Source organism: Amphiura filiformis, chromosome 9 (assembly GCF_039555335.1).
Source record: "Amphiura filiformis chromosome 9, Afil_fr2py, whole genome shotgun sequence".
Classification (NCBI taxonomy): Eukaryota; Metazoa; Echinodermata; class Ophiuroidea; order Amphilepidida; family Amphiuridae; genus Amphiura; species Amphiura filiformis.
This window is the reverse complement of record NC_092636.1, coordinates 51,317,284-51,374,347: the sequence shown is the minus strand read 5'-3', so window position 1 is coordinate 51,374,347 and position 57,064 is coordinate 51,317,284. Positions and strand designations below refer to the sequence as shown.

The window sequence follows — 57,064 nt, the reverse complement described above, 5'->3', positions numbered from 1 at the left end:
CCCATTCCCCCGCTCCTACTGGCCTAGCCTCCAGTTAGTGAGCTTTTGTGTTTGTACCGTCTCTCTGTATTTGTCTTTCTGTCTTGTCCTCTTTGTGCACTTGGGGTCTTTATGTCTGTTTTATGTTATGTGTATCTTGTTTCGTTAATGTTGTGTATGTTCACAAAGTGCATGGGCTGGGGAGGGGGCAGGGGGGAGAGGGAGCGCATGGTTGATTTTATTTATATGTACTAACATTTCTCTTGTGCATTTTCTTTGTATTTCAGATAGCTTGTGGATCTGGAGATTGGTGTTACGACGAAAAGGAGGCAACAAAGTGTCAGTATTTTGTTTTCTGTATGTTTTTGTATGTATAAATAGATATCGTAAGATAGATATGCTTGTTTGGCAACCTAAAAAGTATAATATAAATATGGTAAGATAGATAGCCTGTTGGCGACCTAAAGTGTATAAAATAGATATGGTGAGGGGCTGGTCCTTTACCAGAGTGAGGATGTGAGCTTCCTCTACCTCCCTAGCTCAATAGCCTGTTGGCGACCTAAACTGTATAAAATAGATATGCTTGTTAGCGACCTAAAATGTATAACATAGATATGGTGAGCATTTTACTTGAATTCCCGAGTATGAAGCCCACTCGAATGTCGACTTCCTAAGCTTTTTCAGCTTGTGTAATATGTAGATACATACTTGCTGTTCATCATGATTGTAAGAAATATTGTGAGTGAGTAGATCTATATATTGATCGGGAGTTCATGGTCTGGTATCTAGTTAGGCTAGGGTTAGAGATAGGGTTAGGGTCAGGGGATAGGGTTAGATTAGAGGTGGGGCTAGGGTTAGAGGTAGAGGAGGGTTAGAACTAGTATTAGGCCAGGGTTAGGGTTAGGTTTAGAGGTACCGGCTTGAAATTTTGCATCCGTACATAGTACCTACTCATGAGTAGCATTTAGTGCAAACATTATGAGCAGTATGGTTGGTGTTTTCATATTGTGCCTGCTGGATGGTCTTTTGTTTGTCTTCAGAAAGTGAGTCTAGTGCTTGGCAATTGAAGCACTGTGTTCCTGTTTTCATTGCCTAGGTATATATATATGCTTGTTGGCAACCTAAAATGTATAACATAGATATGGCGAGATAGATATATGCTTGTTGGCAGCCTAAAATGTATAAAATAGTTATGAGATAGATAGCATGATTGTATTGACATTTTTTCTAGTATGCTTTGTATTTCAGAACGACATGCTTTTGTTTCATTTTATTTACTTTACTGACACTTTTGTTTTTCTTTGTAAGTGATTTTATTCTTTCAGATCGTAATGGTTATACCACTGAACAGCCTCCTTTCCGACTGCCTACGTGACATAAATGGCATTAAGCAAGTACCCAACAATGATGAACTGTACAGATGGGCACATCCCACACATTGTACATGGAATGGATGGTAATGGTAAATGATAATAACTACAGGTGGTGACCAATCACATATGTAAATATTATAAGCAGCACAGATGGTGAGTAATTGGGTGTTTTGCAATCAAAATCGAGAAAGTGAAAAAACATACTTCTTAAATAAGCATTATATGCATCAATGTTCCACAGGTCTTGTCTATCTTTGTTACAGCAGGATTTCGTGATCCTAGCATCCTCTTTTTATGACATTTTTCAGTAGCTATCCACGTAAAAAGCTTACTTAGTATTCCCAAAATTTCAGTTGATTCCGATATTGCGCTTGCAAGCTGTGCATGATTATGTGTATTACACTGCTCCAAAGACAATGTGTTGTAATTTCATTCTGGTATACCAGAACGTAATTCAAATTTGACGACATTTTTGCGAAATGAATTAATCTGCAAGAAATATTTTGTATATAAACATTATGTAGCTAGAGGTATCCTGTGGTATAAACATCTCAACTTTTTTTGAGAAAAGTGGTGGGATGAGGCTGTGGATCACGAAATGCCCTTGTAATTGAATAGTGCTGTGTGTGTCTTGGTGTTAATGTCCTGTACGTGGCTATCTTGGCTGAAAGAGTTTTGTTGCGCTTGTGAACGTACTATGTTTGATTGTATCTTCCATTCCATTCTATTCTATTCCATTCTAAGTTCCATTTTATTGCAATTGTCCATTCAATTGTACTGTAAAATTGCCACTGGATGCCTTAATTGTGGTGTTATCGGCTTCGACTTCTTGAACTCTCCAGAAATCACACCTTCTCCTACTGGAGAATGAATTTGATCAATTCCTGTCCGACCAGTTGTACTGTACAATTGCTATTGTGTACCTCCTAGACAGTACTGTCGGCGACCGGTGTCCTGTTACCCTCTCCTACTGGTCTACCCCCAGTTAGAGAGATTTTATGAATTCCTGTCCGACCAGTTGTACTGTACAATTGACCAATTGTACAGTATAATTGCTATTTTGTACCTCCTAGACAGTACTGTCGGCGACCGGTGTCCCATTCCCCCGCTCCTACTGGCCTAGCCTCCAGTTAGTGAGCTTTTGTGTTTGTACTGTCTCTCTGTATTTGTCTTTCTGTCTTGTCCTGTTTGTGCACTTGGGGTCTTTATGTCTGTTTTATGTTATGTGTATCTTGTTTTGTTAATGTTGTGTATGTTCACAAAGTGCATGGGCTGGGGAGGGGGCAGGGGGGAAAGGGAGCGCATGGTTGAATTTTTTTATATGTACTAACATTTCTCTTGTGCACTTTTCTTTGTATTTCAGATGGCTTGTGGAGCTGGAGATAGGGTTTACGACAGAAAAGGAGGCAATAAATGGTCAGTATTATGTTTATGTATGTATAAAATAGATATCGTAAGATAGATATGCTTGTTTGGCAACCTAAAGTGTATAAAATAGATATGGTGAGGGGCTGGTCCTTTACCAGAGTGAGGATGTGAGCTTCCTTCACCTCCCTAGCGCAATAGCCTGTTGGCGACCTAAAATGTATAACATAGATATGGTGAGCATTTTACTTGAATGGTCAAGTATGAAGCCCACTCGATGTTGACTTCCTAAGCCTTTTCAGCTTGTGTAATGCGTAGATACATACTTGCTGTTCATCATGATTGTAAGAAATACTGTAAGTGAGTAGATCTATATATTGATCGGGAGTTCATGGTCTGGTATCTAGTTAGGCTAGGGTTAGGACCAGGGGATAGGGTTAGAGGTGGGGTTAGGGTTAGAGGTAGAGGAGGGTTAGAACTAGGATTAGGCCAGGGTTAGGGTTAGGTTTAGAGGTACCGGCTTGAAATTTTGCATCCGTACATAGTACCTACTCATGAGTAGCATTTAGTGCAAACATGATGAGCAGTATGGTTGGTGTCTTCATATTGTGCCTGCTGGATGGTCTTTTGTTTGTCTTCAGAAAGTGAGTCTAGTGCTTGGCAATTGAAGCACTGTGTTCCTGTTTTCATTGCCTAGAGATATATAGGCCTATATGCTTGTTGGCAACCTAAAATGTATAACATAGATATGGTGAGGTATATGCTTCTTATGTATAACATAGCTAATGATGAAATATGCTTGTTAATGTAACAAGCCTAAAATGTATAAAATAGATATGGTGAGATAGATAGCATGATTGTATTAACATTTCTCTAGTATGCTTTATATTTCAGAACGACATGCTTTCGTTGCATTTTATTTACTTAACTGACACTTTTTTTTCTTTGTAAGTGATTTTATTCTTTCAGAATGTAATGGTTTTGCTAACCACTGAACAGCCTCCATACCAACTGCCTACGTAAGCATCCATGGCATTAAGCAAGTACCCAACACCCGGACCCAACAGTGATGAGCTGGACAGATGGTACGGACACAGCCCACCCAAAAACCACTCAGGAGTTCGGCAACGCCTGCTGCACCCAGAGTACTTACTTAGCAAAGCTTATCTCAGAGGATATCTTACTCTCAGCTCAAGATATCAGAAGATGGTCAAGGATAGAACACACTGGAGATAAATTGTGTCCGTCGCTGTGCTTCACAGCCAACCGATAGATAAATGCACACGGGCCTTATCCTGCAGGTTGGTACCTATTACATGTCATTGAATACTCACTCCTGGATTAAGCGGAGCTGTCAGCTCATGTTGGACATATGCTAAAGGAACATGCTACCTTGTACTTTTGGTGAGAGCAAAACCAAAATTATATCGAAGGTGACAAAAAGCTTACTAATTTGGCAAATATTTTCAAAATCAATACGCCCCCAAACGACTGCTTTTACATGATTTACATGCCAAAAACAAATTTTCCCAAACTTTTTTTTTCTAAGTGGTGTAATGCTATCAAAATGGATTGGAAACAAAGGTATAACATTGCAATGTATTATTTTGCATCATATTATACCTTTTGCGATGTGCACTGTTCTTTCTGCTGTGTCTATTTGTTCTTGTTTAGGGTGTTGTGATCAATATAATGTTCTGTGCGTTGTCTGTATTTTGTGTGCTTGGTGACTGGTGAGTAAGTGAGATGATATTATTTAGAATGTAAACTCTTTCCATTTTTTTATGTTTTGCAGATGCTGATTGATGTTGAGATGGTTTAGTTTAGACATTCAAGATTTTTAGATGTGTCTTCCAACTTCGATTGATCTATGTAAGTACAGTTAATCGCAACTTGTGATGTTCGTTTTTCAATGATGCAATATTGCATTGTCCAGTTTTGAATCATGCATGTATAGCCATTCTGGGCGGAGGTGGGTGTAGCAGGAATTCAAATATGTGAACTTTAAAAAAACAATCTGCTTGCATCTGAAATGAACAACTCAAATGGGATTCTGTGTGAAATGTACTTCACCAATTGTGTGTGACTCACAAACTTTGAGCTGTTTCAAGACCTTTAATATAGAAAATGGTAAATTGTTCAAAATCGACCAAATTGTTGAATAGTCGCATTATAGTGATAAATAAATAGCTTTAAATTGCATCTGAAAATTATGTTAATTGTGTGTATGTATATTGCAATAAAGTATATAGTTAATAGGGTGCCTCGATGCTATTATGGTTATAACTTATATGAACAGAGATGGCTCTGATTACTTAACACTGCACTGTAACATATGGTACCTGGGGCAAGAATACAGATTGGCACCCCTCAATTCTTAAGACAAATACCACTAAGGGACCGTTCACAAACACTTGTAAGGGGGGGGGGGCTGGTGCAAAAAGGGGGCCCTGAAATTTTTTGACCTTCCTAAGGGGGGGGGCCCTGAAAAAATTGGCCGCAAATTTTCCTGGACAAATTAAGTTTATATGCTTTTCCATGGGGTTGACCCATAATTTCCATGTCAAAAAGGGGGCCCTGAAATTTTGAGGTCTGTAAAGGGGGGGGGGGCCCAAAAAAATTTTGTGATGACATTTTTTTGCATCAGGCCCCCTTACAAGTGTTTGAACGGTCCCTAATTTTGTTATACACCAGGCACAAAAAGAAACTCGTCAGTTATATTCATCCTTGCCGTTCAATAACTTGATAATTTTGGATTATTCTGAAATATACATTTTGTTCTTGGACTTTGCTTTCTCATTTGACACCCTGTTCGTGAAAAACGAACAAGAATTGACCAAGATATGCGCTTCCAAAGCCACAAACCCCAAAATCAAAAGTTGCATTTTCAACGATTTTCAATGGGAACGCATCGTTGTTTTGCACACAAGCACCACGGGCCAATCAATAAAGCACACAGTGTAACAGGCACAATTGAATCGTTAAAATTGCAACTTTTCATTTTTGGGTTTGAGAGTTTGGAGGCACATATCTTGGTCAATTCTTGCTCAATGTTAACGAACAGGGTGTCAAATGAAAAGAAAAGTCCAATTAACAAAATGTATATTTCAGAATAATCCAAAATTATCAAGTTATTGAACAGCAAGGATGAATATAACTGACGAGTTTCTTTTTGTGCCTGGTGTAGTCAAATTGAATTTCGGTCCTAAATGATATGCAAGTGAAACTGTTTACTTTCACCACTTGGAGGGGTACAGAATAGGGGCACTGATTTGGTGCTCCCAATGGTGGAAACCATGGCACGTACTGATGATTCATTATGTCAATCATTAATCTAAAATACCCACTTTTCCTTCCTGTAGGTCATGTAGGCAAATGGTGAAGCAAGCATAGAGGATGTCGTGTTCACCGATATCAATGAATGAATACAAGGTAAGCATAATGCAAGGAAAAACAATAAATGCATATCTTGATCAGTATATCTGTAGATCTCTCATCTTCAGATTTTGAGCAGTATACCTGATCGAAAGAAAAATGCTCATAAATCATAATAATTCCAATCACCCATTTGATTTGTTATCAAGTATTCAATCAATTGATCAATCAACTAATTAATCATTACATCAATCATTAAAAGAATTGATCAATCATTATGCTCAATAAGTATAAGGCCAAAAAACAAAAGGGTTCGTCTCAAAGCTTGCGCGCGCGTTTGTAAAATCCCACGATTTGACAAAAAACAAATGCGGAAATTTTTTTATTTCAAAAAAAAATATATTTTTAAGTTTTTTCCATAAAAAATCGGTGAAAGTCAGACTTTTTTTTCAAAATACCATGAAAAAAAGTCGGGAATAAAAAAATAAAAAAATCGCATTTCGCATTTGTTTTTAAATTTCTCGTGAGCTTTGAGACAAACCCTTTTTTTTTTTGGCCGAATCATCAATTATATTTTTATCAATAATTATCGACCAACCAGTTAATTAGCTAAGCAACCAACATTTTGATTCACTTGTTTATCTCCAATCAACAAATCAATTCATTTGTTCAATCAATGAAACAAATGATAAATCAATAAATCATGTATTTGAATCATATTTTATAAAAAGATGTTTAGGCCTACATTATTGTGCTAAAATACTCAATTTTCCTTACCACAAGCCATTGATGAAGCAACCTTCTGGAACAATTATGTTAAATTAAAGAATGTTAATTGTTAGTATCCTGGGGGTGGGGGGGCACTCTCATTATTGGTACGCGTCATGTGCCTGTCAATAGACCCCATTTTTGATGCAAATCTCAGCTTACACCCAATGACCCCCTTTTTTCATCTGCTTGCACCCAATGACCCCTTTTTTCAATTCTATTACTCTTACGACCCATTATTCAAAATCGCGCACTGTGATTTGGTAAAACACGTCACGTGAGAGCACATTATTCTGTAATAATGGGTCAAGCGCCGTAACACATTCTACGCACAGCATTACACTTGGTTACGTGTGCAATATTTCCGTGTGCAGCATTATCCTTTACACCTCACCATTATTTACGTTTTTACTGCCTCGGGACACATTATTTTTTTGCGTGTAAAGGATAGTGCATTGCCCTTTATTTCTTAAATATGCCACCCAATGACCCCCTTTTTTCATCAGCTTCACACCAAATCTGCACATTTTTGCGCACTACGCTTTTTTATGGTCAATGACGCCCAATTTTTAGCATTTCACCACTGAATGACTCCCTTGGCAATTTTTAGCATTTTGCCACTGAATGATCCCCCCCGGGTTAGTATCCTCACAGTGTTAGGCCTACATTAAACTATACTGCATATACTCATTATAAATTTATTCCATTAAATTTGCTAGTATCTGGGACATTGGGGGGAAAAATGCTTCCAAAATTCCAAGATGGTGTATTATCATGCAGCGGTGAGCCATGTATATTACCCACCCAGAAAAACAAATTGCATTTTGACTTGAGCCATTCAACTTACCTAAAATTAATGAATCAAATATAAAAGAACAATAATTTAAAACATTCTTCAAAATGGATTTTGTAACAGAAGTGTTATATATTTTTGATTATTATGCAACCTTTGGGTTACTCACTCATGCTTAACTTGTTTAATTTCTGTCCTTTATGTTTCAGTAATTTGGTATCGTGATACTACTTGGACATCTGATTCTATGATCTATCATAAAAAAACTAAGGATATACTACATACGGCTTTACCGGTTTTCACAACAACACAAGTTACCCCCAAGAACAGTATCGTATTGGATCAATTCTGAAAATCAATTCAACACGCATTGAAGCAGTTAGAAGAGCAGTACCGACACATCTGAAAGGATTGAAAGCAACTTGACTGAATCAAATCTTTGTGCTAGGATTCGTTTGCTGCATTGCAGAGTACATAGAAGAAGAAAGATCCTGTTATTTTAACTGAAGTTTATAAGTAAGATCATAACATTGGTAATTCTTATAGAAATTCTTGTGACGTTACCAGGGTTGGCAGTATAGCTAAGTTAGGGTGCGTTTGCCCCCACTGGTGTCATTCACACCATTCACTGGGTAAAGCAAAAATTGGCAATTCATTTATAAATCCTTGTGATGTCACCGGGGTTGGCCGTATAGCTGACTTGGGGTGCATTTGCCCCCACAGGTGTCATTCACACCATTCAGTAAAGCATAAAATTGGCAATTCATTTAGATATCTTTGTGATGCCACCGGAGTAAAGCATAAAATTGGCAATTCATTTATAAATCCTTGTGATGCCACCGGGGTTGGCGATATAGCTGACTCTTGGTGCATTTTCCCCCACAGGTGTCATTCACACTATTCAGTAAAGCTGACTTGGGGTGCATTTCCCCCACAGGTGTCATTCACACCATTCAGTAAAGCATAATAAAGGCAGTTCATTTAGATATCTTTGTGATGCCACCGGAGTAAAGCATAAAATTGGCAATTCATTTATAAATCCTTGTGATGCCACCGGGGTTGGCCGTATAGCTGACTTGGGGTGCATTTGCCCCACACGTGCTCATTCACACCATTCAGTAAAGCATTGAATTGTCAATTCATTTAGATATCTTTGTGATGCCACCGTAGTAAAGCATAAAATTGGCAATTCATTTATAAATCCTTGTGATGCCACCGGGGTTGGCCGTATAGCTGACTTGGGGTGCATTTGCCCCCACAGGTGTCATTCACATCATTCAGTAAAGCATAAAAAAGGCAATTCATTTAGATATCTTTGTGATGCCACCGGAGTAGAGCATAAAATTGGCAATTCATTTATAAATCCTTGTGATGCCACCGGGGTTGGCCGTATAGCTGACTTGGGGTGCATTTGCCCCCACAGGTGTCATTCACACCATTCAGTAAAGCATAAAAAAGGCAATTCATTTAGATATCTTTGTGATGCCACCGGAGTAAAGCATAAAATTGGCAATTCATTTATAAATCCTTTTGATGCCACCGGGGTTGGCCGTATAGCTGACTTGGGGTGCATTTTCCCCACAGGTGTCATTCACACCATTCAGTAAAACATATAATTGTCAATTCATTTACATATCTTTGTGATGCCACCGTAGTAAAGCATAAAATTGGCAATTCATTTATAAATCCTTGTGATGCCACCGGGGTTGGCCGTATAGCTGACTTGGGGTGCATTTGCCCCCACAGGTGTCATTCACACCATTCAGTAAAGCATAAAAAAGGCAATTCATTTAGATATCTTTGTGATGCCACCGGAGTAAAGCATACAATTGGCAATTCATTTATAAATCCTTGTGATGCCACCGCGGTTGGCCGTATAGCTGACTTGGGGTGCATTTGCCCCCACAGGTGTCATTCACACCATTCAGTAAAGCATAAAAAAGGCAATTCATTTAGATATCTTTGTGATGCCACCGGAGTAGAGCATAAAATTGGCAATTCATTTATAAATCCTTGTGATGCCACCGGGGTTGGCCGTATAGCTGACTTGGGGTGCATTTGCCCCCACAGGTGTCATTCACACCATTCAGTAAAGCATTGAATTGTCAATTCATTTAGATATCTTTGATGCCACCGTAGTAAAGCATAAAATTGGCAATTCATTTATAAATCCTTGTGATGCCACCGGGGTTGGCCGTATAGCTGACTTGGGGTGCATTTGCCCCCACAGGTGTCATTCACACCATTCAGTAAAGCATAAAAAGGCAATTCATTTAGATATCTTTGTGATGCCACCGGAGTAAAGCATAAAATTGGCAATTCATTTATAAATCCTTGTGATGCCACCGGGGTTGGCCGTATAGCTGACTTGGGGTGCATTTGCCCCCACAGGTGTCATTCAAACCATTCAGTAAAGCATAAAAAAAGGCAATTCATTTAGATATCTTTGTGATGCCACCGGAGTAGAGCATAAAATTGGCAATTCATTTATAAATCCTTGTGATGCCACCGGGGTTGGCCGTATAGCTGACTTGGGGTGCATTTGCCCCCACAGGTGTCATTCACACCATTCAGTAAAGCATAAAAAAGGCAATTCATTTAGATATTTTTGTGATGCCACCGGAGTAAAGCATAAAATTGGCAATTCATTTATAAATCCTTGTGATGCCACCGGGGTTGGCCGTATAGCTGACTTGGGGTGCATTTGCCCCAACAGGTGTCATTCACACCATTCAGTAAAGCATTGAATTGTCAATTCATTTAGATATCTTTGTGATGCCACCGTAGTAAAGCATAAAATTGGCAATTCATTTATAAATCCTTGTGATGCCACCGGGGTTGGCCGTATAGCTGACTTGGGGTGCATTTGCCCCCACAGGTGTCATTCACACCATTCAGTAAAGCATAAAAAAGGCAATTCATTTAGATATCTTTGTGATGCCACCGGAGTAAAGCATAAAATTGGCAATTCATTTATAAATCCTTGTGATGCCACCGGGGTTGGCCGTATAGCTGACTTGGGGTGCATTTGCCCCCACAGGTGTCATTCACACCATTCAGTAAAGCATAAAAAAGGCAATTCATTTAGATATCTTTGTGATGCCACCGGAGTAAAGCATAAAATTGGCAATTCATTTATAAATCCTTGTGATGCCACCGGGGTTGGCCGTATAGCTGACTTGGGGTGCATTTGCCCCCACAGGTGTCATTCAAACCATTCAGTAAAGCATAAAAAAGGCAATTCATTTAGATATCTTTGTGATGCCACCGGAGTAAAGCATAAAATTGGCAATTCATTTATAAATCCTTGTGATGCCACCGGGGTTGGCCGTATATAGCTGACTTGGGGTGCATTTGCCCCACAGGTGTCATTCACACCATTCAGTAAAGCATTGAATTGTCAATTCATTTAGATATCTTTGATGCCACCGTAGTAAAGCATAAAATTGGCAATTCATTTATAAATCCTTGTGATGCCACCGGGGTTGGCCGTATAGCTGACTTGGGGTGCATTTGCCCCACAGGTGTCATTCACACCATTCAGTAAAGCATAAAAAAAGGCAATTCATTTAGATATCTTTGTGATGCCACAGGAGTAAAGCATAAAATTGGCAATTCATTTATAAATCCTTGTGATGCCACCGGGGTTGGCCGTATAGCTGACTTGGGGTGCATTTGCCCCCACAGGTGTCATTCACACCATTCAGTAAAGCATTGAATTGTCAATTCATTTAGATATCTTTGTGATGCCACCGTAGTAAAGCATAAAATTGGCAATTCATTTATAAATCCTTGTGATGCCACCGGGGTTGGCCGTATAGCTGACTTGGGGTGCATTTGCCCCACAGGTGTCATTCACACCATTCAGTAAAGCATAAAAAAGGCAATTCATTTAGATATCTTTGTGATGCCACCGGAGTAAAGCATAAAATTGGCAATTCATTTATAAATCCTTGTAATGCCACCGGGGTTGGCCGTATAGCTGACTTGGGGTGCATTTGCCCCCACAGGTGTCATTCACACCATTCAGTAAAGCATAAAAAAGGCAATTCATTTAGATATCTTTGTGATGCCACCGGAGTAGAGCATAAAATTGGCAATTCATTTATAAATCCTTGTGATGCCACCGGGGTTGGCCGTATAGCTAACTTGGGGTGCATTTGCCCCCACAGGTGTCATTCACACCATTCATAAAAGCATAAAAAAGGCAATTCATTTAGATATTTTTGTGATGCCACCGGAGTAAAGCATAAAATTGGCAATTCATTTATAAATCCTTGTGATGCCACCGGGGTTGGCCGTATAGCTGACTTAGGGTGCATTTGCCCCCACAGGTGTCATTCACACCATTCATTAAAGCATAAAATTGGCAACTCATTTAGATATCTTTGTGATGCCACCGGAGTAAAGCATAAAATTGGCAATTCATTTATAAATCCTTGTGATGCCACCGGGGTTGGCGGTATAGCTGACTTGGGGTGCATTTGCCCCCACAGGTGTCATTCACACCATTCAGTAAAGCATAAATTGGCAATTCATTTAGATATCTTTGTGATGCCACCGGAGTAAAGCATAAAATTGGCAATTCATTTATAACTCCTTGTGATGCCACCGGGGTTGGCGGTATAGCTAACTTGGGGTGCATTTGCCCCCACAGGAGTCATTCACACCATTCAGTAAAGCATAAAAAGGCAATTCATTTAGATATCTTTGTGATGCCACCGGAGTAAAGCATAAAATTGGCAATTCATTTATAAATCCTTGTGATGCCACCGGGGTTGGCGGTATAGCTGACTTGGGGTACATTTTCCCCCACAGGTGTCATTCACACCATTCAGTAAAGCATAAAAAGGCAATTCATTTAGATATCTTTGTGATGCCACCGGAGTAAAGCATAAAATTGGCAATTCATTTATAAATCCTTGCGGATGCCACCATTCAGTAAAGCATAAAGATGTCTTTGTGATGCCACCGGAGTAAAGCATAAAATTGGCAAATCATTTAGAAATCTGTGTAATTACATAAGAATGCAATATAGAGTTTACATGATTTGTTATCATGATTACAGGTGATTTTATGGCTGATTGATTCTCTTGGGAATGGTTCAAAACATGCACAAAAAGGAGTTTTTATTTTTGGCATATTTAAAAAAATTTGGCACATTTTTGTGGTCTAGTAAATGCATTCTGATATCACGTTTTCTCGGCTTTCCATCTTGCTTCCATTTTTGGCTGAGGTGTATTCTTCTAAGTTTGTCTTGTTCCCCTCTTGTTCTAGTTTGGATTTTCTTTCTTTCCCTTTTTGCCTGTTCTTCTATTCTAAGGTTTGTCTTGTTCTGGTTAGGATTCTCTTTTCCGTATAATTAATGTGATATTAGAGTGTATGCGTTCGATCATGTAGATGAAAAAGGGGATGTGCTTTCAAAAAGGGGTGATATTGTGGTACATGCATGCAACCTTGCGATGTACACAACTAAATCAAAATTATGTATTGTAAGAAAAGCAGTTTTGCTAAAAATTTGTCCAAATCAAGATAGCAATTATGTGACATGTGTTGCATTCAGGTTATTTTTTCACATTCATGATTGACCTTGGAGCTTCATTGCCTTTCTCAAGTCGCTTGGTTGCCTATAAGGGCCAGGAATTTTTCCTGATTTATTTTTATCTGTTTTCACCTCTATCCTAAGGGGCTAGCATTTTCTTTGGAAGGGGGTCCCAAGTTTACAAGAGTCAGCGTCAATAAAACTGCGATACCCCCATTTTCAGCAACAAAAATTGTGACCCCACCACCACCGATACACCTTACCACTTAAACAGGTTGTATTGAAATCAGTCTTTTTGAATAAAATAAACACACTATCTTGTGACTCCTACATTTTGATCATCAAAATTTTATGACCCCCTATTTTTCTTTCCAAAATGTATGACCCCCCCAATGTATTTGGGACCCCCACCCTTCCAAAGAAAATGCCAGCCACAAAGACCACACTGTATGTATTCAGGACTGAGTTTAAAAAAAAAAATTGTAGATGTTGTAGATTACAAAGCGTAATATTTTTATTATAGTTTTATTATGTGAAAAGCCATTTTATGCTTCAGAGAGAAAAACAAAGTACTTATTTAAAGGGACCATACACAACCACTTGTTAGGGGGGCCTGATGCCAAAAAAATGTCATCTTGAAAAAATTTTCGGGACCCTCCCCTTTTAAGATCTCAAAAATTTCGGGGGGGGGGGCATTTTTGACATGTAAATTATGGGTCAATCCCATAGAAAAGCATATAAACTCAATTTTCCCAGGAAAACTTGTGGTCATTTTTTTCAGGGCCCCTTATGAGGGTCAAAATTTTGAAGGGCCGATTTTATGCATCGGGTCCCCTTAACAAGTGTTTGTGAATGGTCTCTTATGTCACCAATTATAATTTGTGTGATCAGTGATATGAAACAATTTTAAAACAGAAACACTGCATGCATTTGAATTTTGTCATTTGTTGTAAAAATGTTTGGATCCGTAAAGTAATTTGATCTTCACAAAGCTAAGATGAGATTACTTGGTAATAACTGATTAATGTTCAATTGTTTAGATAATTTTGGCCAGTGGTGGCGCCATGGGGCACCACATGCCCCTATAAGAACTCTTCCCATAGCCCCCCGTAAAGATGCAAAATTACAAAATTGAGCAAAGATTTTGTCCCCTGAATTTCACTTTGTGCCCCCTGCACTCAACCCCACAAAAAACTCCTGGTGTTGCCACTGGCTTTTGATGGTTATAATTTACTGTGTGATTTTGTAGGTATGTTATCATGATTTTTTCCCCGGAGGGGCCACTTGTATTTCAAGGTGGACACCATGCTCGTGTACAAAACAAGTAAAAAGGGTTGTTTTTCAGCATTGGGCAAGTACCTGTTTAGGGTGTCAAAAATGCCAACAAATCAGGAATACTTTCCCAAGCAAAATACTTGCTTAGTGTACCAAAGTTTAATGGCAAAATGAAAAAGGGTGAAATAGGCTATGTTTGGCTTCTATCAGAACACATCGTAGGGTAAAATATTAAGAAACATCAAACTACTAATATTAAACAAGAACCTGATCGTGAACTTTTACTTTCTTGGTGTTAAAAAAAATGACAAAATACTTGTTTAGGGTATGTTTTGCACACCCTGAGTAATACTCGTTTAGGGTGCGTTTCAAGAGTCCATACATGAGCATGGTGTCCATCACATAATATAATTTTACAGCTGACTGTTTCTCCTTGGGCATAGTCTAAAACCATAATATAAGATGTTTTTATATTTGGCATATTAAAAAAAATTTGGCACATTTCATGGTCGAGTAAATGCATTCTGATTATCATGTTCTGTTCTGTGCTTTCCTTTTTTGCTTCCCTTTTTGGCTGAGATGCATTCTCATAGGTTTGTCTTGTTCTGGTTTAGGATTCTCTTTCCTCCCCTTTTTGGCTGAGGTGCATTCTCATAGGTTTGTCTTGTTCTGGTTTCGGATTCTCTTTCCTCCCCATTTTGGCTGAGGTGCATTCTCATAGGTTGGTTTTGTTCTGGTTTCGGATTCTCTTTCCTCCCCTTTTTGGCTGAGATGCATTCTCATAGGCTTGTCTTGTTCTGGTTTCGGATTCTCTTTACTCCCCTTTTTGGCTGAGGTGCATTCTCATAGGTTTGTCTTGTTCTGGTTTCGGATTCTCTTTCCTCCCTTTTTGGCTGAGGTGCACTCTCATAGGTTTGTCTTGTTCTGGTTTCGGATTCTCTTTACTCCCCTTTTTGGCTGAGATGCATTCTCATAGGTTTGTCTTGTTCTGGTTTCGGATTCTCTTTCCTCCCCTTTTTTGGCTGAGGTGCACTCTCATAGGTTTGTCTTGTTCTGGTTTCGGATTCTCTTTCCTCCCCATTTTGGCTGAGGTGCATTCTCATAGGTTGGTTTTGTTCTGGTTTCGGATTCTCTTTCCTCCCCTTTTTGGCCGAGATGCATTCTCATAGGTTTGTTTTGTTCTGGTTTCGGATTCTCTTTACTCCCCTTTTTGGCTGAGATGCATTCTCATAGGTTTGTTTTGTTCTGGTTTCGGATTCTCTTTCCTCCCCTTTTTGGCTGAGGTGCATTCTCATAGGTTGTCATGTTCTGGTTTCGGATTCTCTTTACTCCCCTTTTTGGCTGAGATGCATTCTCATAGGTTTGTCTTGTTCTGGTTTCGGATTCTCTTTACTCCCCTTTTTGGCTGAGATGCATTCTCATAGGTTTTTCTTGTTCTGGTTTCGGATTCTCTTTTCTCCCCTTTTTGGCTGAGATGCATTCTCATAGGTTGTCATGTTCTGGTTTCGGATTCTCTTTACTCCCTTTTTGGCTGAGATGCATTCTCATAGGTTGTCATGTTCTGGTTTCGGATTCTCTTTACTCCCCTTTTTGGCTGAGATGCATTCTCATAGGTTGTCATGTTCTGGTTTCGGATTCTCTTTACTCCCCTTTTTGGCTGAGATGCATTCTCATAGGTTTGTCTTCTGGCTTCGGATTCTCTTTCCTCCCCTTTTTGGCTGAGGTGCATTCTCATAGGTTTGTCTTCTGGCTTCGGATTCTCTTTCCTCCCCTTTTTGGCTGAGGTGCATTCTCATAGGTTGGTTTTGTTCTAATTAGGATTCTTTTTGTGATATCAGAGTGTATGTGCTCGACCATGGAGATTAAAAAGGATGTTCTTTTTGGAATCTTATCAAAAGGGATGGGATTTTGGGGATTCAAAAAACAAATTACAGGCAACCTTGTGTTGTGCTTGTCGCATACATACATAAATAACATCAAAATTATGTGTCCAAGTATTGTGAGAAACAGTTTTGCTAAAAACTCATCCGAATCAAGATCACATACATACCGTGTGTGACACTAATCTGGTTCATTAGGCCAAAGGAGACTATTTTCATAATACAATGCCTACTGTGATGTTAAAGTGTAATGTAGATGATGGGATTTTTGGAATTAATCAAAACGAGCATGATTTTGGTGATTATCAAAAGTGATGTGATTTTACACATTACAGTGTAGGGCCTATACATGGATAAAAAAATTATGTCCAGGTATTGTGAGAATATTGGTTTTCATCTGAATCAAGATAACATACAAATGACACTATCTGATCCAATCAAAACAAAGGAGGCAATATTGAAACTTACATAATTATCAGTAAGGCCTAAAAAAGAAAATTGTTTGATTTGCGTAACATAAAAAAATAGGGTAGGTAGGTCAGAATTTAACAATTTTAAAAAACCTTTAGGGTCAGCCAGGTTACGCCAATCAAACAATTTTTTGTTTGAGGCCTATTTGACCTATCCAGTAACCAAGTATACTATGCTGAAAGTTTGAAACCCTTACATCCTTTAATAGCAGGTTATTTTACGTATCCATTTAATGTTTTTGCTCCCTATTCATTTACCTGTATATCCATTTCAAAATTTCCGCCGCTGTCCAGATTGGTCAGATTGTGTCACGTGTGGCAATTTACACTAACTGAATTATTATAAAGTTTTATAATTATCCGAATGCTGCTCGGATATTATAAACATTATTATTAGGGGCTGTCCAATAATTATGAGCTTTTCCCCAGGTAAAATTTCCAAATGGTGTGCCTAAAATTGCTTTCCCCCGCCCAAGCCTGCCAAAATTGATTACCACACATGCCTGCCAAATAATCTTTGCCCCCATGCACATGCCAAATTTTTTGAATCCCAATTTACAAACCTCATGGTTTTAATGTTATTAAAGCATGGGCGCTTATTGGAACGAATATGGTATTAAATACAAGCGTAGCGAGCAGGAAATTGTGCATGTATAGTGCCCCATACATGTGTACCAAAAATTGTTTCTCCCCCCTTTGGATTGCCATAATATTCCCTCCCAATTTTACCCCCAGGGCTCATAATTATTTTACAGCACATTATTATTATTATCATTATTATTACATTGTATTATTATTATCATTATTATTATTATTATTACCATTATCAACATTATTATCATATCACTATTATTATTATTATCATTATTATTATTATAATATTATTATTATTATTATTATTATTAAAGAGTCTGAGATAAATAATGTTGTATATCGCTTCTTTTGTCACATGTCTCATTGTCAAATACAGGGTGATCTGCACCCAAAACTCTGAGGTAGAGTATTTTGTGAAAGTTTTACACATTTAATTTATTTTGAAAAACAAGAACATTTGAAGGACACCCCCCCCAAAAGTTGCACACAGATATTACGGTCTCAATAATGTAAAAGGAAAACGCACTCGGTAGGCTTTTATGAAAGAAGAAAGGTTTTTTAAAAAAATAGCCTTTTTTAAAAATAGCAATATATCATAGAAATGTAAATTCATTATGAAGAATTGCAACTGGTGTTTGCCTGGGGTGTATACAGTTATACTCCAGAAAAATACAAAACTAATTTTAAATTAAAAAATGTTTTGATAAATGAAACGGTCTAAATCTTTTAGTTAGTTCTAACTGGCAATGAAAGAAGAATGAAAGTTTTGCAATTTGAGGGGAAATGAGCCAAAAAATATGCAATTTTGCATGATTTCTTACAAATTCAGTCACAAACATAGTCTAAAAATTCAAAATTAAGCTAACAGTAAATTTTGCTAAAAGATATTAGAAAATGTGTTTGGAAACATACCATTTTGTGTTCAGGATATATGTCCTTATCATTATGGTATATCATGCCACTCTGGGTATATGCAACGAAAATTGGTTCTGGAGACCTCCAACGAAACGTTTTTTGCTAGGACCCTTCAATCTTGTTAGTCTCATGTGGTTGTCTTTTATAGCTTAGCTTTATAGTGCCTATTTAAGTTCTTGACCTCATGGGCTATTGTTCACTCTAGCATTTTATAGTTTTAATGAAACCTATAGCTGAATCCTATAGTTAGTACTAACCCATGAACCGGCAACCTCCAGCCCCCCTGGTTACGGGCCTGCTCCTAAGTGTAAAATGGTATGTATCCAAAAATGAAAGTAGCCAATTTTAATCCGCAAATAAAGGTCATGTGGAAAGTGACGCCTTAAAGTGCCGATTTTTTTTACTAGGTTAATACATCACAGATAATGTAATTCCACATTCCTAAATCGATTTTAAATGGCATTTGAATTGTGTTATCAGTGATTTAAGGAGTACAATGTGTGCTTTTTTCTCACTAAAGAAACAATATTGCTTCGTTCACGGATGTATATATCAATTCAGATGACTGCCAAAATGGCAATTTCCCTAATTATGTGTATCGTCAATATCATTAGGTAGGCCCCTACTTTTGTACTAGGCCTACATGTAGGGAATTTAGTTATAGAATTGGTTGGCTAGAACCGACTTTAGCCATCAAGTGAAAGTATGATTGATATCTCTGAAGTGTAAAATGGTATGTTTTAGTCCAAAATGAAAGTTACAATGATGCAAGGTGACGCCTTAAAATACTGATTTTTTTTTACAGGCTTAAGGTGCTAGGTGGTATTGGAGGCATTTTGGAAATGCTCTATTCATGTTTTAAGGCCCTATTAATTGAGCAGGGCAGAGGCTGATCAATACGGTACTTGTTTGAAGCTAATCAGACATCGGTTTTCATCATAGGCCTACATTATATTTTATATTTCTTTGTATTGTATTGTTTTTATTGATAATCAATATTAATGAGCTAATATCACTTGAAAGTGCTCATTATATGTAATTTTTGATGACCATTATTTAAGGGGGGTTAGTTACTTTTTTTGAGATGTTTATATACACAAACAAAGTGCCACTATAGTATTAATTCGGGATATGTTTTTTAAAAAATAATACAAACAAAGTAAAACTATGTCTTCACAGCTAGTGCGGGAGCTAGTGATCAGGAAAGCCCCAAAATGGACAGCTATTGTGTCTATCATACTCTCAGCCTCAGTACTAGGCCCTGTGCCTATCAGCCAGCATTATATCTATCTATCAGGCCTGCTATCTATGTCAGCCAGAAAGACAGGCGCCATCACATATTTATTTTTCAAAATTTATCAAAAATACGAGGGCGCTAGACCAGGACCAGGAACAGGGTCATTGAAGGATCTTCATTTTTATTCACCCCCTCCCCTCTGCCCCCTCCCAGTGGCGTAGATTTATTTTTGAATGGGTTTGGGGGAACCCGGGGAACCTCCCCTCAGACACCCCCTGCATGCTGCGTATAAAAACAACTGCCCGTTTTCGCTTCTATATTTCACGTCCAGCACTTGATGTTTAAACCAATGATTTTTACAATAACAGTGACTTCAATTTAATTATTTATTTATTTCTTATTTGGGGTGACCAATCAATGCACCGGCACTGTTCTCCCTTGGTTCTTCAATTGGCCTGACAATTTGAAAATATGATTTTTTTTCGGCTTTTTTAAACTAAAATTTTACACAATAGTAAACTAAATGGTCCACCAAATGGCTTCAATTAGGTCTTTGCAGAAGTTTATCTGAGGGGCACCCCCAGACACCCCTACGTGGCGTAACTTTATGGGTAGGCCTAGGACTAGACTAAAGCAATAATTAATACAATAAAAGTCAAAACGAATGGCTTCAAACGGGCCGTCTTTTTGCAGATTTTAGGTTTTTTCAAACTAAAATGTTTCTTATTGTGACAAAATGGTCCACCAAATGGCTTCAATTAGATCTTCATTTTCCAAAAGTTTCTTACTCATGACTTCTGAGGGGTGGTGCAATAATTATGTGTACCCCCGGGGGGGTGAATTCTCAAAATGGTCTGCCAAAAATCGCTTGCCCCCCCTTTGGCCGTGCCAAAAATCTTTGCCCCCCCTTTCGACGTGCCAAAAACCTTTGCCCCCCTTTTGACGTGCCAAAAATCTTTGCCCCCCCTTACACATGCAAGATTTTGGGGAACCGAATTTAAAACCTTAAATTGTTTTAACATATAATGCGAGCGCAGCGAGCAGGAAATTTTGCATATTTGAACGTGTTCGTAGCGTTTTCCTACACCTTTTTAGGGCATAATATAGAAACGGTGCCCAAAATATCTGTGCCAAAAATTGCTTGCCCCCCCTTTCAACCTGCCAAAAATCGCTTGACCCCCCTTTCGACCTGCCAAAAATGCTTGCCCCCCCTTTGGCCTGCCAAAAATCTTTGCCCCCCCTATAATTCACCCCCGGGGGTACACATAATTATTGCACCACCCCTGAGGGCGGTACATTCCCCCATCAGACACCCCCTGCGTATTATTATATTTATTTTTCTAAAATTGTAGGGGTGTTCATTGCAGTTTGTTCAGCATCATAGTTAGGATGATCAAAGTAAGAAACTCAGTAGCAAATAAATGTCATTAAAATGTCATTTAACAGAGAAAATGTCAAATAAAAAGAAAATAATTAAATATTTTGCATTTCTCAATTTTGGATGCGGAAGGGAAACAGTAAACTCAAAATCAAAAGGCCTAATCAAGGCTGTATTTTCGTCTCAGATTATGCCTAATAACATAATTAATTAAAATTACATGACCCCCCTATATATTTCCCGGCCGCCCCTTTAAATAATGAGCGATCCCTAAAAATACTAAATATTGCGTTAGTCTTTTTCAAAGAACACTCACGGGCCTCATTGCGTCACGACAATGTAAAACTACTACAGGTGGTTGCAGTGAAAGTGCAAGGTGAACAAGAGTCTAGTCCATATATATAGGAGACTTTAATACGTACATGACTACGGTCCTGATGTTGTGTTTAGTTTAGCATGTTTTTGACCTGTTTTAGCGATTGGATTATTCTTATTTTCATAAACAGTAGTCGTAGACACGTTTGTAGTTTACACAATGTTTAGGTACTCTTGACAGTTCATCTTTTTCGAGAATTTCGGTTATTTGTTGGCAGCTCCATTCACCATTCAATTGTATTGCCACATTGACATTGTACGTGTTCGGATACCATTTTATACCAGCAGCATCGTACACTGCACTGCACTATACTAAACCAGAGACGGCACTGTCATCATCGTACAGTACATGAGTAGACTGTGGAATACTCTTTTTATTATTTGCTTGGAAAAACAGTAACTACCAAAAAACACCATGGCTATGGGTTTAGGTGATGTACGTGTACCAGATGATCATGACTTTGAAAAATTTCGTAAATTAGCCAATGGTACTGAAGGTTGGATTCAGAAGTACAGTAAACCATCATTGAAAGTGTGGTTACAAAACACAACAGAACAAAATGTTACAAATGTGAAACTGATGAAGGTGAGATTTAACATCAAGGAGGATTATATGATTATTGTTTTACATCTTCGATGAGATTTATTGTGTATTTTACCCTGTTACATTTACCTCGCCAAAAAATCTTTGGTGACTTGAAATTGATTTCTTTGGTGCTTCACAATCAAAAATGTACATTTTGTAGCTATTTATAGACCACTTGACGTCATTGCAACTTTGCAGGGCATAATATGTGCATTTTAAATCACCCACCACATTCCATATAAAATTATAGTACAAGAAAGCCATTAACAGTATAAAAGCGGTTCATTCAAGCATATCGATAGACCAGTCACTCACCTTTGTTGATAAACAGTGATGTCAAGTGGTCTACAAGAGCCAGTTATAAATTGGGAGTTTCTTATAGAATTGATGGCATTGATACTCTCAAAAAGGGAGCACGGTGGTCTAGCGGAACGGGCACTGACTCATAATCGGAAGGTTGCGGGTTTGAGCCCTGGCGACGCCATCTTTGTTGTGCCCTTGAGTAAGGCACTTTATCTCGATTGCTCCTCTCCACCCAGGTGTTTAAATGGGTACCGGTATTCTTAAATGCTGGGAAGGTAACAGAATCACTGTAGAGGAGGTGTAGCGATCCCCCTATAGCAACATTACATGGAGGAGTCTGGCCCAATCGCCAGTGAAAGAGAGGTGGGCACTCCGATCACTGTTTATACAGGATTGTCTCCTTTTTACCTTAAATTTGGTTGAGAGCCAGTATTTTTAAGAATAGAATGTAACATAGTTTTGCCATGGCATAGCCTAGCTATATGATGATTGATGAAATACAATCGCCAAATGTTGAGAAATGTATGAACAGAGTTCAATAAAGCCATATTGTAGCCATATTTGTTTTTTTTTAGTTAACAATGTGCCGTAGTTTTGTCAAATTTTCGAGTAAGGCGGTTTATTATTGCGATGGAAATATTAGTCGGGACACGTATGCGTCTATGCAATGTTCATAACACAGTACGTACAATCGTACATGGCATGCAGGACGGTGATACACGCTTCAAAGGATCGTACCGTATTTCTACCGCCGGAGTAACACGCATTGGCATTGGTAGTAAATTCCAATTTTCTTTGCTTTACCTCACTTGTTCGGCTCAAAATTAAAAGGGGACATTATCCAAAGCTTTAGCTAGAGACCCGTCCAACCGTCATTTGGAGGGCCAACTTTCGAATGGATGGCCTACAAGTTGCCAAAGTCATCTGCGAGGCTGTCCAAAAAAAGCCTTATAATTGCGATACATTCATGTTGAATGTTACCAACCACTGGAGCCTCTAAATGTCTATAAAAAGGTTAATTATAATAATAATGAATGGTTCGTTAGCGATGCTCTTCCAGATTCCCAGACTGGGTTGGATGGACGCCCTATTTTAAAATCCTGGCTAATGCTCTGGACATACATGTATCTGACAGTAAACGCTAACATTTTATGGAAAAGAAATACTAAAATCTATTTTTATAGAAATGTTACAATAATAAATGGCTTTAATAGAGGGCATGATTGTAGTTAATGCCCTTGGCTCTGCCTCCACATGTTTATTTTAACAATTAATCAATTATAGATATCAATGAAAAACCTGAAAATTTGAGCCTTTAACTCCTTTACGTTTTTGCACAGCATCAATTTGAAATTTAGGGGGGCTGGCATGAAAAGTGTTGTCGTGTGAAAGTCCAACTTTAAGAGGCCATTTCTCTTAAACTAAACCCCTAGAACATTCAAATGCTCTATTCTATTCTTTTTTTTTTTTTTTGGGGGGGTGCAGATTTCAAATTTGCTGAAATAAAATCTGTATCTTGCTTCCAAACAAAGTTATAGGACCCCCAAAATGGGAAAATTCTCATTTGAACCATTATAATCTGGGGGTGTGCCCAGAAACTGAAGATATTTTTATTGTCCAATTTGTTGGAGTTGGTAGATTCTGACTTAGAAATTGGAAAACATGATTTGGATAAAAAGATTGGTAAACCCTGTCCTTGCTATGTGAAGGGTTTTTACGTTTAAAATCATCAAGGCATAGCAGGTTTTTTTTTTTAAAGGCCATTCTTATGGTCAGTTAGGAAGTCAATTGATGAGTATGATTATAACATACATGTAAGTCCAAGGATCAACTTTTAATCAGACTTTAGAATTGTGGGATTGATTGCGCCCTGTCTAATACATGAAATTGTAATAATGACGTCAATAATAATTCAAGGCCTTTTCACGCATCGGAAATTCAGAAAGTAATCGATGCCAAATTGTATAACCCTCTGTTGAAAAAGTGATACTTTTAATCACTCTTTTGTTAAAAAGTGCATTCCAATGGAGAGACAGGTTTTTTTACATGTGTAAGTTCTCTGTAATTATTGATTTGAACTTTAAAGAGATATCCCTGATTCTTGCCAAGCCAGCAGGAGGTGAAGGGAGATCAATTAGTATCAGAATCAATTTGTACGTATGCCTTATGATCAATATTTTATTTCCTTTATTTTTTTTAAAATTAATCATTTCCTTTATTGATTTTAATTCTGTATTTCTTTCTCATATCCTTGAACACTAATAAACACTGATGGCTAATTTCACTGTGACACATTTGGGCACATTTGACCCCTAGGAAACCCATGACGATTTTTTTTTTTAGGCCAAAAAATACACCTTGATTTAAAAAAAACACCAAAAATCTGTGATTTCCCACCAAAAAGATGAAATCTATTACCAAAACATTAAAATTTGTAACTTGTGTTCACTGCATAATCTATTGATGATCTAAAAATGCATTGGTTTTGTACACAAATCTATCTTTCTAAAATAGATTTTGAAGTGAACACAAGTCACAAATATGCCCCATTTGGATACAAAATTGTATTTTTTTTTTAACAACTACGAATGATTGCAATACAGTACTTTGCTCTAGGTTAATTAAGGAACTCTCCAAATCTGTGGAAAAAATTTTTTTTTTAGATTTTTCCAAAATATCAAAAACGAAAACGAAAAACGCAAATATGAAAAACAAAAATAATGCATTTGCATATTCCTAGCAGCTCTACCCAAACTAAATCAACTTAATACATTTGCTGGTAGCTATAAAACAATTAATTGGATGGATAGGACAATGGTTGTTTTGTTATGTAGGTTTTAATTTGAATAAAAGTTGGTATATTTTGGTTAGTATTTTTATTTGAATTGAAGCAAAACTTTAAGAATGAGAATAAAGGTATTGTTTTTAGCCGCTTTCATGCATCTATCATTACCAATCACATAGATGACATCATTATTTTTGGTGTAAAACAACTATGCTTCATCTCGTTGTTTTATTTAAAATAATGATGTTGCCTGTGATATTCATGGCAGCGGCTAAAAACAATACTTTTATTCTCTAAATTTAAATTAAACTTCATTTACATCCAAAAATACCAGTATTATATTTACTGCTGGGGTCGTATTTTGAAATATCACTTAAAAATGCTGATACAAGAACGTGGGTGACAAAGAAGTTACACATTTTCTTCCAAAATCATGTTTTTTTTTTAAAGAAAAATTATAAACTGTGATCAATGTTACTTTGCGACCATTCATAAAAGTTTCCTATAATTATTCTCTTACATTTGACATGATAATGAAACCAAATTTGTGATGGTCCCACCTGTATAATTTTGCAAAAAATATCAAACATTTCCAATTTCTGCAAAGGAGGGTATTAATATGGAATTGTGTATATTTTCATTAACTATTTTTTGTTACATAGCAGCTGAGGAGGAATTGGGTTTGAGACTTCACTAATCTTTTGCTTTATTTGCTATGTGGAGTGAATGTATTGCATGTTGTTAAGTTCATGAAATAAATACATTGTATATATATCACCAACGGTATTCATACAACTAAATTGATATTTCTGTGTTTATTTGAATTCTCTTCATAGGCACACAAAGTAATGAATGACGTTTCAGCCAATACTATGTATGATGTACTACACGATGCAGAATACAGAAAAGTATGGGATTCCAACATGTTGGAAGGTTACGAGCTGTGTATACTCAACCCTAATAATGATATCAGTTATTATGCAAGTAAGTGACCAATAAAATTGATATGATAAATAAAGGTATCAAGTTTCGGCGATGAAAAACACACCCTGTTCTACGAGCGGACTTGGAGTTGGTCGCTCAGGATTTTTTTTCCAACCCTAACAATTAAAATGTATACAGTCACAATCAATAACACTGGCAAAAAAATGGCTGTTTGTAATTTCTAACAGCAAAAAAAGAAAGAAAAAAAAATCCCCAAATTATGCAAAATCTGGGTGGGTCGGGAAAATGGTATGTGACTAAACACCTGGGTGGGGTGGAGTAATTGAGATACCGGGGGTACTTTAAAGTGCCTTACTCAAGGGCACAACACAATGGCGTCGCCAGGGCTCGAACCCGCAACATGAGTCAGAGCCCATTCTGCTCGGCCACCGTGCTCCCAAATTAAAGATCTTCCATAACACTATTAACAGAAGTCTATTTTGGAGTGATGTTTTATTGCACTACTTATGAAGGAGGGCAGCTTAAAAACTGAATAGTTACTTTTTGTATGGGATCTGGGGTATTAAGGGCTGGGGTATGAGCGTTTGGACAGTATTTATTTTGGGACATTAGAGCACATCAGACATATCGAATTGCATTCTGAATACGAAGAATGTCATTCTGATATCAAATAATTTTGATTTTTTGAAATTCGCAATTTAATACATATTTTATGGCAAATCATTAAAATTGATATTTTTGATATTTAACAGTACTTGAAGTAAACTTTATAAATCTGATGATTTATACTTAAAGTGTATGTAGGTGGGATGAAAAACCGACGATCAATTGAAAATTTTGACCTTTCGTATTGAAGATATGGATTTTTTTCCCAAAACACCAACAAAAATTAGGTCTTTTGGAAAAAAAATCCATATCTTCAATATGAAAGATAAAATTTTCAATTGACCGTCGGCTTTTCCTCCCTGCTACATACATTTTAAGAATATATCATTAGATTTATATAATTTACTTTGAGGACTGTTATATATCAAAAATTTGAAAAATATCAATTTTTATAATTTGTGATTAAATTTGTATTATATTATGATTTGCAAAAAATTAAAATTATTTGATATCAGAAAGACATGCTTCGTATTCAGAATGCAATTCGATAGGTCTGAGGTGCTCTCATGTCCCACAAAAAATACTGTCGAAAAGCAATAAACGCTCATTTTAGATCCCTTAAGGTTATGGTGTTTCCAGACCATAAATTTCAAGATTACCCTTTTATTACAAAATAATATTCATATTAATTGAAAGAGTAAATTTACAAGGGCTGTTATGCAACAGTGCCTTTAATAATGAGCCATTTCAAAGGGAATACGTCTCTGTGTATCAAAAAGGTGTATTACCTGATTGACAACCTCATCCCCCATTTGATATAAGAAAAAAGCTTGATTTTTCTCTTAACCCAGTAAAATTTCAGACCTGAAAATGTTTTATATAATGTGACACAATCTGCTCCTGGGGCTAAAGAAGACATTTTTGATAATTGAGTTACTGTAATTGTTACCAACAAATATAAGCCTATCATATACTGAAAACACCAAAGGTCTAGCATACTTGGTTCTTAAAGTTTTTGATGTTAATTTTCTCATGATTTTATTGGGTTTTTTTTTCAAGGCTCAAATTAAGTAGGCACTTTTTTTCAGGCTTTTTTTACCCCATGGTTGCTAAGTTTTGGCTCCTGGTATGTCTAATAAACTACAAAGTATAGGAATAGGAGCTATCTTTAGGGTCTTTTTTTACTCCATATTTTTGCCTTTATTTCAATTTCAAATTTGCTGCCTTTGGCCCCATGGTCCAGATTGTGTCACATATGAACAAAACATCCTAATAGTCTTTATAACCCCATGATGGTACACCAAAGGCCCGCACAGTTCTGTGGCCATTGTGATGCACTTTTTCTGTATCACTGCAATTTAAATCAAAATTTTGGATCAAATAATAATGTACAAAACACAATATGACAAAATCAGACTTTAACTTAAAGTTTACATAATTATCCCATTCCTTGATGGAGAAAGAATGACATCAACAACCCAATAATCAGAAAATGTATGATTTCAAAATAATTGAAGCCATCCTCATCAAATCTTACAATATTGTTATAATTACGATAATTGTAAACAAATTAAGTGCAGTTTAATACCTCTTCCCTAAATTGATCAATACTAAAAGTGATATAAAGTGTGTTTTTGATATACCGTATTCAATAAGAAAATAGCAGACTGCTATGATTGAATATTGCTTATGCGATGCTTTTAGTACGCTTTTGAAATAGCGAAGTAGCTTTGCTGTTTTGATTGAGTACACAGAGATCAGCAGTATAATAATATGGGTAGTACAGCTGTAACCACATGGCCATGTGTACATGTATCTACCGACACATACACGCACACAGACTTCACCATGGATCACATGGCAAGCTAACCACCAGTCTAGATGACGCATATAGATGGCCACGCATGAGTGATTGATATTTTTATATTATATTTCATCCAATTCACAAGAGTTTATATTTCCTCTTGCACATCATTGATTAACAGAGTATGTGATAAACTGTATGAATAAAACAATTAATTATCAATTGGAAGCAGGAATTGAAATTGGTGTCCCGAGATTTGGAATCCGTTCCAATTTGCTTGTTTCTCAACAGCCACAGGGATTGGCCTATCTTTTAAATTACCAATTCTCTACATGGGTGCATCTGACTTTTTAAAATTTAAATGACTGTTATTGCAAAATTCAATAACATTATGTAGATTGATGTTTTTGCTTTATTTTATTAATTATTGCAACTGCAAGAATATTTATAATAATTTATGTTATCAGTATTATTATTAATTATTATTATTATTATTATTATTATTATTATTATTATTATTATTGTTATTATTATTATTATTATTATTATTATTAAATTTATTTATTATTCCTTATTATCCATTATTGTTGTTATTGTACACACAGCTGACGTAAGTTTGATATTACATGTGAAATAATGTGAAGGAAAAAGGAAAAAGATTTTAGCGGGTTGTAGTAGCTTTGGATTGAACAATTACTGGTAGCAATTAATGAGAGGAAAAAGGAAAAACACTAAACCAGTGATAAAAATATAGTTCAAATAAAATAGGTACTGAAAAGGCAAAAAGTACAAGCCTAGGTATAAAACCCACACGTCCCTCAGAATGCACCAGTATTCATCAACAAATCAGTGTGCAAAATATGTACCTGCCAGCCAAATCTTAAAAGTCAAAGTAATATACTATTACACAATTTTGTTACCTAAGATGGTTGCACTTATAAAAGCTGCTTAAGGCAATCAGAAATAAGTTGTACACGGACATGACAACCGCAATGTATCAAGAATCCAATGTTTTCAGTGGCATCATTGATTAAAATGAGGGATGAATTGGCATGTCAATGCCATATAACAAGATCAATTAGATGGGTCAAAATCAAGTAAGCTTCATTTTGAAAGTTGCGAAAGGCATCAGTCAATTTGGAGATAAATTTGTGAGATAGGTGTTATTACGACAGACAACCATCGGCAGGACGTGACCTTATCTGTGTAAGAGTCATCAGAGCAGCAGTTACATATTACTCTAGTATGTGTATGTGTAATTAATGTGGGACCGATGGGCATTTTGGTGAGGATTATGTAAATGTTGACTTTTATAACAACTCTCTCACCATGCTCGCTTTACATAATTGCTGAGACAATCTCACAAAAATTAAATTAAATACATGCCATTTAAAAAATGAAATTGGAATACTTTTTTCTTTATCACAACATGTAATTGGGGTAACAAATTTTTTATTTCTATTTCTATTTATATCTAGCTCTGTATTATTTGATTAAAATATTATTACAATATGCCTAATATGATTCTATTCAAACTTAAAAATATACCATATTGCCTCTAAGCCATAATGATAATATAATACCATGTAATATGAAAGTGGTTAGTTTTTGTTCAAACCTGATTTAAATATGTTTACACATGTTCCAAAATGGAACCAGCCAAATTTGTGGTGTTTGTCAAGACCACAGTGCAATTTTGACATACAGTGTAGTGTCATACATACATTAAGCCCCCCCGCAGAACTCCATGCTAAATGGCCAAAATAGCTGGTGAGGTTTCTTCGTTTTTCAACTCCAGCGTACGACAAATCGCCCTTCTATGCATGTGTATACGCCCGCGGGATTAGGTTAGCATGCACAATTTGAATCTGTCACTGTGAAATCCAATATGGCGTTACTCTCAACTTTAGACAAGACACAATATAGCGATGTTTTTAAAATGGGAATTATCATTGTAAAAAGGAGACATCTAAATAAAGCCCCCTTTTGGAAAATGCAACACCCTGGGGCGTTAATTAGTAGTGTTTTAGTGAAAATGCTTGTTACCGCATTATGCATGTGTTTACCATTGTATATACGTTCTTGGAGATGTATTACATGTACGGTACTTAAAAAATGAAATATTACACCTTGTTGTGAATGGTATTTATGTCATGTGTATGTACATTTTGTTCAATGTCAAAAAAAAGTGTAAATTTATAATGTAAGAGAGCTCAAACATTGACATAATTCATGAAAACATGTTTCCACAAACTGTGATTAGTTTGCTTTCAAATGTAGAGGATTCCATTAGTGATTGATGTGTAAGTGCCTCTGGTCATTGAAATCCCAGCAGAAATCAGGTTAGCTTTTAGAAAAAGACATGACAGATTAAATGAAAAATAAATTAAATCTTGTTTGCTATTTTAAGGTATTGTGCAATTAGAACTGCAATTTGTCTAGGTGAAGGTAAAATTTATTAAAAGTAACCTTATAATTGATACCTGAGTCAAGGATTTTATTAGGATTGTGAAGAATTAATAATATATTATTATGGTAAATGAATTTACTACTATCTGTTTAGTGTATAAAATTTGCCATTCTTTCGTCCCTAGATTTGACAAGAATCTGCATTCGGCATGCTTGCTTGAATTTACACTTTTTGAAACAGGTAAATGTTCTCTGTAGGGTAGGAATAAGTTCTCGTCAAAACTGTTCAGCTTGAAAGCCCTTTTGTTCCAGTCTAAATATTTTTCATGTGTGCTAGTTTTGTCATTTACCATGTACATGTGCAGTTAAAGGTTTTTGTACAATAAATTGAACTAAACTGAACTGAACTGAGCCTTGGTAATAAGGTGAGGAATAATTCCTAAAGTGTCGCTTTGATTCAGAATTTCTGCTTGGGTTTCAATACCATTTTAAAATATAGATAGATTGTTGAGTACCCGGGTTGAGTATTATTGTTTTATCATACATTATAGACAAAAGGTGTAAACAATACGGATTAACCATGATTGTTTGTCTTTTTGTTTCTTCCGACAGTGAAGTGTCCTTCCCCTTTGAAGAATAGAGACTTTGTAATGCAAAGAACTTGGTTAGAAACCAGGGACGAATTCATCATTTTTAATCATTCCATATATCACAAGGTAAGGAAGATGTGTGAATGGTCAGTGTTTTGCCAACATGAGCCCCCATTGTGGCCTCTACACCATCCGCGATAATGAACTTTTGAAAAGCACCCTAAACAAGGATTTAACCCTTGGCTAAAACGATACCCTAAATAGGTAACACACACCTGTTTTCACACCCTAAACAAGGGATTTTATTCTTTGCATCAAATTTCATACCCTAAATTTCATTTCCGCGTATTAGCAATTGCAATTTTGCTACCCTTTTATTCCAATTTTTCATGTTTTTGACACCCTAAACACGATATGCGCGTATAGTGCCTACCCACGAAAAACTACCCTTTTTACATGTTTTTAGTAACATGGATGGTGTACAGGCCACAATGGGAGTGACCCCCCGGGCATGATCCCTAAACGTAATGTTCCTAATGCTAAATGTAGAGTGTCTTACTGTAACCGCAAGGAAATCAGACTTACTAATCGGCAATTGCTAGGGAATACAATTCCTACATAGCAGAAAAGCTCTTGATTTTAACCCCATTATGCCATGTTACAGAGAAACTAGGAATAGAGAGTAGATTACATATACATCTTATGGAAATGTCAGCCTTTGAGCACTACAATCAAACACCAGTCAGACCAGAACCAAATATCAAAGTTGAGCTTAGCTAAATACATGTATAGCCTGGCTGGACGTACGCAGGTGGATGACACAATACTGGTCAGGAAATCGGTTCTGTGCTACAGCGTTTTACCTAATTATAGCGCCCCCGGCACTCAAGTAAGTCACTTCAAGAGAGTGCTGAAGTCAGGGTTTCTTGTTACCAAATTTTGTGCATTTTGAGGCTGTTTTGGGGTGTTTGTGGAAAGGACATTAATTACAATGTATCTTTTGTATGTCATCTTGTAAGACCTTTCAGTAGGATGCTCCACAAGTGTTTCAGATGTGTGTCTGTTACTCGATAGTGGAAGACAGATCAAGTTCATTCTTGATATGCTTAATTGCCTATTGCTTAAGACACAAGAAGGATGATATACATCTGTACAGCTTTGTGTATCATAAAAATGTGTTTCTTTATTTTCTGCCCACCCTAGTTATAATAAAAATAATTAAAAATCTGTTTTTATTTGCTCAGACTTTCTTGTTAATAATTTTCTCATAGTGTGATGGTGGTTTGCCTGATATAGATATTTTAAATTTGTTTATTTGATATTGAGCAACATGAATATTGGTGTAAATAATACATCTTAACAATAAAAATGCATAATTTGATTGCATATTGTATATTGAACACCTGTACATATACAACCAGCGGATACAGGTTCAGAAAATATCATTGCTAGATATTATTATTTACACTACATATGTATTATACCTCTACAATCCCATTACAAAGCCAGATTTGCTCATGTAAAAGGATTTCAGAAATCAATGAGGCAAATACAAGTAATTTAGATGATAAATTTATCAAAGTTTGCACCCACACATATTATCTTGAGGTCAAATTGGGCAATTCCAGTTGATATCCATATACCCCCTTTGGAAGACATGACCTTAATCTTTAACACAGGGAGTGTAAATTTCAAATGGGGTTACCTGAATGGGTGATACCATTTGAAATGTAAACACCTGTGTGGGAGATTAAGGTCATGTGTTCCATAGAAGGTGTATGGATTTCACCTGGAACAGCCCAATCTCTGCAGACCTCAATCATCCCTTGATCAATTAATAGTTGCCATACACCCACTCATCATCAGTTAGAAAAGAAGCATATGATGTGAATAGGCCATAGAAAATCAATTTTTTGATTCTCGTCCCTGCCTGCATCACTTTTTTTGGAGTAAGTCCATTTTTTGTACAATTTTCAAGGACAAGTTTGGATTTTAAAGCTCCAGCAATTCAATTATGATGATACATATTTAATAATAGCAACATGAATCACGTTTTTGTTGTAGACCCATTGTACCCTCACAAAAAGTACCTCATTGATTGCCAAGAATGCATCGAAAAATGATTACAACAGCTAGCAATGCCAATTTTGCATTTCAGAACATTAAAAAAAAGTCCTCCTGACCTCATCAATTCATGAAAATCCTCTGGACTAGAACCAAAAAAGAATAATTTTATGCTGCCTTACATAAGATTGCCAAATAAAATGCAAAGGTTTACTGGAAAACAATAATCTAATAAGTTGAAAACTGTTCAAAATTATTTTCTTCAAGTTGTTACTTAGGTACAGTAAAGTATAGGATGGTTAAGACATTGTTCAGATCTCACGCTATCAAAGCCTGTCCCTTACATTAATTTGTCTAAAGGAAATATCTTTTTTCTTCACAGGAGCAACTCAATTATATATATTAAATAGCGATAGTTCTTGTATGATTGAAATCAGCCATTGCTTGATCTGAATGATCTCTCTGACTAGAATTTTACAACTGGCCCTTGAAGTCTGTCTGGGACAATAATCCACATAACCTACATGTTGGATTTAACATCAGTAATCAAGACCAATCTAATTTAGCCAGAATCATGCAAATGTCTATCTGCTCATTTCAGTATTTGATCATTTTTTTACATGTGTAATATATTTTTTAAAGGGGCATTTCGTGATCCACAGCCTCATCCCCCACTTTTCTCAAAAAAGTTGAGATTTTTATATCACTGGAAACCTCTGGCTACATAATGTTTATGTACAAAATATTTCTTGCAGATTAATTCGCTTAGCAAAGATATCGTGAAATTTGCATTTCGTTCTGGTGCACCAGAACGAAATTACAACGTATTGTCTATGGAGCAGTGTAATACACATAATCATGCATAACTCACAAACGCAATATCGGAATCAACTGAAATTTTGGGAATATGCTTTTTTCGTGGATATGTACTGAAAAATGTCATAAAAAGAGGATGCTAGGATCACGAAATACTCCTTTAAGTGGTGTAGTGCTATATATATTATATATTATAAATTGTAATATTCAAGCCAAAAATAGAGAAAAATTTTACATTTTTAATCTCATAATACCCCCACCCCCACACATTTTGCATTGTAAAGGAATTGTAGGCCTATATGCTGTTATTTGCATGTCATTTGCGATTTTGGGATTTTTGAAAATTGTACACAAGTTTTTATTTCACAGAATTTATGTAGGCCTAAGTGTGGTTGTTTATTCACAGAATTTATGCAAGTGTAAAGTAAAAAAAAAATGTATTTTTGTGTTGTTATTTTTGCACCTGCATGTCCACTCACAAATTTTGTGACAATAAAACCCTCCTGAAATAACAGCATATTCATTTATTACATGTACAGTACATAGAGTGGTCAAGCATTGCAAATAATTAGTAGTATTGCAAATGTGATTTGTTGAGAACTAGATCAAGACTTTAAGCAAACAGAAATCCATTTTAATTAAGTCTACAGATGCAAATTGAGCAAAATATTAAATATGTATTTCTGCCCGGGTTTGAATTTTACATATAGGCCTATGATACATGTATATACAACCAATTTGTATAGTAACATGATACTGCAGATTTATACTGGACATTTTATTAATTAGTTAATCACCATGATCACAACAGATGTGCAAAATGGGGAAAAGATTGATTTTTTAAACTAATGGAGTTAGAGACACTGTGCAAATATTTGACACATATGTTAATATATCCATCAAACAAAACTGATATAACATGGGAAGGGTTGTTTTATGAGCAGATAAATAAAGTCTATTGTACATCATATGTCATACGTACATATGTACCAGCATGGACATGGTACCAGCATCATATGCATATACTTTGCAAGTTGCATTTTCTGACTGGCTGTGCTTTAGGGCTACATGTAGAGGAGGAGCAGGCTCCGACCAGAAAAAATTGCTTGGTAGTGTGACCAAGCTAATTATGTGCACCAAAGATAATTAACAAATATTTTGTATTTAAAAAGTAATATTTAGGAGTAGTAGTAGTAGATAAAGAAACAAAGTTGTGAAGGCCAGTGATCAGTGAATGCACTATCCATCCATTCATAAAAATGTACAATAAGTCTATTGAAATGCCCTTCATAATAAGAGAATTATGATGGTTAGTGACGTCAGAAGAGTTTGTCATTACTTCTTTAAGGCTGTGATCACATAGAAGTATACTATTCGGGTATACGGTGCACGCTTTTGCAGGTGCACGCGATATAGCTTGAATCGAGCAAGGTAATTTCATAGTACCGGTCACATAAGAGGCACTAATTAAGCTATCTGAATACGCTCATTCGATCAGGCTGAGTTTACTATAGTATACTCTTATGTGAACTCAGCCTAATCGAATGAGCGTATCGTATAGCGAATAGCGAATAACGTATAAGGACCAGGTATTTACTGATACTTTTAACATAATAACTATTGTTTTATTTCCAAGTAACATTTTATGACCAACAATTGTAAAGGCCCTTTGTCTCAAGATTATGTAGGTGTGTCATCCCATATATTTCTTGCATCATTATCATCATGTGCACAGGAAGTAATTATTAATATTCAATTATGTAAATTCATGTTAATTTGTTAGACTGACCATTACATCATTGTTAAAGATTACTTGCTATTGGATGAAATATTAATAAGGAGGTTGGACTTGTACTTCCTCTCCAAAATATAAGATTGATACTTTTGTAGGATAGAGACAGTACAGTTGACGCTTGACACTTTACACTTTACACATCACCAACTCTAACTCTACTATGAGAGAAGATAGTTCTGACAACATGTAGCATCTATAATAAACTTCAACTTTGGGTCAATCCCAACCTCTACTGACTGGTACAATGTTCTTATTTCTACCGAGCTAATTCCCGGCGTAAAGTAACCACGGTCCAAACTAGCAGGCCAAACACCCCGGTTACAGTAGCCTTGTTCTTCAGCAGTCCCAAAGCTGTTTATTTCATTTATTTGTTTAACTTTTATATGTTACATACCATATTAAATCAATTGAACATATTTCCGGAACTGTAAAGTAGACATTTTCACCCGGGTCATCTTTCGCACTTTGCCAATTTTGAACTGTTTTAGTTATTTTTAAATTTGCAATTCTAAGCTGCCTTACATTGAACCATACACAAAACTTTGTTCTCTAAGACATTCTATAAGTAAGGCTAATGAAAGTTGATTCCGTCACCGTCACCTGCCCGCATCACTTTTTCATTCATGGCCAAAAACTTTCATTATTTTCATGAAAATGTCAATTATCTGACATTTCAAATGGAAATAATCAAAAATTTAAACTCTCAAAATGTCATGCATTTCAGCAGTTTGTCTTAGTTGTGGGGGTAGAGGATGTAGTCAATACTGAAAGTATTCGTTCATCATGTTCCTGATGATTACAAAAATTGCACATTTCTTTTCATTTTGATGAAAACAAACTCTTGAAATCTTTTCTCAGTCTGTTGCAAAATGTCTGTAAAGATGATCTAAGTATTTATCCTTGTTTCGATATATGGGTAATAATGAAATACAGGCAAATATTGAATAATATAAAGATCGAGTCACCACATCACTCAACAAAGAGAATGTGAAGGGAAACTTAACATAGCCTAACATGTCATTTACCACTCCCCCATAAGGATTGGGAGTCATCTTTGACAAAGACTAGTAGTAGGATTACAAAAAAATATATATTCAGATAATGCTGATTGCTAGCTGTGAAGTGTACTTGTATTTAACTTCAGATTTATGCAGCATATGGCATTACAATCATATGTACCAGCAGAAATCTCAAATCTAGAGTCAGAATATTAAAGTGAAAATGTATTGAGACCTTTTGTTTATTAAAATGGTATAAAATACATGTGCACAATTTTGTACCACCATGTTCTTCCTCATTTAACCTTTTGTCACTGCATTGGTCCGATTTTTCATTTTGTAGTTTACAACTTCCTTTCATCATAGACTGTAACTCTTTCTTTTTACAGTTTAAGCTTTCATACATTGACCCTACCTTTAAAATTGTGTGTTTCCAAATTAATATTAGTGGTTTAGAAGCAAACATGTGCATTTATGTGTGTAACAATGGCCCATAGAATGATTCTTACCACTTTTTCGTTTACACCATCAAAACTAAACATATCTGGTTGTATCTTGCCCCCCCCCCCTGAAATTCAATTTTCCCCCCTAATGCCCCTTCCCCCGAAAAAAAATTTCTTGGCGCCGCCACTGGGTAAAGTGAGGGGAGGGATGAGGCTGTTGGGGTCATCTACCTTTAAGTTAACATATTTAAAGGTCTTCTGATCTGTACAGGCAGTATCATGCTTGAATGAGATAGGCATGTACATTAGTACCATTATTACCTACACATGGCTTTTGATGAAACTGTATTGATTGAAGCAAACGCACGGATGGTTGGATAGATGATGGACTAATAGTAATATATTGTAAGAGTGCAATTTTTGTGGGTGGAATTTTTAGCGCTTTGCATATTTTGAACTACTTCTTATTTTTAAATTAGCGATTTTGAATTTTCTTACATACAGTATAGACATAGATATTTAAAAGAACACATTTTTTTATTTTAAGTGGTAAGCTGTGTTGAGTGAGAAAATTATTGTTTCACAAAAATTTCAACTTTACAGTATTTGCGCACATTCATGTGTTTATGTTTGTACGTACGTATAAATGCATGATACACAAGCAGTGTATAATTGGCTTGGTTCATTTACATGTGAAATGTACATCCAAGGTAATACTAGTGTTTGATATCAAACATGGGTCGTCATTTTGTTTCAAATTAATATTTTAAAATGAAGAGAACATAGAAATGTAAACACGTGACATTTGAAACATTGATACATTGTTTATCCTACTATATTGTGAATGGTCATACTTCCAATTTTAATTTTCATATGATGGTCGGCTTTTCATCCCATCCACATAAAAATTTTAATAAGTACATTGCATTAGATTTATAAAGTCTACCTAATGTAGTTTACTTAGAAGACTGTTAAATTTCAAAATGTGAATTTTTGATCAAATTTGCCATAAAATTTATATTATATTGCAAATTTTAGAAAATCTAAATTATTTGATATCAGAATAATGTTCCTCGTACTATTCAGAAGACATTTTGGTATGTCTGATGTATTCTCGGGTCCCACAAAAATTATTGTGCAAAGGTGAATGACCGAACCCTAAAACCCAAAGACACCACTTTTTGTGTGTGTCATGGATGTCTCACTGAAAGACTTCTTGTTTCAAATTGCTGGCATCATACATGTATCCGTGTCCATCAAAAGTTGAGGTAACAGTGATACTATATCGAACTTGGAGTGCTCAGATTTGCTATATATATTTATATCGATGAATTGATTGCTTACCAAAGTCCAGGAAAGATAAAAAAATAAATTAATATAAATAACATAGAGTTGATGATATAACTCGCAAGGTGTACTGGTCAGTCAATTTGTTCATCTCTGCACAAACTTTTTTCATAGCTCAAATGATATCATTGACAGGTGTTTTTTTTTCATATTTTTAATTGATATTGAACCTCACTCTAATAAGGCAACCCTTCAGTTTGATTGGATTCTTGAGTGCTCATGTCCATGAAATAAGATAAATGGCATCAAATCCTTTATTAAAAATAAACCGCCCCATGGTAGACGGCATCCCAATTGATGCCATGCATCGAAAACCATGATGGCGGTTCTAATTAATTCTGGAATTAATTTCTGTAAAAACCTGAAGATGGAATTATGTAAAAATTTGGTCAGCACTATTTAAATGTAAACAGCAACAGGTCACATACTTCTCCCTACAAAACAACCCACACTGTAAATTAAGGTACACAGTATGTCAACTAACACAAACAATTTTGTTATGCTTTTGTTGTTACAGGAACTTCCACCAAAGAAAGGGTTCATTCGAGCTGATTCTTACTTGACAGGTTACCTAGTAAAACCAATGCCAAGAGGGTGTGAACTCATCTACGTCACACAGTCAGACCCAAAAGGTGAGATCACACTGCATTTGTTCATAAGCCTGCCATCACATACCAAGTATACGGTATTCGCTATACGCTATTCGATCAGGCGAGTATAGGTCAGTTTACCAATTTTAAAACTGAACCTTCGTCTAATTAAATTCCTGTAACTTTACTTCTTGAGGAATGTGCAGAATTAGATCATCTATCAAAAAAATAAATTTACCCACATATGGTTACGTTTTAAAATAAGGAGGGATACGCTGCACTAATATCAAACGCACACGATTCCCACTATACTGTACTGTACTGTACTGTACTGTACTATACTATACTATACTATACTATACTATACTATACTATACTATACGCAGGTAGACGGCCTTTTCGAATAGTGCCCTCTTATGTGACCCGGTACTATGAAATTACCTTGCTCGATTTAAGCTAAACGCATGCACCTGCAAAACGTGCAATCGATACCCGAATAGTATATTCTATGTGAACGCAGCCTAAGGCTGAGTTCAGATAGAAGTATACGGTATACGGTATTCGCTATATACAAAATACGCTCATTCGATCAGGCTGAGTTCATATAGGAGTATACTACGGTGAACTCAGCCTGATCGAATGAGCGTATTTCAGATAGCTTAACAGCTTAGTATGTCAGTTTACCCATTTTCTTCGCCTTATCAAATGCTTGTAACTTTACTTCTTGAGGTCACATTGCATTCAATGAGGTGTCATAATGTGCAGAATTAGATAGTGCATCTATTAAAAAATGAATTTACCCACATATGGTTTAGGTTTTTAAAATTTGGACGGTAGACGCTGCACTAAAATCGAATACGCGCGATTCCCACTATACTATACTAAACGCAGGTATACGGCCTTTTCGAATAGCTCTTATGTGACCCGGTACTATGAAATTGCCTTGCTCGATTTAAGCTATACGCGTGAACCTGCAAAACGTGCACCGTATACCCGAATAGTATACTTCTATGTGAACGCAGCCTAAAGGAACAATATCTCAGGATTTCACTGACTTGGTGTAATGATGATATTACATCAAACCCCCGGGTCCATACTGGAGACATTACATCCAAGTAAAAAATGTTGAATAGCCCAATATAAGTAAAAAATATAAATATAAATATATAATAATACTCCCAAATACCACCAGACACCAGTGTCAACTACAGATCAATCACAACAATAGACTGCATTACAATGGGACTCTGGTGTGAACATTTTATTTTAAGTCTACTGATTCAAGCATTCAAAGCCTTTATAAATAGGTCCAATAAAAATATCTGTGTGTTTCTATTGGGGAAAGGTTATCATGTAATGCTGTTTAGGATGTTACTGGTTAATGTGCTCAGTAGAAACAGATCAGTTCAGAGTGATGCAGTGTAGATACCCAGCAACCGCCCAAGAGATGCTGCGTGTTTATACTTAGCACTCTGTATTTTTACCTGGTATTACCTGGTAACCCACAATCCAATTCATCAACAACCAGCATGTTTCTACTGATGCTTAAAATAGGGTTGTGGTGTGTACCGGAAGTAGTGAAAATGTTTTCCTGACCCCCACACTACTTTGTTTTAAGGTCATGATGGGATACATAAAATGTACATAAAAGAAGAACAAGACCCAGCAACCATTAACCGTTGTGTTTCTACTGGCAGAAATACCGGATACACTGCATGGTCTACCCCATGAGGTGGATCACAGTTGCTGGATGTCCACACTGCATCACTCCAAGTTGATCTGTTTCCATTGAGCACATTAACTGGTAATATTCTAAACTAAATCGCATCATCCGCTAACCTTTCTCCAGTAGAAACATGCAGATTGACCATGCGGTGTGGTACCTGGTATTTCTGCCAATAGCAACACAACAGTTAATGGTTGCTGGGTGTTGCACTTTTATGTACATTTTATGTATCCCATCATCATGATCATGACCTTAAAAGCTGCTTAGGATCAGGAAAACATTTTCAGTACTTCCAGTACACACCACAACACTTATTTTAAGCATCAGTAGAAACATGCTGGTTTTTGGTGAATCGGATGGTGGGTTTGCCAGGTAATAATGAGTGCCCAGTATAAACACACAGTATGTTTTCTGTAGACAATTTTAAGACAACTTGATTGTCCTTTCCGGCAAGTCTCAATTTTTTCATTTGTTTTGCTTTGTGAAAAAGCAAAGCTTTTGTATATAGCTGGCAGTAAACACCAGACATATCAAGATCCAGAGTTTCTGATTACGATAATCATTTCAGCTATCAGCCTAGTATATGCCTACTTTTCCATATAGCTTTTTCCATTATAGGCTCATGATATAAAAAAACTCCACCAAACTTTATTTCAAATAGTTAATTAGTTGTTTTAATAAGAGACACAATGTATTATACATTATTGGATAGTACTAATGAATTCATCAGTATATACCAGCCTAGACATCTACAGAAGATACAACTTTTTGTTTGAAATTGTTTCTCCGAAAGATCAATTGAATGTTTTGCAACATCATCTATAGGTATATTAAAAGGCAAGCATAACCATAGGCTAGTCAATTCATCATCCCACTCTTTATGATTTTGTACATGGCATACACTCAGACTAAATGTGATATGTATAGCCATGGGACACTCACAGAAACACATTAGCTATTCTCTCTTCCATCACAAAGCATATATAAAAGCTATGCTTTAGACGATACATTTGTGTATGTGTGTAGACAAGCTTTACCTTAGTTTACTCTAGGCTGTTTTAGGTACATGATGTAGGTGAAAGATCAAGAGTGGAGAATTTGAAAGGCAGGACCAAAAGTGATCTCTTTTGTCAGAAGGTGAAGTGCTTTCAACTTTGGGTAGACTCCAGATTTAATTTGAGTTGGGTGTATGTGACTCACCTGCAGGAATGGGCTATTCCAGTTGAAATACATACACCCTTTATGGTAGACATGATCTTAATCTTCCACACAAGAGTGTGCATTTCAGATGGGGTTACCTAAATGAGTGACTCCATTTGAAATCTACACCCCCTGTGTAGGAGATTAAGGTTAATGTCTTCCATAGGGGGTGTATGGATTTCAACTGGAATAACCCAGTGAAGTTTTAAAGTGCAAGGAAGCATCTGGGAAGGTATTTAGCTGTATAGAACAGGTTGAAAGGTATTTGATTAAGGTGCACATAGTGAAGTTTTGGTTGGTATTGGGTGGAACTTGCAATATTGTGGAATTATATGATACTTGCTTCTATTTTTTGGCATGTAATATGATCAATGAGTTCAATTGGAGACTGTACACTCCGACATCTAGGCATGTCACTCATGGAGGAGAAAATAATCTGGCTTTGCAAAAAACATCCTTATTGCATGCCTTTTTGAAATGTGATTGTGCATGCAAAGCACAATCTCTCTGACACTTGTACACTATTATAAACTGCCTTTGACTTTGCTGGAGACTTATATGAGCTTACATTTGATTTTTGACAGTGGCATACTGAAAGGGGGGTGGGGTCCAGGTGCCAACCACTAGTCAGGAAACTTGTCAGCCAGGGAATTGAAGATTCAATCATCTGAGTAGAAAGTTGGGTAGACTAGTGAAAATAATTTATCATGTGCATGTGCATATTGTGGGGTTTTCCCACTCAATTTTTCACTAGCAAAAATAAATTTAATTTGTAGGGATTTTTGAATAGTGGCATATCATCAGGGGAAAAGTCAGTCTGGAGAACACAGAATCTGCCCCTTGCTCATGAAATCCTGTGCACGCCACTGGTTTCTGATGATATAATAAAATATTTTTAAAAGAGACCGAAAGTTAAAAACGATTTAAGTGAACACTAAGACATTCTCATAGTTATATTAACTAATTGTGTGTATGTATTCTTGTCATTTGATTAACCAATTACTATTGATTATTTTTGCTATTTTGAGCAAAAAGACTATTGCACTCCGTGCAAGTTATTGCAATAGTCCACTTTCCAAGTTGCTCTCCTGTGCAGCTTATATACAATGTTGACAAATATGAGTATCAGTGGCATAGCCAGGGGGGGTAATCAGGGGGTGTGGACAAGTTTCCCCACAGAAATTTTGAGAGATGAAAATGGGGATGGCAAAGAGTAAAGTGTCATTAAAATTACTAAAATTGGGACCAAAAATTGACAAATGGGGATGGAAATTTGGCTTTGCCCCTTAAACTAAAAAGCTGGCTATGCTGCTAAACAAAAAGCACTCATAGTAGCCACCTCAACTCACCAGCTACAGGCGTGGGTGTCGCTTCAAAAATAGATATTTTTAAAATTAATTTTGTTTTCCTCATGGTATATCAAATTAAATGGAAGAAAAGGAATTTATATACAATGTATATTGAATGTTTATATTTGTTTAATGGAAAGAATATTTTCATTTGGTGTTTCATTCAATTAGGCAAAGCCTCATTGAATGGAATAGTCCATATGTCATCTCATTAAATATTCTTACCATTGTACTCATAAACATACAATATTTGCAGTGACGTGAAAATGATTTTTAACAAAGTGTGGGGGGCTTCCGCCCAAAGCCCCCCTGGACACGCCACTGATTTGTATACCATATCAATGTCATAACCTGTCATGTTTTTTCCCAACTACCTGTGCAATATCTAATGTCATTTCTTCTCTATTTTGTTATTTCACAGGTTCATTACCAAAGTGGGTAATTAACAAAGTAGCCAAATTTGTGGCACCATCAGTAAGTATACTATTCTATGGGTATGATGCAATATCTAACTATATTTTAGAGCACAGTTCTTCAGCGGTCTGCCAATTTGGCGCAGTTTATGGCGAATACGAAAGTGGGGTTCTGTAGTGGCGTGCGCAGCACATTGAAAGTGGGGGGGCCAGGTTGTTCAGTTCTCCTGAATGGAGTCTGATTTAGGTGTGTAAGGTGCGGTTTTAGCGTTTTCCCAATTTTCCAGAATTTCCCCAAATTTCCCAACAAAAGGGGGGGGGCATGTGCCCCCCTGCCCCCCCCCCCCCCCTTGCGCACGCCACTGGGGTTCTGATTGGCTAATTGAATCATGTCATAATCATATCGGCACCCCATTTGCTGGTCAAGCTGCATAGCATCGTGTGACCCAGTTCTTTTTACGCGGTAATCAGACAGAGCAGACAGATACAGCTGAAGTAATTTGCTTAATAGTATAGCTACATGAGTCATTTGTATGCAGATTTAATTTTTGCAATCAAGTATTATGCTCATTTTTAAACATAATACATGTACAATATGCAGAAACTGCAATAACAAATAATTCCTGATATTTTCATGTTCAAATTCAATGCTTCGTACCAAATCTTAAAATTGATTTTCCAAATCTCATATTCAATTTTATTGACATAGAACTCATGTGGTATGATTGTGTCATGTTGATTTTACTTGTTTTTATTTACTATCTTCTGGTATTTATTGCCTTTGGTGCAGTAGCATAGCCAGGATTTTAGTGTGAAGGAGCAAAGCCAAATTTTTTTCCCCATTTGTCAATTGTTTGGCCCATTTTTAGTCATTTTAAAGAAACTTTGCTCTTTGCTGTCCTCATTTTCTGTGGGGGAAGTTTTCCCCCTAGCTCCCCCCTGGCTGCTTTGGTGTATTGTGGTCTACACATACATACACATTCATACCCACAGGCCACACCCACATACTTGTACCCACAACGGCACACACACCCCAACCCACAATGTGCATTGCACATGCACACATTCAACCTTATCAGGATTATATTACACTATTTTTAAAATGGATGTTGTGGATTCATCCAACATACGTCATAACACATTTCTGTGCGTTTCTGCATTCTGTGAACTCATCACATGTTATTGCAGCAGATGTTCAAAACAAGCCTCTATGACATGTTTTAGTAATGACCTCATTCTTTCTAATAAAGATGATGGATTTATACAAGCAGTATAAGCTGGTCTGAGATGAGGCTGTATCACTGTGTTATCATCATAAGTGATGCACAGAGAGCAGGTGGGCGAACACTTTTGTCATTCCAGTTTTCCCCTTTTCATCCTTCATTACAAACATAGGAGTGAAATAAGTCACAAACATGTATCCAGAAGAAGAAATGTAAGCACAGGCTACTGGGTTGATTGATGATATTTAAAAGTCCCAAAAAATACTGCAAATAATTAATAAATAAAAGAAATTAATTTATAATGAATTAGTCTAAATTTACATCATTTGTGGTTCCATCTGTTCTTGAGGAAATTGTGCATGAGCACATCTTTAAGTCATCCTTTATGTAGAGTGCCCATAGGAAGCTATCATTAAAAAACTGAAAACAAACAAATAAACTAGTAAGCATGTGATAATCATGTCAATCAAACTTCCCATGGCCTGTGATTGGTTAGCATCGCCATAGTTATACGATGCTAACTTGTGCACCTTTCCCTGCATAGCTGATTTACCCATGAGGTTTCTGCATAGGACTTAGACTTCATTTTGCACAATATTATACAAAATAAACGTTGCTGAGGTGCATTATACCAACATTTAAGACACTTGTTAATGAACTTGTAGGACTCATCCATAGGCTTTGTATATTAGACTGATGATGCATTGTAAATGCCCCTTGAACTTATTGGAGCAGTTCAGAAAGATCAAAGAATTAAAGCAAGGAGGTGCTTTTTTTAAACCAGTGTTTTTTTAGTTCAGAGCAACAAAAGGGATATGTTATTGTATTATACAATTATACCAAGCACCTTTGACCGTCTGTATACTTTTAACTCAATTTTTGGCCATTTTTGTCAAAGTTTGCCCTGTGCAAGTTATCTTGCCCCCTTCCCCTCCCCCTCCTTTGCCCCTCTTCTGAAAAAGTCATGGCTATGCCACTGTGTATATAGGATACCTAAAAGGAAACTCAAAATGTCACTTCGTCTCCCAGCTTTGCGAGTAGTCTGAAAGCTTGGCAACTCACTTAAGAGGCTGTGCACATTTAATTAAATGTGATTAATTTTTTAATAATGGTTATTAATAGATGTATAAAACCAACACACAAGACCATGGAGACTGACTGCACTGACTGCACAGACTTCAACCCATCATCTCATTAATTACCTACATACATACACTGGGATATTAAACATTCTCATCCCGCTGAGCAGAGTTCATTAACCATAATATGTTTGTACGTTCGTGGGATGATTTCTGAATGTGTTGGGTACAAACTCATATTCCACAACTTGGGGTCAAATTATGAGATGTGGTTGTTCAATGGAGGTGAATGAACCGTGCCATTGGAATTGAGTCTATGTTTGACTGAGTGATAGCCTTGAACAACACCTTGCAGGAACATTGATCATCTATAGACAAATTGATTGATTGTTTGATTGATTCATGGAGCATTTTATTTGTTTCATGTTATTCAGTACAAATTATGCATTACCTGTACATAAAAATCAATTAACAATTGTAGAAATAGCAATATGGCCTTGATTGTGACTTGTTCTTGTCAGAGGAAATCATTTGCATATTAGATCTATTATTTGTTATTATTAAGGGCTGGGGTATGAACGTTTGGACAGTATTTATTGTGGGACATTAGAGCACATCAGACATATCAAATTGCATTCTGAATACGAAGAATGTCATTCTGATATCAAATAATTTTGATTTTTTGAAATTCGCAATTTAATACACATTTTATGGCAAATCATTAAACATTGATATTTTTGATATTTAACAGTACTTGAAGTAAACTTTATAAATCTGATGATTTATACTTAGGTTTTTTTGGGAAAAAAATCCATATCTTCAATATGAAAGACCGTCGGCTTTTCCTCCCTGCTACATACACTTTAAGAATATATCATTAGATTTATATAATTTACTTGAGGACTGTTATATATCAAAATTTGAAAAATATCAAATTTTTATAATTTGTCATAAAATTTGTATTATATTGTGATTTTAAAAAATGAAAATTATTTGATATCAGAAAGACATGCTTCAGTATTCAGAATGCAATTCGACAGGTCTGAGGTGCTCTCATGTCCCACAAAAAATACTGTCGAAACGCAATAAACGCCATTTTGGATCCCTTAACAACAACACACACACACATACGCACAATGAGGAAACGTATCTTAAAACCAGGGATGTACAATTGAGGCCACATGATAAAACAAAAACAACTCCACAGATACAAAGTCACACCAGGCATTAATAAGATTAAAACATTATATAGTAAAACATGCAATAAGTATAATTTCCCTACGGTCCATTAGCCTGTTCGATGTATGGCATACATAAACGAAAAGGCAGTATGTCAAGTTGGTAAAGCCTGCCAAATTTAAAAGACCTATTAAAAATTATGAACTACTAAGTGTCCAGTGCATATTATTAGGATTGAGGTCAAATGGCACACACAGGTCCATACAAAAGGAATTTTGCTTTTTAAAACAGAGGTGTGAGAGTACTCTGTTCAACTGACTTCCTCAATTTTTTTGTTGCCAAAATTTAGGTATTTTCTTTTACTTTTTACTTCTCCCCCCAATTTTACAGGTTTGTTCAACTTTTCTTTTTTTTTAAAAGTAATTTTCCTCTTCTGTCTACCTTTTTCTTTTGCCATTATTGTTTATTATAATTATAATATCATGAAATCATTTTTGATTGCAAAATATAGGTCCAGTATTTGTGTATACCATACTTAGCCCCAATTGAAATAAGCTTCCTTTGCTGAGAGGTTATCCAGGGCCATTTTTTCCATTGTATATTTTTGGCTGCTGTGTTTGATATCAAGTAGTATTGGAATTATTACTCTGAATAAAATTTACAATCAATCAATTAATTAGTGCAATTTTATAACTTGCAATTGCAGATAAATATTATAGTGCTATTCAGTCTAAACGCAGGACAACCGTTCTTTTGTTCTGCTTAGTCGCGCTAAAAGTCGATCGATACATGTTAAAATCAGCACAATTCCGAGATACACCTTTTTGCTATGAAATTTATTTTCTCGGTCAAATATAAAGCAAAATTTTTTTTTTTTTCAGTAATGTCAAATAAAAACATAGTGCTTGGATGAACATTTTTTAAAAATCCTGGTGTTAAAATTAAGCATCAAATTGTGTCTTTTAGTGTGATATTTTTGATTTTATAGGCCTTTAGTTCGCCTGTGAGCTTTTTGCAGAATTCATTTTAGCGCCTCAAACTAATATAGTTTGCTAAAGAAAGATATTTCCCACCTCTGTAAAGCACATCGCCCAGCTCACGGTTTTGTCAGAATTTGCATAAAGGCCTATAAAAATCAAAAATATCACACTAAAAGACACAATTTGATGCTTAATTTTAACACCAGGATTTTTAAAAAAAATGTTCATCCAAGCACTATGTTTTTATTTGACATTACTGAAGAAAAAAAATTTTGCTTTATATTTGACCGAGAAAATAAATTTCATAGCAAAAGGTGTATCTCGAATTGTGCTGATTTTAACATGTATCGATTGACTTTTAGCGCGACTAAGCAGAACAAAAGAACGGTTGTCCTGCGTTTAGACTGTATTGGACCATACAATATTTTCGTTGAGGAGGGAGTGGGAATTTTGAAGGAAAAAAAATTGACAACAAATTTTGCATTCCCTCTTCGGGTCCCTAGTGTAAATATTAAACGTCCTAAATATTGTTTTTGAGATAACATACAATGTAGCAACACCACTTAACCATTAAACCAGGAGATTTACGGAAAGAGACTGGTGATTACATTCTGTGTATGTGACAAGTTCCCAGTAAACTAAACCAACAGGAAACATAACCAAACCAAATTGGGAAGTGGTGTCTAAACATGTAGTGAGTTCATAGCATGGCCAGCCTGTATTTGATAGAAACCAGGAAGAGGAACATTGAAAAAAATATGAATCTCAATCAGTGAATTTGAAACTTTGTGAAATTTTATTTCCCTTTTAATAGACCCACAGTTGTGTGTGGCAGCTTGAATATAATTAGCTCACCAAAAATATTAGTTAATGGTTTCACAGTATTTCTTAATAACAAAAAATCTTAAATTTCTCCCCTTTGTTTCTTTTCAGTTGATGCACAGATTACATAAAGCATGTACAAGATACCCTGCCTGGAAACAAAAGCATAGGCCTCATTATAAACCTTGGCTTTACCCCGAGCAGATCACCCTACCACGCTTCAAACCCGACGACATCATGACCAAAGAGGACCTGCCATCGGATGATTCCATCGAAGACGATGAGAGCGAGATCAAGGAAGCTGACTTCCAGGAGGACATCTTTTTAGATGATAAAGAATGAGATTATACCATGCAAGGTCAGAGGTTACTTGATGGTCTATGGTAACTATGAATAAGCTTTGACTTTGCATGGAGGGGATGGAGGTTTTAGATAGAAGTGATTTTGTAAGGTCAGACAGGGAATGCGCTATTCCAGATGAAATCCATACACCTCATGGAAGACATGACCTGTCACTTCCACAGTGCAGAGAGTTAACTAAATGGGCAGCTCCATTTGAAATCTACACCCCCTGTGTGGGAGATTAAAGTCATGTTTTTCATAGGGTTGTATGGATTTCAACTGCAGTAGCCCATTGACAAAGAATAAAATGGGTCACAGATATTTAAATGAACCAGAGTGGTGAAATGGCAAATTGTTTCTGGATAATTGGCTGTTCATCATGTCTTAATTACTCGATACAAGTCAGGATGATAGATGGTTTTACATATTGAAGATATAGGTAAATGGAATGAATAATCACTTTATGGAATGAATCGGCTCCAATTAGTTACTGATAATTGGATACAGATGACCAAATGATAACTGACCAAAAGGATGGATTAGAGACTGAAATTTTTCTTTAGTTGTTTTGTAAGTCTTGTGCAAAACATAGGAACCATTTTTTGTCTTGGTGAAGCAGTGATGTCAATGTGTGGAGGCAGTTGTTTCATTTGGACATTTGTGCGGCAGGGTATTAATTGTCCACTTGTCATTTTGGATGGCCAGTTTTATTAATTATTAGTGCCTGTGACATATACTATATTCTTTAAATAATGCTTGACTACAGTTTGTCCACTCTGAAGTACAAAGTGACAACGGGCGCGTATACTGCTGCGTCTCTGCTGCGTCTCTGCTGCAGGTATGCGTGTCTTCAAAGTCAGCACAATGTGTGCGTTCGCGTCTGTACTTTGTACTTCAGAGTAGACAGACTGTAAGAAATCAAGGTTATAGGGTCAAAAGGGTCCAAATTTGGACAGGCTGTTTGGGTGAAAATGACAGGCACTTGTCAAATCCTAGCTAAGACCCAGCTATGTGGGGTCTTAGCTGTGCCCAGTGATATGTACACTGATGTCACTGCCTCCCTCGCCAAGGTGAAAATGGTATAGGGCATCCAGAACTGGTGGGAATATGTGCAAGACTTCTTTTCAGTAACCTGCAATTGGAGATTCTCTTCAATGTCAGTACTGTAAGATATGTACATGTAATCACATAGCTCAACTGTGAATTGAAAGTGACCATTGTTGTCTCTCATAGCTGCCCATTTCAGAATTGAAGGTGACCATTATGACTTCCTAATGTTTGAGCTCAGTTGGTAGGCAAGACCCCTGCGGCAAGACATTTGTTTGATTGATAATATAGTATTAAATGGAATTATTTGTAGTGTAGTGCAGCAAACCATGCATGCTTCATGAGTGGTAGAGGCAGTTCTTCTTACTGACACCTGTATTGAAAACTACTTATAAGATGGGGAAGGGTTGTAACAGTTCTAAGGGTATGAAGAAATGATTTAGAATGAGACACCTAAAGTAGGAGTCTTAAGAAATTGGTTATAGGCAATAGAAACAAATGAGTTTGCTCTCTGGACCGACCATTGATGCTTGGTCGATTCTTATTAGTTATGACATCAATTAGTTGACTATTGTTAATTGTGATAACATGTGAATCTATTCCTGTATTGATACTGACAAATATCAATTTAGCATTAATTCTGATTAATTAGTTGTTAGATCATTAATAACAAGCATCGAAGCAGCATCAACAGTCATTCCAATGATCGAACAAATTTGGTTCTGTTGCCTTAGAAGGATTGGTGTGGGGTGCCCTATGTGACACTAGGCCTGCCCCATTCCAGGGGACTCATACAGGGTCAAGAAATTTATTGGACTATTCCAGTTGAAATCCATACACCCCCTATGGAAGACATGAACTTAATCTCCCACACATGGTTTATAGATTTCAAACGGAGTCACCCATTCAGGTAGCTCCATTTGATTATTCACACTCCCCATTTGGAAGAATAAGGTCATGTTTTTCATATGGGGTGTATGGATTACAACTGGAATAGCCCAAATTTTGAATAAAGTTCATGTAACAACTTAAAGAACTGATTAATTTACAAATGAACTGAAATGACAAACTGTCATAGATGTTTAGCAGAAAATCCAATTTTTTAATGGGGAGGGGGAACCTAGGACAGAATTTTTGTGGCAATAATATGTTTAAGAACTGGAGTGTGCAGAACCAGGTTCTTGAACTGCAATAAATGGGGAGGGGTCTTCCCAGCTGCACTTTTATACCGTGGTCAAATCTGACTGTTAGTCAATCAAACCATGGTGTCAAAGTACTCTGTAGACAATACTAATACTAAAAGTGTTAAAGGCCTATTCAGTGATCCCCATGAAGGTGTAAAAAATCAAAATTGTCTAAAAATTGCCTTTAGAAGAGTGAATGATAAGTCATTAAAATTGTCATTTGGTATTTTTGCTATGAGAAATTTGGCCAAACAAATAACAAAGAAAACAGCAGTATCGACAAAGTTGAAGTCCCATTCTATACAGTTGATTTTTCTACTTAGTATAGAAATTCCAGATTTGTGATAAATGTCTCAGTTTGACTTTAATACATGGATTTCAGCGAAACCATTAGCAGGCTATATTAGCACATCTAATGACACTAATAAAGGTGTCAAAATCTAAATTTGGATGATTTTGGATGATTTTTATGATCCGCCGTATGAGCAAATCACTGAATAGGGCTTTAAGTATGTAGCAATCTGACCTTGCAGGTTTACTCTGTTAATAAATGTACTATGTATTAAATTGAAAATAAAACTGATCAACTGGACTCGCATTTATTTGAGACGCTACAATATCGCACCTAATCCAAGGTCTACGTTAAGAAAGAGCAACCTTCACTAAACAGGGGAGGCGGTTCTCTCCATAACTTGGCGTGGGCTTACAGTTCTGTCATCAAAAACATTCCTAAGAAGTTCGACTCAAGATCCACGACCTTCTGGCAACACCACCTTGTCACAGGTCAACGACCTTTTGCTGCCAGATCATCAGACGGCCTGAAGATTCACCTTGGATTAGGTGCGATACTGTAGCCTCTCAAATAAATGTGAGTCCAGTTGATCAGTTTTATGTTCAATTTAATATTTATTAAACCTGGATGAATGGCAACCTTCACAAACGTAGATGTACTATGTATTTTCCCAAAGATTTCTGCTCATATTTGGACAAAACAATTACACATTCCCTTGTTAATGAAATTGAATACACAAGGTGAGGGAATACTGCATAGCTCAGGTTCAACAACACCTACTAAAAAAGTATATGTGATGTACAAAAGAGGTTGATGGGAAAACATATTTTGAAATAAAAAACAAATGTATGTAAAAATTATATATTTCATGGATATTTCTTGACCCTAACAAATAATGGGTATCTATTCTTATTTCTTTCCAATTAGCTCACTCTTTGTATATGTAGAAATTATATCTGTTTCCTGAATCTTACAGTAATAAGTATTATACATTCAAATGTACAAAGGATTTATTTTTAATACTAAAATAAGAATACAAAATGTAGTGTCATAGAGAAACTATACTAATTCAAGCAAAGCTCTTATCATTATGCTCAAAGTAGCCTGTACTTTAATTAACTCAATTTCTTCAAAGTTTAAAAACAAAATCATCTTTTTGCAATAAGTCTGTTATTTTTGCAAGAATTCCTCTCTTTACAAAGGTGAAAGGTTATGTTCCTGAGTATTGTTTTGTGTGGGGTTGTGAAGGGTAATATCAACAGAAATATAGAAGTAGATCTAATTGGCCATTTTGTGTCAAATTTGGTGGTGGCATTTTAATCTAACACATTTTCTTATAAAACATAATTCTTAACAGTTTTGGAAAAGTTTGAATTACTTCATTGGTAAACACAGTGTATACATGATTCCATGTGAAATTGGCTATCTTTCAAAGGAAATTAAATGTTTTTTCTCCATGGGAAATAAAATAATTTCCAATATACATGTAAAGGGATAGTGGCAATGCCTTTTAGAATAGTGGTGAAAAGGCTGCGTAAAAATATATACCTGGTTCCATTTTCAGCTAGGGTTGGTTGGATAGCAAACTATATTATCTTGCAAAGAAATATAACTTTCAACTTCATAATGACGAGAGAAAAAGCTTAGCTTGGAGGATTAATGGAATCATTATTTTAGGTGACATTTTAGTATTCTTGAGGTATGTTCATACTTCATAGGTTTATGAGGCATTTAAGATGGCATTGGATACTTTGGATGTGGTAAATATTTAGGTAATTCATACTATAGGTATGTTCATACTATAAGTATATACAATCGGTATATCCATGCTATAGATATCATACCATAGGTATAATTATGCTATAGGCCTATACTCTTGATATATTCATTTAACAGTTTGTAACTTCACTCATTTAGAGTCTTGAGGTGTAAAGTGTGCCAGGGTAGAAACCAAAATTAAAAATTATTGTCTCACAAAGCACCTCCAAAAAATAAGTTGTGGGAGAGCTAGTTCGAGTTGGTTAGGAAACAGGAACCAAACATATATTCTTGCCTAGCCTAAACCGACAAAATAAAAATTCTTGCATTTTATGAGAGTCGCACAAATTCTGTTGCTGAATACACGGTGTATCTTTGTAAGAATATAATAAAGGTGAAGGAATGTCAAATATGTATTTAGAGAGAGAGAGAGAAGGTATGATAAATTTGTGTCTTGGAAATGAATACTACCTTGTTTGCCTGGAACATTATGTACAATGTATATATACATAAAATAACAACTACATAATAATAACTAATACTAGCAAATGTGCCTTTATTTTGAGAACTGAGACATAATAGTCTGGAGTGAATGGTAATATTATGCAACTATTGTAGTGAACATTCTCAAAGGTAGCAAATAATAATAATAAGAAAATGTATGGTCACTTTAATAGATAGTTGAAATAAAATGTTAAAACAAGAGGTTTTTAAAATGACTTCAATTCAGGCTGCTATCTTAAGGTATATTATGTCCAAATTCTCAAAATAGTACTTGTAGCGTTCTTAGATGAAACATAACTGCCATGTTTTGCAACTTTGAGTACTTTGGGTATGTATCTGAATATATCTCCATTGTCATATTAATAAAGCATTAATTATGTGACCACCATCCACCTTAAATGTGTTGTAAATTCAAGCAAAGTCTCCTAAAAATAAGTTATACAATAAATTACATGCCCTATTGCCCGTTTGCAAGCAAGTAAAAAGTAAAAAATCAGTTAAATGTTGTTGACATAAGACAGTCCATTTGTGGTGGTTGGTCACATATAGCAGATCATTTGTGACATAATCAAGTAAATGGAGTTATAAAGGATGCTAAAGAAATGAACCACAAAATATATTGTACCAACCAAAGACTTGCACACCTAGCTTGATTGTGTCACATGTGGATCATTGAGGGATACAAATTCAATCAACCAAACATGTTGAACATTGTTTGTGATAACATGACAAAATGACATTGCCAACTTGCTATTGGAATTCAACTTGGGTACACATTCCTGACCTTGACAAAATATCTGTATACCGTACATATTTATGTATATTGAAGTTATTAGTTATAATATCGGTTTCATTTTGAGGATAATAATTGCACTGTTGACATAATGACTATAGCTAAGTACTGATACATGTATGTTGTTTTGTTTTAAATAATGATATTTGTGAATGAGAAAGGCTGAAAGGTAATGCTGTGAGCCATCCTTGCCTGAGGCCCTATGTAAGTGTACATGGTTGTTACTAATAATAACAATGCATTGTTAGTCCTCCAACCCATCGTAAGCACAAAATCTAACATGTAAATCCTATTATATAAAATGATACAACTAAGGGGCCGTCCATAATTTTCGCCATTTTCACTTACGTACAAGGCGTACGTAACTTTTTACCCCCCTCCCTCCCTCGAGTTACGTACAAATAAAATGGCGAAGGGTTTCCATGAGTAAGCCTACTACTAATAGCAAAATTGAGGTGTTGGGTTGGGGTTGGGTTAGAGTTTTGGTTAAAGGTTCGATTAGGGTTAGTGTTCCAGGAGGACAGTTGGATCTGGATTAATGTTTTTACAGATACGATGAGAAATGCTGAAAAACATCCTTTTTAAACCATATTTTCTTGAAAACTGACGAGATCAACCAATAAATTAAAATATAGTTTAAAATGCAGCCCGAATATAAACTAAATGACTAATGCACCCCAAAATCTGCTGAACATCCCAATATTCTCTTTTCCATTCCAGGACCCCTGGGATCACAGCATCATAGGCCTATATAGGGGGAACCAGGGGAACGTCCCTTTGGTGTATGTTCTTGCAATGGGCTTCATGTCTATTGTCGTAACACTGACAATCCACACTTGGGCCTTTGCTGCCATTGATCCTAGCGCAGATAGAAAATACTTTTTAATGTATTTTGGTATGAAATCATTGTTTGCCTGTCATGTTATAGAAATTGTTAAAATGAATTGAACAATTTTAGGTCAATTGGTTATAAATTATGAATAAAATATTGGAAAATACCATAATTTTTCACTTTCATTTTTTTTATTGCTCAAACAAATCGCCATTTTTCTTACGTACACATGCCTAGGATTTTTACCCCCTCCCTCCCTCTTACGTACGCTTTGTACGTAAGTAAAAATGGCGAAAATTATGGACGGCCCCTAAAAAGGTTTAATGACTTCAGGCTGCTATCTTAAGGTATAAATTCTCCAAATATGTCCAAATTCTCACAATATAATATAGAATTACGATGAGTTTAGGACTTCTGATGTGTTGCTATAGTGTGTGTCTCATCTCAAGTTGAGAAATGACTTGTTGCATGTTGCAGTGGCACATTCAATTCAATGTGTTTAACCCCATGAGAACTACCTGTCGATTGGCCAAAAAGAAGTTTTCATTATCAATTGGACCAATCGGCAACATTGTTAGAATAATTTCACCACGCAAAAAAAATGGGGTGAATTATTTGCAAAGCTCCATTCTGATTGGTGATTAAAGTGAAGATATCATGTAATTGACCAATCAGTGGCAATGTTAGATCGGCAGGTAGTGCTCAGGGGTAAGCAGTTGCATCATCAGCATCAGCTTATGGACAAATCATCCTTCTATGTGTATGTTTACGCCCTGCAGGATTAGGTTAGGGCGTGTGATTTGAATTTGCCACTGCGTAATCTAACTTACATTACAGCGTTACTCTCAACTTGTGACAAGACAGATGACTACAGAATTACTATCACAAATATGATCTGCTATTCATGTGCTTGTTTCCCTATGAGAACAAAATCAGTTATT

General features: G+C 36.1%; 1 protein-coding gene and 1 long non-coding RNA gene across 2 annotated transcripts; both read left to right on the top strand.

Annotated features, from left to right (window-relative positions):
• Positions 1–1,327: 1,327 nt before the first annotated feature.
• Positions 1,328–8,309, top strand: LOC140160354 (uncharacterized). The gene is made up of 4 exons (XR_011859967.1): positions 1,328–4,018; positions 4,513–4,589; positions 6,080–6,149; positions 7,863–8,309. It is a non-coding gene; the product is annotated as an uncharacterized lncRNA (long non-coding RNA).
• Positions 8,310–21,365: 13,056 nt separating this feature from the next.
• Positions 21,366–50,518, top strand: LOC140161125 (START domain-containing protein 10-like). The gene is made up of 6 exons (XM_072184535.1): positions 21,366–21,905; positions 25,830–25,977; positions 31,370–31,473; positions 39,328–39,442; positions 44,097–44,149; positions 49,483–50,518. The coding sequence occupies exons 1-6, from the start codon at positions 21,735–21,737 to the stop codon at positions 49,711–49,713; spliced, it is 822 nt and encodes a 273-aa protein (XP_072040636.1). The 5' UTR covers positions 21,366–21,734; the 3' UTR covers positions 49,714–50,518.
• Positions 50,519–57,064: the final 6,546 nt, after the last annotated feature.

Bases quoted from the DNA above. Each gene is read 5' to 3' on its own strand.
- LOC140161125 (XM_072184535.1), top strand. From the start codon at position 21,735: ATGGCTATGGGTTTAGGTGATGTACGTGTACCAGATGATCATGACTTT. The intron at 39,443-44,096 runs GTGAGATCACAC...GTTATTTCACAG, and splicing joins CACACAGTCAGACCCAAAAG to GTTCATTACCAAAGTGGGTA. The intron at 44,150-49,482 runs GTAAGTATACTA...GTTTCTTTTCAG, and splicing joins CCAAATTTGTGGCACCATCA to TTGATGCACAGATTACATAA.